This window comes from Adiantum capillus-veneris, chromosome 13 (genome assembly GCF_014529385.1).
Source record: "Adiantum capillus-veneris isolate H3 chromosome 13, ASM1452938v2, whole genome shotgun sequence".
Lineage (NCBI taxonomy): Eukaryota > Viridiplantae > Streptophyta > Polypodiopsida > Polypodiales > Pteridaceae > Adiantum > Adiantum capillus-veneris.
The window spans coordinates 57,538,549-57,610,637 of record NC_140943.1 but is presented as its reverse complement, the minus strand read 5'-3'; the positions used below and the strand labels follow the sequence as shown (position 1 = coordinate 57,610,637).

The 72,089-nt window shown below is 42.8% G+C and overlaps 1 protein-coding gene across 1 annotated transcript; it reads left to right on the top strand.

Moving 5' to 3' along the window:
* The first annotated feature begins 20,393 nt into the window (after positions 1 to 20,393).
* LOC147444060 (protein BREVIS RADIX-like) lies at positions 20,394 to 62,441 on the top strand. The gene is made up of 6 exons (XM_086526794.1): positions 20,394 to 20,516; positions 21,032 to 21,182; positions 21,581 to 22,164; positions 22,524 to 22,659; positions 60,878 to 61,236; positions 62,021 to 62,441. Exons 1-6 carry the CDS (start codon positions 20,470 to 20,472, stop codon positions 62,097 to 62,099), a joined length of 1,356 nt encoding a protein of 451 aa, XP_086382920.1. The 5' UTR covers positions 20,394 to 20,469; the 3' UTR covers positions 62,100 to 62,441.
* Positions 62,442 to 72,089: the final 9,648 nt, after the last annotated feature.

Genomic DNA, 72,089 nt, shown 5'->3' with positions numbered 1-72,089 from the left:
TTGGGTTTCTGTGACATTCATTGGTGTTTTGATTTTGATACCTAATCTGCAAACTGCCTACAACATAGCCATAGAATTTGTAAACTACCTACAAATCCATCCCATATTTTCCATATAAAATATGGACTTCTAACTTGAAATTCTATGGGTCAAAAGATATATTAGTTCATTGATTATGGCTGCTTCGATGGCATGAACTATGCCTTGGGTTTGCATATGTTGATAGATCTTAAACAAGACTTGGAGGAGCTTGCAAAATATGAGAATACTAAAGAAGGCTTAAGAGATGAGGCCAAAAAGGGCCTATTTGTGTCTCGAATACGACTGGTATATGGGGATTTCTAGACATGTAACCTCTTTCAAACATAATAAAGGACTCAAAACTTTGGTTCTCTTTATATAATGCCATCTTTGGTTCTCTTTATATAATGCCATCTTTACAAAATAATGCCATCTCTTTATATAATGCCATCTTTACAAAATGTTCTTTTTTCTCCTCCTCATCTACATTGGTCTCATCACCTACCTCCTCTGTTGCCTCCCTATTTGACTCCTAATTTGCCTCATCACCTACCTTCTCTGTTGACTGCTTATTTGCTTCTTTCATATCTACCTCTTCCTCTTCAAATTCTTCATGTCTTGGTTGCAAAATTGCTTCATACTCCATATCATCAGAAATTTCAACTTTGTAATTAGGATCCTCTTTTGTTCTTTGTCCCATAAGGAAAATTTCTACCTTTGTTTACATATGTGAAATTCAAATTTATCCAAGCATTGAAAGCAGACACCACTTCAATCAGAGAGTTTTCTTGTGGATGGAGGACAATAACCAATGCAAAGTTGATGCTTCTATACATTTACTACAATGAAAACAAAGATGTTAAGGTGAGATGTCTACAAATTAAATAATCTGATGCACTTCTCAATGCCTACTATAATATATCATTTCTTTTTACAGATATCAAGGAAGTGCTATGAGGATAGCCATGTTTGGTTTGCAAGGGCCAAGCTTATCAGGTATATGATTAAGGTGAACAAGCCTCTATAGAAGGAAGATGATGCTAAAGTAATCAAACTACTAATGAAGAGGAAGGAGGGAGATTCAAGTAAACAAGCAGGTTCAAATAAGAGGAGGAAGCACATGTGCAACAAAAACGTGAGAAGAGGAGATTACCTAGACATTTACACACTTTATACCCTCCATCATTTTTGGCATTGGTGGGTAATGCTCTAACACATAATAGAACTTGTAGCATCTCTAAAATTGAGAAGTATCCTATGAAGCCCTCGATAACGTTAATGGGTAAGCGGCCCTCCTTACAACACCAAGATCAATTACAAAATCAATGGCAGTAGGTATATCTTATCCTGTATATTTTGATGTGCAAACATTTTTTTTTTTGCTGTGATTCTCATCTAATCGTACGTTCCATAAGTCACATAACTAAATCTCCCACTAGAAAAACTACTAAAGCACTCATGAGATGGCGTGACATTGAAAGCAATGTTGCTATCAAGTAACCATTGTGGAGAAAGTATGCTATCCATAGACATATCTATAAGAGATATACGTGAGGCAAGAGTGACATCACCGTTAGTGGTATATACTGCCATTGCAACTGCCTCTCTAACATGTGTCAAAGTTGCATCTGCATCTTGCATACATCTCCTTTGTTGCCTCATGTGTTTCTAAAGCAATGTCGTCTAATTTGCCTTGTGTGATCACAATGTCAACATCTTCAGTGTTGACACAAATGAGACCTCCATCTCTCATAAGTCATCTTTGAGTGCGCAAATCCTTCAACTTGTTGCTTGATTGGTTCTCAACCATAGCTAGGAGCTTCTGGGAGACACTAAAGACTTTGTCATTCCTCTCCAAGAGGTAGACCCACACCTTTTGAGTAGAGTCATCTATGAAAGTAAAGAGATATAATGCCCCCCTAGAGACTTATGCGGCATAGGCCCACATAAATCACTATGAACCAAATCTAGAGGAAATCCAAACTTTCTATCCAATGGCAAAGTGGTAAACCTACTTTGTTTACCATATATGCAATACTCACACAAACTAAAGTCAAAATAATTTAACACAGGGATATAGCCAAAATGTTGTAACTGATTCTTTCCTTTTTGACTCATATGACCAAGCCGACTATGCTAGAACTCAATAGAAGACAGCTTGGCTACATAGATAGAGTTCTCTTACACAAAAGAGACATACAAGGAATATAATGAGCCAGACTTAAGGCCTTTGAGCATGACCAAGTTAGCTTTTCTTATTATCTAGAAACCATTGACAAACATTGTACTGTATTCAAGATCATCAAGCTGTCTTGCTGAAACCAAGCTCTTAGTTAGTTGTGGTACATGTCTAACACCTCGAGCATGAACTCGGTACCATTACGCATACACAAATTCAATGCCACATATCTCAAGATGATGAGAATCAGCCAGATTAATTGAACCATGTTAGAAAGATAACTAGAGAACCAATCCTTTTGAGGAGGAGTAACATGAAAATTGGCACCTGAGTCAATGATCGAAGTCTATGCATAACATTCCTCAAATGATAACAACGCTCTTGAATCAACTATGAAGTGAAGACTAGTACATATGATGGCTGTGGTACGTCAAGAACAACATTAACATGTGGAGACTCAACAAAATTGAGCTCCTCTATCTTCACACTACTCTTAGGAGGTACATGATTTACGTCAATGGATTTACCCTTTTCTCTTTGCAACAAATGGAAATCCTTTTTCATGTGTCCTTTCTTGTGACAATGGTAGCATTCAATTTTTCTCGTGTCATGTCCACGACTCCTTCTACGCGCATCTTGTAATCTTGAGAAAAATCGTGATTGTGACTACGATCTCTTTGCCATTGATGGTCTTTCTGGTTACTTCCACTAGCCATATATGCATCACCATGCCCACTAGTGTCAAGAGATTGACGTAGAATCTCTTCCATGAGAAAAGCACTAGTAGCATCACTAAAAACAAGATTGCCCTGAGGGATAGAGTTCCTAATGGTAGTGTTAAATGTATCCCATGATGCAAGCAAATTAAGAGCATAGCAAGAAAATGGCTTTCATTTCATTAATGCAATTCAGCCCTTTAGAAGTCAATAATTGTGTGAAACCACTATTGAACTTGTTTAAATGTGAACTCACACTACTGCCCTCTTTTACATATATATACATAGATATATATATATATATATATATATATATATATATATATATATATATATATATATATATATATATATATATTATATATTATATATAATATATATATATATATATATATATATATATATATATATATATATATATATATATATATATATATATATATATATATATATATATATATATATATATATATATATATATATATATATATATATATATATATATATATATATATATATATATATATATATATATATATGTAAAGCCGTGCTTTACAATAGACTTCCATGGCTTTCTCATCCTTCACAACTTCTTGGAGGCACAAACTTCAAAAGTTTGTCCGTACAAGCCTTGCTCGTGAGTAGCATCATACGTAGATTTGCTCCTTTTTCCAAACATGATCACAGGTGTTGGAATAGAGGTTTAAAAGCCCATGATAAGCCTTGCTATGTTTGTGAAGCTCATCTCAGACTTCTGAAAAACAAACTCAAGGCCAAGATAACTTTGAAATAGACCTATCTACCCGTGACCTTGACAACCAAGTGGGATTGTTACCCTTCCCCACATAATGCCTGATAATGCTCACTAATTATTGCAGTAAAGTGTAACCTTCAAAAATCTCTTGATGACGTTTGTGCCTGTCGTAGTTTGCCTATTACTCAAATTTTGAACCTTGATCTCAAAGGTTAGCTCATAACCATGGTTGAAAACCTTCGACCGTATGCCAAAAAAAAGTTCCATGTTGAAGTTGTGAAGCTTTGAGGGCTAAAGCTTCAAGAGCATTTGCACAAAATTGAGGAATTTTTGCATGCTACTGCATCTCTACATGTGAGTTTTCATGGTCTTTCGAAGATGATCAAAGTGGAGTCTGCCAATGAGCCACAATCAAGGTGGTCCTTCAGATTGTTGCGTACTTCATGGCTTGCACGGGATTTGGCTCTTACTAGGGGAGGGCCCCCCAAATAGGGTGCCCTTTTGGTTAACTTGCTCACAAAGTGTGAAAAACCAAAAATAGCCATGATTGGCAGCACGTAGGTGTCACAATAGAAGAAAGAGAGACTTGCATCGAGTTCTTGTAGAGACGTTTACAGACTTTGCTACAGTGTTGAGTTGTGTTCCCCATTCCCTATTTGGCCCTACCCGTGCTTTGTTTGGTGCAAATTCACCTTTGGCTCTATGTGTGCAAGGGGTGTTAGCCCAAACGACATACCCAAATATTCATATAGACAAAACGTGGTACAAAACGCTATCTTGTGAATATCTTTTGGTACGATCCATATTTGATGGTAGCCACTTTTAAGGTCTATTCCACAAAGATAAATCCTTGTAGTTTATCAAATAGATTCGCTATACTTGGTACCAAAAAATAGTTCTTCACTATTATCCTATTTAGTGCACGATAGTCCACTCATATACAGTATGAACCATCCTTCTTTTGTACTGATAGAGGAGAATAGAATGGTGAAGAGCTAGGTATTACCATGACTTTTTCCGCAAGTTCATTAACTTGGGACATGATTTCTTCTTGTTGAGCCGAACATACTCGTTAGGGAGACTTACTAGGAGGAGAGCTTCTAGGTAGAGGCTCTATCCTATGATCATCTTGTCCCTTTATAGGAGGCAATTCTCTTGGCATAACAAGTTGAAATTTTCATCAAAAAAGGAATTTAAACTTGAATCCTCTTTTGATAAATGAGCTTCATTAGAGAGAGAGAGAGAGAGAGAGAGAGAGAGAGAGAGAGAGAGAGAGAGAGAGTCAGGACAAGGGTCCTACGGGGCAAGGCCCAACCTAGGGGGTCAGGGACCTAGGTCAAGGGCTTGGACTGGACCAGTGTGGACTAGGGATCCGCTTAGGGCAAGAGCGAGGAGCTAGGCCTATATAAAGGGCGGTAGCGAGGAGGATCCTACGTCTTAGTCTCCTAGGTCTTACACTGGTATCAGAGCTAGGGGAGAAGGAGCCATGGAGGGGGGGAAGGTTGCATGTAAGCATGCTCTCTCTCTCTCTCTCTATCTATCTCTCTCTCTCTCTCTCTCTCTCTCTTTCTCTCTCTATCGAAGGCATCCCTCTCTCCCTTGTTTCAGCAGCAAAGACGTGCATGGTCTTGCCAGAGAGTGCAAGCCATGGTGTGCAAACGGCTAATCAAGAGGGCAGGGTCGAAGTTCATGGCGTGTGCAGCCATGCTTGACAATCCAAGGGAGCCAAGGTCGAAGACCCGCATGCAAGGGGGCTTGTGCCGAGGAGGCGGGCAAGCTCGAGGTGCATAAAAGCACACGGGGTTGGGCTCGTCAGGGTCGCAATGCCCCTACAGTGAAATACAACACATGGCAGGGCCCAGGTTTGCCATGGACAGGAAGCTGTGTTCGGGTTTCTGCTTGTTGCACCCTGCGCCATCGCCATGGGTTACTTTTTCCCTTATTTTCAAATTAGGGTGTGTGGTTTTTTTTGGCCTCGGATGCAGATCCAATGGAAGCTCACATGCATGTGCTAGCTTGCATGTGTTAACCTTGCCCTAACCATGCAGCACAAAACAAGTTTTGAAAGCTCGACTTCTTGAAAACGGTTCGAGCTTCAACAATCGAGCAGAGAAGTTCCGGTATCACACCATCGCACTTGTTCATTCGACAAGGTGCTTGTGCTTGCCGACATCGGGCAAGGTTCTGAGCAAGGTTGCAAGGCAAAGCCAATGATTTCGAAGAGATTGCCGCCGGTAGAGGATTTTGAAGCTCTCTTCCATGCCAAATTGTACACGTCTCTCGGATTTCAAAGAAGGTTGTCGGTACCAAGGTTGATAAAGGTCACGCTAGCATTCGCAATTAGGAAGCCAATGGCAAGGAGCAATCCCGACAAAGAGATTACGACAAGGATCACGTTATGGATTGATTCGAGACACATTGATTGAGGTAAATTAAAAGTGTTGTTATCAAAATTTTGTGTGCGCAAGGCTTATTACAGATATGCAAAACCAAGCAAGGATGCAATCGGCAAGGATACAACCTACGGCAGGTCAAGGCATGTGCTTACTAAGTTCTCATAAGCACTCGGATTTTGTTGCATACATTGATGCTAAGGGCCGATGATTGCTTGAATACACACAGTCTTGACCAGAAGCATGGCTCGTCCAAGGTTACATTTTGCTTCAAAGGCACGGCCAAGGGCTAATTTTTTAGTATCTCAAGGAGACATGCACTGCCTCTTTTTGGACTTGTTAAAGGTAACAAGTTGCTCGGCATGGCTGACTCCTTCTTACTGTTTCTTGCAGCTGACAGAGGATGCATCCCACACACAGTATTGGTCAATTTCAATTGAAATTGCTCGACACGGTCGATTCTTTTTGTTATGATATCTGCAGTCACATCCGTTGGCTCTCACGACTCTTACATTAAGTTGTTTCCCATGTGGCATATGCTATGAGCATACACAATGGGGAAGGAATAAACAAGGTGTTTGCAGGTGGATTCAATTTTGTAGGTTATGGCCTTATGTACCAGATGGATGTATAAGACATACGAGGGCATCTGTGCAGATATGGCTATGGACCGTTTTGGAATGAGTTTCCCTCCCAACTTCAACTCATCGAATCCCTACCAGTCTAAACTGTGCAAGGCACTTATGGTTTTGGTTCTCACGGTTGAGGACATCACTCTCCGCAAGGGCTTACCAGACGGGAGGCAAGGCATGCTACTTAGGTGTATTCAATTCTACTGCCTCGTGAATTACGCTTCCACTATCACACTTGCAACTCTGTCTCACGGACAGACTAAAAAGGGATTGTTTACAACAACACTAAACAGAACCTAAACTTTCGACTTATTTCACAGGTGAAGTGCCATATTAAGTCATTTTTGTCAAGTCACAACCCCATACATGGTAAGTGGGACAAGTTGTGGCTTGTTTTTTCTCTTTCCTCTCTCGATGACAACATTATACATGCCGATTGTTGCATGCTTATAGGATAAGCTGCTAGTCAGGCATAAGATGTCTAAGAGCACACATTCTGGGCACACACACACTAGAAATTTATGGAAAATTCATCAGCCCAGCATGCTCTTATTTTCGTTCTCTATCTCTCTCTCTAAGAAAAAAAAAACAAACAAACGAAAATCTTCTACGAAGCTTTTGATACATGTTTTGCTTGTGAGTCAGCTTGAGCCAAGGTGCTCTAACTCAGAGCTAGCACATGGCTAAGATGCTACTCAAATTAGTCTTCATCGGTTCGTTGATTGAACACTATTTTGCATAAGGGCTATGAGCCAAACATGCTAAGAACCGTTGTCAGGCCAAGGGTAAGACCCAACTATTGGCATTCTTTGGGTGATTGTTTTCAAGATCTACCCAAGGAAGTACACATCGACGTTAATGGACAAGCAAGAGTCTTGTCATTATGGATGTTTAGGGTGTCATTTTTGCACTACATGTTTTCAGTGCGACACTCAAGTTGAGTTTTTGATAATCTTCAACTCACATCAGCTGATCTCTACAAGAAAGTATAGATGTAGCAATCAGTTGCGACAGCATGGCTGTCCATAAGAGCTTGGTAGTTCACTTGTGTGGGTCTCTTGCTCTCTCTATAGCACTCCGGAGTGTCTATGAACATACTATTTTGGGGTAAGACCCGGCGGGTGATTGCTACATCACCCCATAGGCATTAAGGATCACAGTTTGATCTGCATTGAGGATCACAGTTGATCTCTCCTAGTTATACTTTCAAGGAAAAAACACACTTTTCACGTTGATTCCAATCATTCTATACACGGTTGACTATGTAGGTTATCGTTATCTGTTAGTTGAGCAGTTTCTACAAGGAGTCTTACCAAGGGATTCACTACATAGATTCTACCCAATGGGTTTAGATTGCGAAGGCAACACCCAGGGTTTCCAATACAATTTTTCTTGGTTTTTTCACACATGGGAGACATACTCCTGTGAATTTGAATACGGGTAACTGAACTTTCGGTTCAAAATCCCCAGGGCCATGACAAGGGTTGTCAAAATAAGTATTTTGGGCCGTAGTGTCCAATGTACATTATGTTGTTATGAATCCACTTGTAGGATTCGATTTGGCACATGTTGTCAGATGGGATACAACATGGTCTAGGAACTCAAGGTGTTCGGTTTAGCCAGTGTGGAGCAATGAATGAGGGTCCCTCTCACTCTTATTGCAGAGTGTTTAGAGTTACCTCCACACACAATTACATCGTGTACTTGAAGGATGTTCTTTTTCAGACATCCTTAGTTGAGACATATTCCACATGTGGCGAATATGAATCTCTGGGACTGACACTGGCGCCCCCTATTTCAAATATGTGTCATGACAAAGTCCCTAGGTGCTGGTCACATCTGTTTTCTAGACCATTTTCAGCACGACGTATCAGGAGCAATTTCAGTGGCAGAAAATTGTTGGGTACTTAGAATGACTTGTTCGGCTACAAGTACTGCTAAACAACATTATAGATGGTTATTTATACATATAGCAAGGCTATAAGTTGTCAATGAAAAAGTTTCATTGTTTGTACCTAGAAGTGATCAATGTTTCACCTTCTATTGTGATTCAGACGTTTCAACAAGGCTTGCAAAAGATTGCAACTAAAAGTATTTAATTTCTTTTCAGAACTATTTACATTCCTTTTTAATGCATGCTAGGTATTGGCAAGGATCATTATGGATATACAGGTTTGGGTTTGTTTTTGCTAAATCCATGCACACTAGGTGTTATGGGCCTTAGTGTTTAGCAAAGGCTGATTTGGAATGGCATGCATATTCCTTAAGTTGTTGGTTATGAAGCATTTTGCACTCCAAGTGCAATATCTCTAGGAGATTACTTTTGGGTCTACTAATCACTAACAGAGGTCATGGCTCCGTTTGGATGTTTGTGGATTTTGTCAAGTTAGCCAAGATGGTTATTTTGAACATTGTTGATTCCTCACCAATGTTATACACTACTATGATTCCCCGTTTACCAGTCATCTGGGACGACTTTCTGTAAACCGTGAGGAAAACACACCTCAGTACTGTCAGTTATCCAAGGGGATAGACAGATTACAAAGAGTAATCTTGTGCGGAAGGATAAGCAAAGTGCGTACGTTAGCACCAAGCGATCCAATTAGTAAGCATTTATTGCTCTTCTTGAGTTTACTTATTATCATTAATGCATGTTGCGACTCGGTAGTCTCTTCATGTATAAGTCAGGTTCTCAACCTCGACACTCATTAGGGTGGGGTTGTTTACTGATGAAATTTGAGAACAAGTAAAGGACTTACACTTGACTGATGATTTAGGTCAGCAAGTTACTTTCACAGAAAGTGAAAACCGGTACTCTTTTCGGTATATCTTTATCGTGATAGCTCGTTTAGCATGCTCATGTGCATTCTAAATTGAGTCTACACACTAGATGGTGTCAAATGGACAACAATGTAGAGTGGTTTCGTTGAACCTCCTACGGAACCGTGCTCCGGTCAACCAAACAGCTAGATCCATGAAGGATGCCACTTGAGAAAACATTAGTGTTCTTACGAAGAACCTTCCCACTTTTGTTTTCGAGGACTAAAACTCTTCTTAAGGGGGGAGTAATGTGAGGACAAGGGTCCTACTGGGCAAGCCAAAACCTAGGGGGTCAGGGACCTAGGCCAAGGGCCTGGACTAGACCAGTGTGGACTGGGGATCCTCTTAGGGCAAGAGCTAGGAGCTAGGCCTAAAATAAAGGGCGGTAGGGAGGAGGATCCTACGTCTTAGTCTCCTAGGTCTTACAGAGAGAGAGAGAGAGAGAGAGAGAGAGAGAGAGAGAGAGAGAGAGAGAGAGAGAGAGAGAGAGAGAACCTTTGACAACAATTATGTAAGCAAAAATAGGACTCTTTATTGATTTGTTAAAAGCATCATGAGATACAATAGGTATAGTTTGTCCTTTCTCATTTACTTCGAGACTTGTATCTTTACCTTTATGCTAAATTTGAATAGCTTTGTCTTGGAATTTGAAAGACATTGACATATGATCAAACCATGAGCTCCTAGCAAAACATCTTCATGTTGGAATGGAGAGATAAAGAAGTATTCGTTATCAAGGTATCCTTGTACATGAAGTCTTAGCTTTCCATTAAATTGAGTAACAAATACTTCTTGACCTTTGAAGACTCCATCACCAGATATGGCTTCCCCCATCTCATGAGCATGAATCCCAAACTTTATGGATAATTGAAAAGATATGAAATTGTGTGTAGAGCTAGGATCAAATAGGATTAGTGCATCATGCTCATGTACCTTTTCCTACGCATAGCCCCAGGGGTACTCCCTTTGGGTAGCCTTCTTTCTCAAATGTATGGACTTGAGATGCTTGATGAGGCGTCTTCTTGGCATGCTTTTGAGGACATGTATGATATGCATGAACTTGATCATCACATTTGAAGCACGGTTCTCTTTAGGATATTTATCCACCTCTTCAAGAGAGAGCCCATTCTCCTTGGTAGCCCTTCTTATCCTTAGGCTTATCGTTCTTAAGAGAGACATTGTTGTTTTTACTTTCTCTAAGAGCTTTTCTTTTCTTTGATTGGACCTATTTCTCTTCTTGTCCTCATCATGGAAATTAATCTTGGAAGCTACCATATTGTGATGGATAACTTGTGAGATTCTCTTTGTTCTTTGAGCATTAACACACGCTCCATGTCTTATGAAAGCCATGCATAGAATTGTTGCTTTTGCTCACAACAGTCTACTCTTTTGTAGACAATGGCTTTGCGATGAAGGTCCCAAGACATGTCTGCATACTTGTGAATAGACTCTCATGAAGTCAAATTGAGGCTTCTCCATGCAGTGGGAACATCATCCTTGGTCTCACTTGAAAGAAATTGCTTCATGATCATAATTCCACGTTTTTTCCAAGTTTGGAGCCTCTCCCTTGGGTCAAAGACTTGCCCACCATTGGCAAGTTGTTTTCTACAGAGGTACATAGAAACATGGAAAAGCTTTGAGGATTCTGCAAATTCTTCATCATCAAAAGCAGCATCAAATTGCTAGATGAAGTTGAGAACCGTACCTGTATTCTAGCATGGGAGAGAAAGATTATGGCTTTTCCTCCTTTTAGTTTCTTCAAGTGGCAAGTTCTTTTCCAAGCAGCATGAGAATAACAATTTCCTCTGTGCTTATGCTTCTTGGAATGTGTTTCCTTCTAGAAAACGATCCACCTTTGGAATCCTGTGAATTTGACGATGAGGAAGGAGATGAAAATGGAGATCTTTTCTTCTCATTCTTTTTTGAGGTTTCTTTTCCTCTCCCTCATCAATGAGGAGGAAAATTGGGACTTGGTGATCTCTTTTCTTTAGGAGGAGAAGGAGATCTTTTCTTTCGACAGCGACTTGGATGAACATCCTCATCATCCAAAGCCTCAAAATTTTCATCCTCTACCACATGAGTTTGATCTCTATTGTTTGGATATTTTCTCCGCTTTCGTGGAGATCCATTTGCATTTCGTGAAGGACTTCTTTCTCTTCTCTTAGGAGAACCTCTCTCCTTCTCAGAGAAATGTACTCTCTTTTTAGAGGTCTCTTCATTATAATCACCCAAGAGTAAATTGTTGCTTTGTAGCCGTGTCTCTACTTCCATCTGTAAAGGAAGATTGGCCATAGCTTCTTGCAATCACTGATGTACCAACCAAACTCCATTAGGAGTTGCTACATCATGACTTAAATTAAGATTATAAATATCATTCATTTTATCCTCTTCTCAAATGCTTTCAGACATGGTGTTGATGCTGTGTGGATCTATAATTCTTTGTGAATATGTGTTATGAGGGTTTTGAATATGCTTAATCTTTCTTAGATCGTTCTTTCTTGAAGAAAGAAAAACCAAATATGCTATGATACAATTTTTCGATTATTGTAATTGCAACAAAAATAAGAATCAATGGGTAACAATTGAATAAAAATTGCATTTACAGCTCATAGATCATTCACCTACACACACGACACACACACGAGAGAGAGAGAGAGAGAGAGAGAGAGAGAGAGAGAGAGAGAGAGAGAGAGAGAGAGAGAGAGAGCTAGATTTTATTATCGTCCTCGGAGGTCAAATATGACCTATGGGACCAAAGTTACATGTGATGTAGTATGTGTATGGCTGATGAGTGACTCTCGATGCTCCAAAATTGTAGTGATGAGAGTCGCAATGGAGAGCCCACACTTTGGCTGGGAGAGGAAAGTGTGTAGGTCTAAGTTATGGCTGAAAATGTGAGAGAAGCAAGTTCGGATGTGATCAAAAGCTGAGCACTCTAGTAGTGTGTGGTACTCAGACTCTCGAACTTGCAGTGAGCATAATGTGCACAATCGATTTGACTCTTCTCCATTGCCCCAACGCCCTATCTCGCATCGAAGGAAATGGGAGCTAAGACGAATTGCTGCGATAGTGCGTATCGCGGACAAGGGAATAGGCTCAAGCATGTAAGTGTGAGTACGGTTTCCTCTCTCAGCGAAGAACATGGTTTTGTAATTGGGGGAAATATAGGTGGTGTAATGTATGAAGCGTGACCCACCGGATTTCTCCCAAGCCGTAATACATTGGCGTTGTAGAAAAGCTTCATTCACTTGAGAGTCAATTGAAGCATCATGTAGCAAGTGTAATGCATCCCATCTCCCAAACCACTTCTTTATGTCTTGCATCCATCCCGTGCTCAAGATCTTGCTTTTATGCGTCTTTTGAACTTTTTTGCTTGCTTCCGATGCAATTGTAGGAAGTCGATGTGAGGGGTTTTGACGCATCTTTATCATGTACTCCACAACCCTTTCCATGCCCATAACCTCAATTGGAAGAGATCACGACTCAAGAAGTAGGAGCATATATGGTGTTTGTGTCTTAACTTGGAGAAAGTTTGTAAGAAAACGCTTTTGGACATTCTCAAACTCTTTCCAAGTAGACTTTGAGATGCTCCCGCCCCACACTTCAACTCCATAAAGAAGAACCGGTGTCACCAATGCATCAAAAAGATACTTCTTGAGAACCCAACACTTGATGTTTCCCGCATTACACATGTTCTCAAATGCATAATATGCTCTCTTTCCCGCTTCCAAACGACGCATAGCACATTCATGCCACTTGTGATTGGATGGAACCTCAAGGCCAAGGTACTTAAAGCTCTCAACAACTTCAAGTGTCTTGTTGTTGTACACAATGCATGGCTTCTCCTTATGGTTGGTTTTCACAAGCATAACCTTTGTTTTGGATTCATTTACAATCAGCCCACTATGCAAGCAAAAGTTCTCAAGGACAACCATAAGCTTTTGTGCATCTTCTAAAGTGTGTGCTAGAAGCACTACATCATCCGCATACAACAAAAGCATGATTACCGCATTGCAAATAGTGACCTCTTCAATGCCTTCTTCTTGCATAAAGTCAAGTACCATTTGTTCCAATTGATCGATGCATAGACCAAAGAGAGTTGGTGACAATGGACATCCTTGTTTAACCCCAATAGTGCTTACAAAAATTTCTGAAATTTCTCTTCCCATGCGCAATTGACAAATCACCTTCTCATAGATTCGAGAAACCGCAAGCATAAACTCACTTGGCACTTGGATTTCTTCCATCCTTCTCCACAAATTGTTACGTGGAATCATATCAAAGGCTTTCTTAAAGTCCACAAAACAACAATACAATCGCTTGCCTTTCAACCGACTTTCCTCCATGAGAACACGAAGAGTGACAAGATGATCAATGGTGCTATGGCATCGAGGAAAACCCGCTTGTCCCTTTGCACGCTTGTCATTCTCTTCAGCCCAATCACTCAATTTCATCTCCATTATGCACCCAAACAACTTTGCCATAAGAGACCCAATCATTATAGTCCGGTAGTTGCTTACATTCTTTACATCCCCTCCTTTATGCAAAGGCTTAACCCAATTAGTACTCCAATCATAAGGCATACCATGTTGAAGTGCAAGGTTGAACATATCACACATCCAGTCATGGGTAAAATCTCCTGTCCATTTGATCATCTCCGACTTGATACCTTGAAGATCTCCCGCTTTGCGAGTAGCCAACTTTTCAAGCCCACCGCATACATCCTGAATAGTAAAAAAAGACGGCATACACGGGAGTGAACCATAAAATGGCATTTTTTCAGTATTTGCTTGCTCATATAATTGCCTACAATGTGTGTACATATCCACTAGACTCAAGTTACCAAAATTCTCAACCCGCTTGCCTCTCAAGTTTCTCCAAAATCTTCCACATGCATGTGCCTTTTCTTGGACTTGAAATTCTTGTTGCTTTACTTCCCATCTTCTTCTCTTCTTTTGAATCAATGCCTTGTATATATGCAAATGACTTTGATAGTTGTCTTTGTCCATAGTTGCATCAAGCTTTATCAAGGACTTTCGAGCATCTTGACATTCTTTATCAAACCACATTTTGCGTGATCTATCTTTGTTGATACCATGGAGATGCTTTATGGCAAAGCATTCTTCCGCACAAGAACAAATAGCTTTCTTGAAAGCTTCCCATTTAGTTTCCAATGGTGCCTCACATTGAAGCTTTGTCATCCATAATTTTTGCTCAACCATTTCAATGTACATTGGTGCCCGTTTGAAATCCATACATAGTGATAACTTCTCTTTCCTTCGGCTGAGATTATCATGCTTAGTTGCTTCTCCACATAAAAGGTCAATACATAAGGTGCGATGGTCGGATTCCGGGGTCCATTGACCAAACATAAAACTCTTTATGCGATACATGATGGCTTCAGAGAGTAGCATATAGTCAATCACACTATCCCCATTATGTCTCCTACATGTAAATCCATTGGTTCCACTCCACAAAGATACACCATTGGCAATGAGAATACCTGTGCTATTACACATGTGTAAAAGTAACTTTCCATAGTGATCCGGCTCTTTCTCATCTATTGAAGTACGATCATACAAGTGAACTTCCTCCAACTCCCTTGAAATGTATGGCATATCAAATTGTTGAGTATCATGTTGCAATGTTTTTGTGCGAGCATTCATATCCCCAAATACAATAACATCACCTTCACCTTTGAAATAAGCAATGTCCTCTTCCAAATCAGAAAATGGTTGATCTCTATCCATGCAAGCATAAAAGGGAGAATCATGATGAGGAATGTAGCAACCGGCTACAAAAATGGGTGCTCTTTTTGGTGTCATAATTTTCAGCCATACATAACGTTTGTACTTGTCATCTTTCACAATTGATACAAAATCGTCTAATCCTTTCTTAACCATACATGCTAACCCTCCTTGTCCTCTTCGTTGCTTGAGATTCTTTGACCACATCAATGAATGTACATTGTAATCCTCTAAGCCGTTAATCCTTTGTGTATCATGCTCCCAAGTTTCAACAAGAAGTACAACATCGGCTTTGCTTGTTAGTTCATCAATGCCAACCCCCGCATTCCATGGGTATCCATTACAATTCCAAAAGTATATTTTCAATTGTAACTCGGTCTCATAGGTCACGCATCCCTATTTGCTTGAGAGACTTGCCTCCTCCTTGGGCACATTTTCTTCATGAGAGATCTCCTTGTTTTTATTATTCTTTTCCTCATATGCCTTGCGACGCATATTTTGTTGCTTAATAGTGCGATCTTCACATACAAAACATTTTGTATCCCTCAAGTAGATCCAACTATTATCAAGGATAATCTTTCGCTTGGTCTCATCTGGCATGGTGCATACAATTGGCCGTTCTCCCGAGCGAGGAGCTCCTTGCTTCCCCACTCTATGTGCTCCATAGACCATAACTCCGGACATGCCAAAGTGGGTTTTGAAGAAATCTTCAATAACAATGGCAAGAGAAGGAGGTGTCTCTAACTTCTCTTCGGGAATTCCACGAATAACAATGTTCTTGGAACGTCGCTCCCGTTCCTTCAACTCCTCCACATCCACATTCTCAACATTCTTTGTTTGAACCATAGCTTGCATGAGTGAGGAATTAGAAACCACATTGCTACCACATACATCAGCCCAAGACTTGTTTGTGCATACATTTTTCATGTCGCATACATCCCGGCTCATAGTGTCAAATTTCTCCTCTTTCAATACATGGTCATGCTCTACTTTGCTCATCCGCTCCTTCAAAGCATTCAAGTCCACAAGAAAGCGTTTACATTCCTTGATTCCTCTTCAAGTTGCATCAAACGTGTTGTTTGCATCTCAAGTGTCCTCTTGAGATTCTCATTCTCAACCACAAGTACCCTTAGTGTGCCATTCTCAATTGCAAGTGCTCGTAAGTCTTCGCCTTGTTTGTTTACGGTCTCTTGCAATGATACCAAGTACGCCATGATCATGGTTTCCGATGTCGTTGGTTGGGTGGTTGTGTTGCTATCTCCATACTTAGGAGATTTTGGATCATTTTCCACAATGGTTATGGACCTTGTTGAAGAAGAAGAACCCTTGCGAGTGCCGGAAGACATTGTATGTAAAATAGGAGATGAGAATCAATTTTGTTGAACCTGTTCACTTCGGAAATGCTGCTACAGAAATGCCTTCCATAACTCTGAAAATTTCTGTCTTTACATCAATGCGTAGAGGACTTCGTGCTCTTCAATTGAGGCTATAGATCACCCAAAGTTCGGATGAAGAAGTTATGATCAAAAGAGTGGACTGCTGTCTACTAGGTCAAAAAATGGCTGAGAGAGAGAGAGAGAGAGAGAGATAGAGAGAGAGAGAGAGAGAGAGAGAGAGAGAGAGAGAGAGAGAGAGAGAGAGAGAGAGAGAGAGAGAGAGAGAGAAGACTCAACACAAGGCCGGATTTCTGGAGCCGACCCCCCTCCGAAAGGATTGCATTTATATATTCTATCATAGGAGAAAACTTATAATCAACACTTTTGTTTGTTTTGTAGCCTTGCTCTTCTTGCATTAAGGATATTAATTGCTCCGTAATCCAACAAATAAAAACAAAGAAGAAGCTCTTTGGAGATGGTGGAACTCGCAATCTCAAGGTCAAACACTCATCGAGCCACAAGACCTGCGGAGAATGAGAAATCAAAAGAAAGAAGAAATCTGTAGTTGATTATACATAATCACTAACTACATACATAGTTTTGCATAATACTACATATTAGAGCTTCCATGGCTATGGAAGCTTGAGAGGAGAGGAGAGTAGAGAAGGAGAGATCTGAGAGGAGTGTGCATGCAAGAGAAATTGACCAGACATGAGTTGCATGCGTCTCGCTCTCTCTACAAGGCAACTAGGCATGCAAAATTGCCACCTTTGGAGTGGAATGGAGTTCCTTTTGAGGCGTGTGGAAGTTTCTCGAGGAGCACTCAAGTGGGAGGGCGCCCATACTAGCCCTTGTTCCTACCCTTGGCTCCCCAACTCCAACGGCACTTAGTGACTTGTAGCTCAAACCCACTCATTAGCCTCTGGTTTTACCACTGATAGCCAACCTTCAAGCTCAATTACGGACACATTTTTTTTTTCCAGAGAAAGGTAATAATTTAAAAGAGAACAAACAAAAAGAAGATACAAGACCCAATAGTAGGGGTTGCGTAGCCCCTCAAGGAGAAAGGAAGCTAGTAAGTTACCAAGGGGTTCAGAGGGGGGGGGGGGGTAATCATAATCAACCTGTGGGCTGAGTACATCTTAAATAGGGTGGCAGACCACTGTTTCCATCTACTGTCCCTGAAGATAAAAGACAATGAGCCTGGCATGGCATCTTTCATACAATCTAGAGCATTCTTATTTAATCTCCGAATTTCCCCTTCTAGAGCAAAACAAGGGTCTGCGAGTCTGTTCTGAAAATAGGCTTCATTCCTAGACATCCATATATTCCATAGGTAGGCAATCCTCCAACAGTTCCATAGGGCTATGTCAAAGTTATTTATCAATCCCAAGAGAAAATTTCTGGCATTGAGAGAAACTGTGAGCAGAGTCTGTGATATGCTCTGAATGACTTTAAGGCTTTGTTGATTGTAGGGACAATAGAAAAGAGATGCTCCAGTGTCATTTCACTTCTTTTACATCTTGGATAGCTTCCTTGCACTCTGAGGAATCTTTTTGCAGTAGAACCTACAATAAAAAACTAACTTTAATTGCTTGTGGGAACGCCCAAATACATTTGAATCTATACTGCCATTGGTTTTTGCTCCAATTGATCTTCCATCTCTGATTGAGCTTTTGTTTAAGCTTGTTTGACATTTTTGATCTGGAGTTGAACTGTTTGTAAATCAATAGAGAAGTCCCCTTGAGAGTTTGAGCATGAGGGCAAGGCTTTGTGCTGATAAAAACTGTATCCAACAGTTTATTGATTCTGGTTTGGATGTCCTTTGCAATAGCCCTGGACAAACCAAAATCAATCATTAGAAAATTAGTTGTTTGCCATCTACCATCCTTATAGACATCCTTCATGGTCTTGATTTCTTTCTTGAAGGCTATGTGAGCCTTTCTTGTAATGCTCCAATGATATTTGTGGGCCAAGTGTCCAATCCAGGTAGAGTCTTGTAAAATGAAATGAAAGTTATTTACCAAAGGCTTGGGTAGGGGTTTGACCTATTTGACCATCTCCCATGACTGCCACATCTTCTTGATCAGTTCTTAACCTTTAGGTTTGATTGAGAATGAAGTACAAATGATCTCTTGGAGGCTAAGCCCTTGCCAAGAAGGATACTGTTGTAGAGAAAAGGACTCAATGACTTTTTTTATCCATCTAATTCCATCTTGGTTCAGTCACAGTCCGGGCTTGAGGGATAGAAGATCCTTGCCACTTATCTACTGTCTTTTACTGACAATAATTTTTGCCTAGAGCTATCAAATTTTTGCCACATCAGCAATCGTAATTTTCGTGGCAATCATTGCCAATGATTGCAGGACACATGAGCAAACAGAATCTCTAATCACTCTAATGACGACACATGAACATTGGTAATTACGAGGCTGCTTGACATTCAACACATGGAACGAAATTGGCATAATATTTTGCACCCCCTCGCATGAACTGTGACGACTAGGAATGGTCTGTTAATGACCAATCCCACAAGGAATGAGGCTCCCACCGTGGCTCCCAACTCCCCGCCGGTCGCCTACGTTCCTGGGAATGGTCACTGACAGACCATTCCCTACTCCATAAATACATTTTGGAATCCATAAAGCACTTTTAAGGGTGTCATTACTCTTTTGGCGGGCCACATTTGTATTGCTTGGCGCTTTTTATTATTTTTACTATCTCTCTCTAGAATGGTCGATTCTAGTAAGAGAAAGTCATTTAAGTAGACCAAAAGATAAAATTTATGACAATTTTCACTCGCTTTGTGTGCACTACAATGACCAAGTGTTGCACATCCAATCTCCCTTCTTTGGGCCATCTGACACAGAGGGGATCCCCCCCCCCCCCCCCCCCCCCCCCCCAACCCATTTCCTCATTTGTGCAATTGAAGAGTGCTCTTGCTCCATCTCCATCTTCTTCTTCTTCATCTCCAATCGCGTGGGGGGAAGTCGTTTTTGGCTGAGTTGGCTGGAGATCGTCAAAGTTTTGTAGAAGTAGCGAGAGGTGAGTGCAACAAACTACCAACGTGCACAACTCCGTGACATGAGAAATAACATTGTCTAAGCCTTGTGTGAAATCGCTTTAATCACATACAGAGGTCGAGTCCCGATGTCGTTTTGTCCGCTATCCTCGGGCATCTATGGGGGACCGGGGTACCTTCTCCCCATGCCCAAACGTTTGGGCAGTGGGTGTGTAGCCACCCTTAGCAAAAATACTATATTGGAGAGTACGTTGGTTTCACTGTCTGCAAGCACGGCACCCTGCAGGGCATTACCTTACCGTCTAAAATTTAGCTGACGTGAAGCCGACATTTAAAACTTAGCGCCCTTTAAATGCGACAAAACCAGCAAAACCTGTCGCATGGCTCATGGGGTCTCTCTCTCTCTCTCTCTCTCTCTCTCTCTCTACACTGCATGCATAAAATCTCTTCACAACCCCATTAGAATTTCTACGCTCTCTCTCTCTCTCTCTCTCTACAATGCATGCATAAAATTTCGACTTTCTATTCCAATTTCTTTTTATGACGTCTTAGGATGAATTCCAACCGTAGATAATGTTTGACAAGAGGAATATAAAAGCTTCTGACAAGCGAAAAGAAATTGTTTTTTGTGAAGACAACAATGAAATATATATTATATATTATTAATTAATAATAAAAGAGAGAGAGAGAGAGAGAGAGAGAGAGAGTAGATGGGAACGATGAGAGGAAAGGGAAAGAGGGGAGCTAGATGAAGAGATAAAAAGCCTCTTAAACAGAGTAGGCTTAGGGACAGCATCTCCATTTGTGCCATGGGTACATACCAGCTACAGATTTTGCTTTCTCTCTCACTTTCCTTGTAAGTCAATAAGGATGTACATGCGTCCTCAAAGAAATTCTTTGCTTTTCCCATGTTTAATATACTTCTTGTTTTCAAAGGTTAATATTTTTTTTTGGTTTTTAATATTATACAACTTGTTTTTTTTTGGGTTCTCTCTCTCTCTCTCTCTCTCTCTCTCTCTGCAGTAGAACTTGCAACTCTCAGAAAATTGGGTGCTTTTGAGTATTTACCAGGCAATTATAAAACCCATTCCCTTCACAAATCATCACCACACAAGCTCTCAACTTTGCTCACAAATTAGTAGCCAATCAGAATGATACCATGAGGGCCCACAAATTTAGCCTCTCTTACTTAACAACACTGGGATTGCAGTTGCATCATTGCACAAATTCCTCATCTCTGACACTCAAAAGTGTTTAATTAGCATGCAATTAATGCTGCAAACTGTGGCTAATTAGAGCATTCAATTCCTGCTGTTACACGTTTCAATTAGTGAATTTGCTGCTCTTTTCCCCAATTGATTGCATAATTAGGATTGGGTGGCTATATTCAAGCAGTAGAATGCTAGCCTGCATTGCTTGTTCCAAGCATGTCAATGGCTCTGTTGAACCATCTTTGGATGAAGACGGAGGCACTCCAAGGTCCCCTGCCACCAAGGACACCATTAAATCTCTCACAAATCAGGTAATTCTTCTCGTCTTTCACCTTCTGCAGCTTGGTATCCTTCTATTTACATGAATGCAATCTGCTTGCTTGTATTGTGAGTCTAATTGGGCAAGTCATCCTTCTATGTACATGACTGCAATCTGCTTGCTTGTATTGTGGGTCTAACTGGGCATTGCATATGTTGGGCAAATCACTCTCTTAATGATGGTGCTTTTGAGAGAGAGAGAGAAAGAGAGTCTCGGGCACACACATTCAGCCTTCAGGTGCACCATCGCGGCAAAGGCGCAAAACTCGTTTGACATTGTATTTTGCTTGAGATGCTCGTGGATTATAAGTGCCTGCATAAATATGGCAGATTGTCTATTGAACGTATGCTATCATTAATATGAATTGTGTGTGTTTACTATGGCGAGCAGCTAAAGGGGATGGCAGTGAGGTTCTCAGCAGGGGCATATAGACATTGCAGAACAGCGGGGCTAGGGGGCAGCCATATTGACGACACATCAGGTCATGGCGCCATAGATTCCATGGATATTCTAGATGCTTCGTCGGAGCTCGGAAGCAGCAGCACTCATAACAGCATTGGGGGTTCTGCTCTAAGCAGCCAGTACTCTACCCCTGCACAAAGCTTCAAAGGAACCCCCAGCCGGTCAAGACGAGACACACCCACAAGCGCTCACATCGCATACACAAGGCACCATCATCATCAGGATAGCAACAACACAAGCAAGCGCGGGGGGTCTCATCACCAGCAGGGCAACAAGATGAGCAAAAAAGGTGCTGTCAGCAGTAAGGACAAAGGACGGCCGGGGCCAGAAAGCATTGTCGCTGCCAACAACCCCAGGATTGATCATGAATACCAAAATGAGCTGAAATCAGAATGTGAAGAGGAGCATAACGAAAATGAAAAGGAATGGGTTGCGCAGGTAGAGCCAGGTGTATTGATCACATTTGTTACACTGGTGGATGGTGGGAATGATCTCAAACGCATCAGATTCAGGTGAGTCTTAAGGTGATTTTCGATTCTACATGTATTGCAGACAATTGCTTGCTTAGTGAGTGGTGCTTCATGGTGTTAGATAATTCAAAACATGCGGGACATTTTCCGAAATTGAGACGAGAGGGCTCAGGGTTTAGGGTTTAGCGTTTGAGGTTTTATCATAATAAGCTCCTAATGCTGGAAAAATGTGAATGGCTTAATCGTATTGCCACCTGAAAGCTCTTATGGGGCTTTCTTTGCATAGACAGGTTGAGGAATGGCTTTTGTTTTTCTGATGTATAAATACCTTCGACTGTGTCGTATTTCTTTTTCGCAAACCATCACCACTGACCTTAATTGTGACTGTGATTGGCCGACAGTCGCGAGATGTTCAACAAATGGCAAGCACAACAATGGTGGGCTGAAAATTGTGATAAGGTTCATGAGCTATACAATGTTCCAAAATTCAATCGGATGCCTGGATCGCTACCAACACCCTCACGATCTGAAGATGAGGTAGGGTTCTTTCAAGAGACGCATTCTTTTCCATCTGCATATAAGTAGTTTTGATTTCAACCTTCCTACATTTTAATAGAAAGTTTTGAAGTTTTATTATGCAAATAAAGAATATGGTTACGTACACACTCCTTCAGCAGTGTCTTTTCAACATGTATTATTGATAGTGTGTAGCTTTATGCTGTTGGTATGATGGCAACACAAGGTGTGTTATGACTATAAATACGATGACCCAAGGAAACATTCAAAAAGTAATTTAATCTACAAGAAGCAAAATGCTAGCTCACAGCTCACACGCCCTGAAATTATCAAAGTTTTAGCAATGCTTGGATAGACGGAGTACCTCGAATGGGGTGGGGTGTGTCACCCGCCTATATGTAAACATAGCATGTGAGTTCAACTGAACAGGTTATTTAGCTCCAATTTTCATACACAATTAGAACACAGAAGGGTACCAATCAAACGGGATATACACTGAATGAACTAGATAGAAAAGGGTGTGTTATATTCATGAGAATCTACAGATATGGGGTTTTAAAATTAGGCCATGAATGAATGTGGTATGGAGAGTTTACATTTAATGAACCCCCCGAGCTGATGGATATGACGTTTCAGTGTTCACCCCTCTAGCAGATTCAAAGATGTCATTTAAAGTGCGCCAAGTATACCAAGCTCTTGTCCATTGATAAAAATAGAAGAGAACAGTCAAGATTCAATGTCTGCAACCAGAGAGGAAGCCCTTTAACAATTCAATCTGTAGCTCTATTCAGTCACAGCACACCTTGATACTTAATCTGAACCTTCAGCTTTTAGCACATCAAATAAAGAAGGAGAGGACCCATGCTGTTTTTGAAGGCCGTTGAGTGTGCAATCGATTATGAGCAAGGGAGATTCCAAGGAAGCTGGAACAGTGATGCACTAATGTCACTGTTAAAGCGGATGTTGGATTGTCTTTGAAACTTGATAGAAATTCTTTGTGAAGCCAATAATGTGTGCTTTTATGTCAAGTCCTTTCTGGAAGGACATTAATTTAGAGTTTTGTTTTGGAGCACATTTTCCACCGCGAAGTGATTCAGGAGGAGAACTCGCCACTTGGAAGATTGCACATTGATAAGAAGTTTTACACTGGTATATTGTTCTATTCAATGCTGCTCCCTACCATGAGTTATTTTTTTCCTTTGCTGTTTTTTCCTTCTAGCTGCTAGCCTTTTATCCGTAACAAGGAGGTTGTTTTCATTGATTCTAGTGCACTAATATGACCCATCGTATTTGATAAGGAATCACTTTGTTGTTCCTAATTGGGAGAAGAGGGGGTTGGGGAGATACTCATTGCAATTTGCAAATGAGCCCTTGTGTATGCTGGTGACCTTGTCCATTTCAATCACCTATGAGGGAATGCCTAATTGTGACCCTCAGAAAGAACAAGGTGAGGACCTTCACTTTCACATCAAAATGGATCAACTTTAGCCATCCAACCTACTTACACACACTTGCTCTTGGTCTATCTTTAGGACCTATGCCATGTCCAAAGACCTTACCGAGAGTTATGTTTGTAATTTGGAGTCATCTTAGGAGAGCTATCTTCATTATGAGAATCAGTTGAGACTAGGCTGACTTAAGAATATGCAGCAATGGAGAGGCAACAACAAAGTTCAAGGGTGGATATACTCAAGTTCAAGGGTAATACACGATGTTGATATGCTTAAAGGAGCAAGTGGATGGAGAAATTTGATCCTTTGTCTTCACATTGCATAGAGGCTCCATCTTTTGACCTTGACCCATCTTGAGTGAAATAGAGTTATGAAACCAGGCTTGTCGCAAAGATGGCTTGGTAGAGAGAGCATTAGTTTTTTGGCACAAAAAAGACCTTTACTTTTTAAAATTTGTCCAATGGCTACTTCACCCCTATCATGTGCCTGCAAACAATCCCATTATTAATGATTCAGGGTCTCAATAGGATGCCCACACCATGAAACCGCGGGGTGTCCACTGTGGGCTTGTCAAACTCCCACCGCTGCCCCTTGTGTGCAACGAACAATTGAAAAACAGTAATCCTACGAGCCTGGCAACCAACCAAGATTTTTGACTAGAAGTCAAATAGAAAATGCTCAGTAGTTCCCCGATGTTGCCAAAGCTTTTGGGCCTCAATAATGGCTTCCCGCCTGGCCATCAATATGTGCTGGCCAAGTCATGTAGAGTACTTACAGAAAGGAACCTAGTATGGTCTATCACAAGTTGGTGATGTGGCATGACCCCAAGGGGGTTAGAGACATTAAAGAACCCACAGTGGACAACATTGGCCATAACCAAAGAAACCTAAAGCGCTGACATGGCTACTTGTATGGACACCCGGATATTCCGTCGTAAAACGCGGAGACTGTATGGATGGCCCGCAGATCGCGAAGAAAGCAGCTTTTGAGACTCTGCTTTTGAAGATCCAGCTTTTCATAGCAGTTGCTTTTGGGGCAAAGGGCCTTCAATATATAAGCCTTGGGGGCTCCCTCTGGCATTATCGCGTGTGCAGTAGAGCTCCTCGACAATTGTACCTTTGTGAAGCAATACCAAAAGAAATTCTGAAAGGGGCACCAAGGTTTTTGGCCAGTGCTCTGGGAGTGGAACTCGGCCACTCAGTGTCTATCGTGTGGATCTTGTGTGTGTGTGTGTGTTGAGAGTGCTGGTGTGTGCATGTGCAAGCGTACTGTAGCCTCTGCACGCGAACAACTTGCTCTATGCCCTGCTGGTCTCTGCGTGCTATCCTGTCTACGCCCTACAGCCCTACAGTCCCTGCGCGCTGCCCTACCCTGCTCCCTGCAGTCCATGTGTGCTGCTCAGTTCTACGGCAGTTAACAGCCAGCCCCCTCTACCTGTTTTGAGCTGCTGCTTAGCTTTGTGTGTGTGCACGCGTGTGTGTGAGAGGCCTCTGTGAAGTTCGATTCTAGGCCTTTGTTCAGCGTGCGTTTTGTCTAGGGATGTGTGTGTGTGTGCGCGTGGGGAATTTGGGGGTGTGGTAAATCCTTCTGCCACTCGTTTGTCGCGCAACTCTGTCCTGCACAACATCTACCCTGTGTAGGCCCTTCACAGCGCGCCGGTGGTTGAAGTTTGATTTCGCCGGCATGCGGTCCTTCTGTCGTTTTGTGTGTGTGAGAGAGAGATGTGAGTGTATGTAGGTGTGTTTGTGTGTGTATATTTGCAGGTCCTGTAAAATTGTTAGGTTTTCAGTTTGATTAAAGTTTTCAAGCAGCATGTTTCTATACAGCCAGCCTGTGTGTGTCTGTCTGTGTCAATAGCCAATAAATATCAAAACCCCCAAAAAAGAGTGTGTGTGTGTGTGTGCAGGTTCTGTAAAATTGTTAGGTTTTCAGTTTGATTAAAGTTTTCAAGCAGCATGTTTCTATACAGCCAGCCTGTGTGTGTCTGTCTGTGTCAATAGCTAATAAATATCAAAACCCCCAAAAAAGAGTGTGTGTGTGTGTGAGAGAGATTCACTTCGACTGATCAGTTTATATACAAGCACCAGAAAGCCATGGAATCTTTGGATATGGATGCTTTAAGCCGAATCGGAATTGTATGCTAGCTTGCTTGATTTGGGTCAATGGAGAGCTCCTAGTTGGGATGGTCTCTCTGCGGAATTTTTCTCGTCTTTCTGGGATTATTTGAAGTTGCCTCTGTTGTTCATGATGAATACAACTTGGGAACAACAGGAATTGCCCTCCTCTTGGAAAGAAGGTTTGCTCAAGTCGGTTAGCATGCATTGTGTGAAGAATTCTCTCATTGGCGGCCTATTACACTCATGCCTGTGGTATAAATTAATGGCAAAAATGCTTGCTAACTGACTCAAGTGCTTTCTACATGAAGGCTTGCATCAATCTCAATACGGCTTCATTCCTCGATGTCAAATGACTGATAACCTCGCAAATGTCATCGTTGAAATGGAATATGCAAAATATACTCGACGGGATGTCTTGGTCATGCAGGTCGACATTGAAAAGGCATTTGATACTGTTCTTTGGGATTATATTGTGGATACCATGCAACACTTGGGCTTTGGGTTTAAGCTATCCCGTGTCGTGCTTTCTTGTATGCACACAACACTTCTGCAAGCTTGGTGGATGGATCTCTCACAGAATCTTGGCCTTTGGGACGGTCGGTAAGGCAGGGATGCCCTCTGAGTGCTTGCTTTATGCGATCGCTACTCACCCCTTGTTATTCCTTGACTTCCACTGGTAGGCTACATGGCCCGACTTTACCTTCTGGACGGTAGTTTTGCTGGTCAGGCTTATGCGGATGACTCTTTGTTCATGCCTCGCAATAACTATGATGATGTACAACAAATTATGCATACTCTTCATTTGTTTGGATTGGCAGCAGGTCTCAAAGTTAACTTTTGCAAATCCAAGCTATTGCCTTTGAAAGAGTGTGACTTGCATAAGATATTGTGGCCTGGGAAGATTGTTCCTCCACATGTTCTAGTTCGCCATTTGGATTATCCGCTGGGTTGGAATGTATCGGCTGTGCATAAATTGGATTGAGTGCTCCAACGTCTGCATTCCAAGTTGAATTATTGGAAACTGTCCACGTGGCCACTTCATGTGCGTCTCAGGATTGTCCAATGCATCCTTGTGGCTTTTGTGCAGTTTTACTTGCCTTTGTTATCCTAGCCTGGGTTGTGCTTGTAGTCCCTCATGTCCAATATTTTGAGCATTTTTTGGCGGACCTCGTCTAGCAAGAAGGGTCTTCGTCTTCTATCTATGGACAAGCTGTGTTCTCCCAAGCGGCTTGGTGGGTTAAATATTTTGGACTTGAGACGTCATCTTCTGGCTCGGAAAGCTATGCTGTTGCCAATTTTGGTGGAGCAGCAGCAACCCTGGGCTCTCATGGTCACACATTTGTGTACGCACATTGTCACCCCATCTTTTGGTCATTGGAAACGGACTTATTGGGATGTTTTTTTTGGGAAGCTTTAAGGACACATTGTTGGATGTCCCTTTACTTCTTCTCTAATTGTTGATTGGAAGGTTGTCACTTTGCATTTGGCTTGGAATGATCGACAATCCTTTGTGGGTAACTCTCTTCGCTTGGAGAGTCTGCATTGCAGCAAGGCCTTTGCTTTGAATTTGGTTCAATAGTCTCCTCGCCAAGTGTATTTCTTTCCCAAAAAGGAATTTGTCAGGTGCATCAGGTGGTTGATAACTCCGGTTATGTTCTTTCGTTCGTTGATGCAGTGTCTTGCTTTCGGTTGGGTCTTCACTATTCTCCTCTCTGGCGGGAGATTCAAAGGATGCTTGCTGCTCACTCACCCATTCCTCCTTTGGATGTGGACTCTCGCTTCTTTGATTGGAATCTGGCGGCTACTAGATTGGACTGTATCTCAGCTGGTAGTGTCTATGCCATCCTTCAGTCTGATGTATGGATTGTGCATCAGGGTAATCAGCTGTGGTCCCTTTCTGAGTCATCTTGGCAACACACATTGTCTTGCATTTGGCAGAGTCATCTGCCTTTGAAGGAACGTGTTTTCTTGTGGCACTGCTTGGTGGGAGCTCTACTTGTTGGCGGTGTTCTTTACCTGAGTCAGATTTTGGACTCTGTGGCCATCTGGCACCATAAGAACTCCTTAATGTTCCAAGGCACTTCTGTTGATCCCTTTCCCTATTTCAAAGTATCTCTTGGTCAAGCGCTACATTTTGCCTATGACGCTGGAGACATCACTCTTGATACCTATAGGATTTACTTTGACTGTTTCTAGCCTTCGGAGCCTCATAGTGCTCCGCCTTTTGTATCCCTTTCTTTTCATGGGTTTTTGTCACAAACTGGTGATGTGGCTGGCCCTTCCGGTGGCATACACACAACCTCCCCGGCTTGCTGCATTGCCACGTGGCAGCAGTGTACGGACCCGTGATTTGCGGCGGGAAAAGTGGGCTGCTGACGTGGCTGAGCGTACGGATCTCCGTAAAAAGCGGTAGCAGTATGGATTCTCAGCTTTTGCGCAAGAAATCCTACGCAAGTGAAAATAGCAGCTTTTTGGGAATTGCTTTATTTTTAAGGCCGTTTTTAAAAAACTGAAAGCTTTTGGGGCTCTGATTTTGGGCATCCATTGTAAACATTTAAATAGGTGGGCAGGGCCTCACAACTTAGACGCAGAGTTTGAGAGTGAGAACCCTCCCACTCCCTTGTACTTTGAACTCAGATTAATACAAAAAGAAATACTGAAAGGGGCGCCAGTCTTTGGGGCCAATATCTCTAGGCACGGAACTCCGCCGGGCCGTGTCGAATCAATTGTGAACCGTGAACTGTATTGAAGTGAATCTCTGCTTTGTCGCGGTAGAATCTTGACTTGGAGTGTCCAAGTTTGTTACAGTGGTATCAGAGCGCGGCCGATTTCTCTGCTACCGGGAAATCCGATCCTTTTTCTTGTGACGCTTATGGATTTAAACAGAGATCAGTAGACTTCCTCTGCACCTGGGGATGCGGGAAGAGATCATGAAGAAGATTCTCACGAATACAGCCCGCCTCGGCCTACTCAAGCAGAGATTGAAGAGATGGAGCGTCGACAATTGGTTGACGATGCAACAAAGATGATGATCAATCTTGCGAAGGATCCCAAATTTGAATTTTTTTGGACTCAGATATCCTTCGACGAAGTACATTCTCAGTGGCGGAAGGCCATAGAACCACCCCTCAAACCGGCACTCAAGAAACCTCCTACTCCGAGGATGTTTACAGAGCAAGAATTGGAAGAGGTGGTTGATACACGGAGTACCCAACTTTTTGATGCAACCAACAAAGCCAAAAAGCACGACAAAAAGCAGAAGAAAGGAACTGACTTCCCGGGTTATTTGGGTCGTCAATCTACTTTTGCCTCGGCACGAATACAGAAGAAACATGTGCGATTTGAAGGAGTCTCCAGTTCTTCTTTTGAAAGTTCTTCTAGCTCTTCTGACTAGAGCGAAGAAGACAGGAAAGGGAAAAAGCGAAGCAAAAAGCAAAGCTTCGGAAAGGGCAAGAAAAAGGCAAAGAAGCCTAAGTTTCGCCCAGTTTTTGACAGTTCTACAGAGGGACTTGTCTTTAGATAGTTTGGACTCCGATGATCACAGATTTTATGCAAAGAATAAGAATTTCTATAAAGCCAAGCAGTATGACTTTCTGGAGGATAAAAGCAAGAAAGTTCGAGAATTTAAAGAAGGTGGACAGTCAATTAAATTTGACACTTTTTCTGGATTCTGAGATGCTTCGAGGGCTTTGGCCTTCATACAGCAGTTTGATATAGCTTTCTTTGGAGGGCATTACTCAGAGCACTCCAAGATTCGGAGGGCTACCTCTTACTTCAAGGAAAATACTCGAACACGGTGGTCCACTCTTCTATTGAACAAGAAAGCGCCAGTTAAATGACTGAAATTTAAAAGGCTTTTTATTTCATCTTGGTTGACTCGGGAGTATGAACGCGACATACGAAATGCTTGGAATCATCTTCGGATGACCACAAAAGATACCTTGGACGCATATTGCGAGAGATTTTGGAGCTCTTTTCTACCCGCTTCTTCATTTAAGAAGATCTCGTTTAAAGAACAGATTGAGGGGTTTAGTTGCGGACTTCCTACGGAGATCTGAGATCACAGCTTAGAACAAAAGTCAGATTCTATTCAAGAACTGAGGAGTCATGCGAAACGGGGCTTTGCCATACACTTAGGCAGTTTGACTTACCCCACAGATGAGATCATGACGCAGAAAACTGAACAGACTTCTAAAAATGAAAGTAGAAAGAAGAAGAGCCCCCAAGATCAAAAAGATAAGGATGCACGACCCTAGCTCACTCTTCGGGAGAGAGCCAACTACATCAAAGAGGGGAAGTGTTTTACATGCGGGGAACCTGGGTACATCAAAGAGGGGAAGTGTTTTACATGCGGGGAACCTGGGTACATCTCCGCGAAGTGCCCTAAAAAGGCACAGAAAGAACAAGATGAAGAAAGGTCAGAGAGTTCGAAAGCAGTTGAGGAACGTGGATGAAAAGGCAAGATGAAAGCAGGATTGGTTCCAAATTGCATGGGTACTGACCCAAGCACGATTGATGACAGTACAGAACTTTGCCGAGCTTGGAGCAAAGTGAAAGATCAAGAAGCGCTGATTTTCTTTGACGGAGGAGCCAAGGCCAACTTCATTTCACTTGAATTGGCGGCGCGGCTCAAGATTACACCCGATTGGATGGGACCACAAGCAGAGGCAGTTCTAGCGGCACCCGGCAGGGACGTGGCCATTACACCTTTCATTGGCAAACTTCGGTTTCATTGTCAGGGGTATTTGGGGCACGAGGACTTCTACATAATGCCCTTGGAAGGTTGTGATGTTATCCTGGGAGTCCCTTGGTACCATAAGAACAATGCCGTGGTTGATTATCGGGTGAAGAAAGAGACACTAACTACTGAAAAGGGCCGAACCATTGTACTTCATGTGAAACTTAAGGTCGTGTCTGTCCCTATTGTATCGGCTTCGGCCGTTTCAAAATTAATGAAATCCAGTCTGTTTGTTTACTCAATATTTTTGAAAGAGTTGAATGATGATCATAGGACAAATATGTCTGATCTAGAAAAAGAATGCCAAGATTTTCTCCATACTCATGCCGATTGCTTTTCTGAGGGCCTGCCAGGTGAGTTGCCACCAGCTCGTCGTGAGGATCATACCATTGATCTAATACCTGGATCTAGATGCGATTGCTAAATACGTTGCCGATTAATCATGATCTGAGATTGGAATGATTGTTGAATGTGATTTTTCATGTGATGTCCCGTGATGTGACTGTCGATTGATACATGTGCTAGAAATGTATTCCTAGTGCGTCGGTACTAACAGTCAGTGTTTGCGAAGACAGTTTATGGCTTCTGTCTGTTTTGCAGGCGTAATCGAGGGCGATTACAATGCTTTCAAGAGGGGGGTATGTCACAAACTGGCGATATGGCTGGCTCTTCCGGTGGCATACACACACAACCTCCCCGGCTGGCAGCATTGCCACGTGGCAGTAGTGTACGGATCCATGATTTGCGGCGGAAAAAGCGGGCTGCTAACGTGGCTGAGCGTATGGATCTCCGTAAAAAGCGGCAGCTGTACGGATTCTCAGCTTTTGCAAAAGAAATCCTACGCAAGTGGAAAATAGCAGCTTTTTGGGCATTGCTTTATTTTTAAGCCTATTTTTCAAAAACTGAAAGCTTTTGGGGCTCTGCTTTTAGGCATCCCTTGTAAACATTTAGATAGGTGGGCAGGGCCTCACAACTCAAAGCATCTGGACGCAGAGTCTGAGAGTGAGAACCCTCCCACTCCCTTGTACTTTGAACTCAGATTAATACAAAAAAAATACAAAAAGGGGCGCCAGTCTTTGGGGCCAATATCTTTAGGCACGGAACTCAGTCGGGCCATGTCGAATCAACTATGAATTGTGAACTGTATTGAAGTAAATCTCTGCTGTGTTGCAGTAGAATCTTGACTTGGAGTGTCCAAGTTTGTTACAGTTTTCCTCGCTTTGAGGTTTCCCACTTGTAAATTAATCAAAGCAGATTTACAAAAAGAGTGTGTGTGTTTAGTTGTTTGGAAGTGCTAAAATTCCATTCCAGTCTGCTCTTTTCAATTTGCATGTGGTGCCTTATCATTATGGTGGTATCCAAAGCGTCAGTTGTTGCTGTTGCTGTTTTGACAAGCAAATTGGTCATACATGAATCTACAATGACAAGCTTTGGAGTTGGATGAAGAAGAAATGACAAACAGAAGAAGGAGATGAACAAAGCTCTTGAAAAGAAGATGAAACGATTAAGGAAAGGCTTAAAGCACTCTCTCAAGAAGAGGAAATCAACAGATTTCCCTAGTTATTGGGGCTGGAAGTCGACTTTTGAGGTGGTAAGCAGATCCAATAAGCATGTTCGTTTCGAGGATGACCCAGATTTTTCTTCGTCTTCAGAGAGTTTCGATAGTTCATTGTCGTCTAGTTCGAGAGAGAATAAGAAAAGGCGGAAGAAGCGAGAAAAAGGCAGAAAAGTAAGAAAAGCAAAAGTCTAGAAGGCATCGGAGGCCATCTAGCAATTCAGAGGAGGAGAGCTTGTCCTCTTCTGATAGTGAACAAATGGACAAGAAGACCAAGGATTTCAATGATGGTAGTCAAGCAGTCCGGTTTGACATGTTTTCGGGCTATCAGGACACCCATCGAGCCCTTGAGTTCATACAACAATTTGACGTCGCCTTCTCGGGAGGTTGGTTTTCGAAACGCTCCAAGGTGCGAACAATGGCATCTTACTTGAAAGAAAATGCATAGAAATGGTGGTTTACTCTGTTGTTACACAGACAAGTACCTAAAAAGTGGGTAGAATTTAAGAGAATTTTCATTTCTACCTGGATAAGAGAAGAATATGAAGAAGATGTCATTATGGCTTGGAATCATGTGAGAATGACTAAGAAAGACACGTTGGATGACTACTACCATAGGTTTTGAAATACCTATTTGCTAGTGTCCTCGTTTCGGTGAGTCACTTTGAGGGACCAGATCGCGCGGTTTTGCCGTGGTTTGCCAAAAGAGATTTGACGATATTGTCTGCAACAGAAGTCTGACTCTATTCAAAGACTTATGCGACATGCCAATCAAGGTTTTGATATGCATGCAGGCTCATTGACTTATCCTATAGACAAGCCAGTGTCCACCTCAATAGGGCAAGAGTCTTCTAGTGAAGAGAAAGAACGAAGGGAACTAGATGCAAGTTCATTAGAGGATTCAGGAGAAGAAAGGGAATCAAATGATGGTGCATCCGAGGGTTCAAACGAAGCAACCGAATAAGCTGATGGTTCATCAAAGAATTTTGACGATTTGGATTGAGGTACGAGTGGACAGGGAATGCCAGCGGGGTTTACCAATAGGTCGTAGGGCACAAGAAAAGAACAGAAAGGTAAGCTAGGTTGACCAGATAATTTGGTCAAGGGTACTTTTTGGCCCTCGATGCATAGTGGATGGAGGAGGAGAAGACTCCTTAGAGGGAGCTGTACCTTGAAGCCTTTGGAATATTAGCAATGTCTACGCCAAAAGTTATTGATCTGTAGGTTTAATCTCGTGGGGTGCAAACTGCACAAGAGGGGAGCCACTACACTCTCTTGTCACAGATTGCCTAGATTGAATAAAGTAACTAATTTTTCTTTGAGATTTCAAGGATACTGACAGGCTAACAATATTTTATGGAATGACTGTTACCATATATGTGGTAGTGATGTGTATGAATACACTTAGGACCGTTGAGGCACTTTTTTTCCACTAGGAGATTTTTTTCCCTGTGCATGGTATATACGCCCATCATTTCTAGGGCTAACTTATCTTTCTATTGTGAACTAAGCAATACACTCTCTGTTGTGTGTCTCGAGCTTCTTCATCTTCTCCAAGCTGTGTGTGTATCCCTTGCAATCCTAATTCCAACAATTGGTATCAAAGTAGGTTGTGTTTTCCCGAGCATCTGTTCCCTAAAACTAATCTTCTTAAAGGATGAAACAGGTAGAAAAATTTCCCACAATCTTTCGCAATAAGAATCCAAAGATTCTGTCTTGACCATCCGAACATGGTTCTTGTCAGTAATCACATCTCGTTTGTATTCTTGTGTGAGCCATGAAGAAATAAAGAGTTTCTTAATTATCAACCTCTTCGTCGGGGCTTGTTTCCTTAGCAACAGAGTGGACCACCATGTCTGTGCATTGCCTTTCAGAAAGGATGCCGCCCGTACTATATGTAGATGATTGCTGATTATTGGTCTTAATGAGACACACATTGCTGAATTCAAGGTTGATTTGCATGCTACTTTCAAGATGAAAGACTTGGGGTTTTTGCATCATTACTTGGGCATACAGTTTAAGAAGTATGATGGAGGTATTGCCTTGTGTCAAGCTAGCTACATATAGACATTACTATTAAGTTTGGTCTTGAGGAATGCAAACCTATATTTATTCAACAGGTTTGAAGTTAGGTGTTCATGATGCTTGAGATCTTGCCAATGCCACTCTTTATCAGACAGACTGTTGTTGGATGCCTTATTATGTATGCAATACGAGGCCAGATATTCAGCTTGCAATCTCACAGGTTAGCAGATTTATGCATAGCCTAGGGTCTAAGCATTGGTAGGTGGTCAAGAGGATCTTTCACTACTTGAGTGGAACTTTACGTCTTGGGTTGTTTTATTCCAAGGGGAGATCATTGCTGTCAAATTTGCATGCTTTTACGGACTCAGATTGGGCTGGTGGTTATGATACACGAGTGTCCACAGATTGGGCTAGATAAGAAGCAACCTACTGTGGCCACTTCCAGTTGTGAAGCTAAGTACAGGGAAATCTTCATAGCTACGGCTAAGTGTGTATGGCTCAGACGCCTTATGGCTGATTTGGATGTTGGACAGGACACTACCAATATCATCTACAGTGACAGTCAGAGCGCATTGGCAGTTGCAAGGAACCCAGTTTTTCATGCTCGCACAAAGCACATTAGAGGTGCATTATCACTATGTCAGAGAGAGACTCTCAACATGAGAGATCAGCTTGACTTATGTGCCGACAGAGGACAACCTTGCAGATTTGTTCACAGAGGCAGTGCCTTGTGAGAATTCCAAAGCTTTCCACAAAGCTTTGGGCTTGCTTCCCTTTGTGGATTGATCACGTTCTCAGGGCATGGCACTTCCCTATACACTATGTGCCAGCCCTCGTTCACCGCATCACTTCCAGGGGGGATTTGTTACCATATATGTGGTAGTGATGTGTGCGAACACACTTAGGACCGCTGGGGCATTTTTTCCCTCGCTAGGAGGTTTTTTCCCCCCGTGCATGTATATACGCCCCTAGACATAAATGTGCTTGATCAATGACTGATGTCTTTGTGGAAGTGCGGGATTGATGGAGTCTTGTGCATGGGTATATAGAATCAATGTCTATTGAAGAAAGTTTCCATCCTTCGACTGTTTTTACAGGTGTGCCCAATTGGAGGGAAAATGGCCGAGAGGACAAGAAGAAACTAAAACTTGAAGAACTGAAGAAGTTGTGGCCAAGGGGCCTAAAAAGGGATTAGGATTTAAAAAATCCTAACCCATCAACTTAAAGAGCTTATGGAGCACCAGCCGAGGGACCTAAACGCAATTAATCAAAAGCTTGATCTCTAGGCTGAAGTCTCGTAACTCATGCTTGTTACCACACGTGGTACTGTTGTATGGATTCTTGCGTTTTGTGCTGGCTGGTTTGCTGGCAGTTTTTGCGTGAGATTCTAGATCAGATGCTTTTGGGTGCAGTGCTTTTGGATTGGATGCTTTTGGGGCTTTGCTTTTAGGCATCCCTTGTATTGTTTATAAGGACCCTTGGGGCCACTTCTCAGAGAGCATCTGGAGGCAGAGTCTTGGAGAGAGTTGGACCCTCGGGAGTTGTACGTTGCGAAGTGAAATAATAAAGAAAACTCTCTCTCTCTCTCTCTCTCTCTCTCTCTCTCTCTCTTTATTTAAGTTCAATGATTTTGCAGTTTTCTTCTCGTGTTGCAATTGATCTTGTTTGGAGTGCCCAAGCCTATAACAGTACAAGCTTGGGTACTCCAAGCAAGAAATCAATTGCAACACGAACAAAAATTGCAAAATCATTGAACTTAAATAGAGAGACAGGGAGAGTCAACACGGCGCGACAATGTTTCGAGCTGCGTTACAGACTTGGGCACTTCAAGAAAGAAATCAATAGCAACACATGAACAGAAATTTCAAAATGCCGAACTGAGAGAGAGAGAGAGAGAGAGAGAGAGAGAGAGAGAGAGAGAGAGAGAGCATGGTGGAGTTCCGAGCCAAGACGCACTGGCCCTAAAGACTAGCACCCCTTTTTGTGTTTGTTTATTATTTCACTTCGCAAAGTAAAACTCTCGAGGGACCAACTCTCTCCGAGATTGTGCTTATAGATGCCCTCTGAGAAGTGGCCTTAAGGGTCCCTATAAACTGTACAAGGGATACCTAAAAGCAAAGCCCCAAAAGGATTTGATCGCACCTAAAAGCATATGATCTAGAAGCCCACGCAAAAACTGCCAGCAAACTAGCAAGATCAAAATGCGAAAATCCGTACAACAGTTCCACGTGGCACCCAATGCGATTTACGGAACTTCAGCCTAGAGATCAAGCTTTTGATTAATTGGGTTTAGGCTCCTCGGCTAGGGCTCCATAAGTTCTTTAAGTTGATGGGTTAGGATGTCACAAGACGAGCACCACGTGCCAAAGGAAAAGAACAGATTGAACAGACTTTTAGTACTTCAATAACAACTGAACTGAAAGAGAGAGACGACACGCGACACGGAGTGGCGGAATTCCACCCCAGAGAGTATTGGCCCCAAACCTTGGCGCCCCTTTCGGTATTTCTTTATATTGCATCAACACAGTATAAGCCGGTACTCAAGACTTTGAACCTTCTCTAGGAAGCATGCTAGAGAATGAGCCCTAACCTCATATTTAAAGGCCCTTGGCCTGAAAAGCAGTTATAGTGAAAAGCTTCAAACTCAAAAGCAACTGGTCCAAAAAGTACAAGCGCCAAAATCTGCCAGCGCGTTTTGTGAAAATCTGTACAACTGCCACGTCAGCACTATCAACGAAATTTCAGGGCTGTCCGTACAGCTTCCACGTCATCAGTCCACGCGCGTGTGTGTGTGGGTCCTGCTTTATTTTAATGTCTTTATGTCACTTGGGCCCCATCGGACGAGGTCCCTGTAAGTTGGTAGGACTTCTTCTTCTGCTGTTGCTTGTTCTTCTTAGGGTTTAGGTCCCTCGGCCGTGATCTGAAGGTTGGCTCTGTTCTTCAGTGACTGAACACGTGAGTAGTTTGTGACATCCCCCCTTCTTGAAAGAAAGTAATCGTTTGCGATTACAACATATCTGCAAAACAACTCAAGTTAGCTCAAAAATTTTCGAAGGACATTCCGAGGGACAATCAATTTGCTCTTTTAGTTAAGGAGTTGGCTTCTACTTTCGGCTCTTTTGATCAAGGAGTTGGCTTCTCCTTTCGTCCAGATCGGAACTCTTGATATTCCGGGTAGTAAAATTAGCCACCGAGACAAACAGTCTGCGGTATGAAGCTACTCAACGACTACCTCATCACCCCCCCCGCAACTAACCTAAAAAGGTCCGGGCCATGACCTCAGAGGAATGTACAACCAAACGCTCCCTAGACCGCAGTCTGCGTTGCTTGCGAGGTTTTAAAGCTGAAACGAACTCAGGGAGTGGATCTCCCGGCTACACAGACCGCCTACAGACATGCGTCGAACAAACCACCCGACATCCGGCAGCTCCCCCGTGCTGTGGCCAGCGTCCGAGGACGTAAGTGTGCACCTATAAGACCGAGCGTCCCATACCACCCGGCCTCACCTCCTCGAGGTGACCTCGCGCACTCCTAGCCTCGCCGGCTAACCACTAGCTCTCTGCCAATGGGGGTTGATAACTGCAAATGAGGCCTTGGCCTCCCTATTATAATAATGGCCGGCCACATTGGCCGGGTTCACACAAAGTCCGCCCGGACATTGGACGCCCATCCCGACGGCGTCTGGGCTAGATCCCCTCCCGCATGAGCGGGACATAACATACTTCCCCCCTCAAGAACCATTGATGTCCTCATCAATGAAGTGGGGATATTGAGCTTTCAAAGCTCTGACTGGTTCCCAAGTAGCAAACCTTTTAGATTGACCCTTCCATTTAATCAAGTACTTGTCATAAGCCTTTTGGTGCGAATGAAGGGTATGATGATCTAAAACTGCCTCTGGTTCTCGAGGAATATACTCGGTCTGCATATCTTGCCATACATTTTCTTCGATAGGCACAACAACGTCGGCTTCGCCTAATTTTACTTTAAGGCGGCTGACGTGAAACATTGGATGTACACTAACATCCGAAGGAAGAGCCATTTTATCGGCAACTTGGCCAATTTCTTTGTGATCAAGAACGGACCACAATATCTAGCTAAAAGCTTATAATGCTTTCTTGTTCGCATAGTCTTGGAATCCTTGGGTATCTTCAGATAGACCCATTGTCCCACATCTAGAGTCCTTGGAGATCTCTTTCGATTAGCATAAGTAGTGACTCGATCACGAGCCGTTCTTATACTATCCTTAGCCAATTTGAGCATTTCTTGCATGTCATACAGGAAATCACGAGCTTTGCGCTCCTTGACTTTCTCTAAGCCAATAGCAATTGGGGATTTAGGCTCAAAGCCATACATTAGCATGAACGGGCTAAATCCAGTAGCAGAATGCTTGCTGCTATTTTAGGCAAACTCTAATTGTGGAAGATACCTTTCCCAATCAGACTGCCTATGAGAGACATAGGCTCTCAACATGTCCTCTAACGTCTGATTCATCCTCTCAGTTTGTCCGTCGGACTCAAGGTGGTCAAAAGATGACATACTGAGCTTCGTCTGAAGATGAGCAAACACATCTCGCCAAAATCGGCCAGTGAACGTAGTATCTCGATCACTGACGATATCCTCTGGTAGACCATACAACTTATTAAGCTGATCGAAAAATAAAACCGCCAACTCATGGCTTTTTACTGTCGACTTCGTTGGTATAAACTTCGCCATTTTTGTGAGTCTATTGAACACAACCCAAATAGCGTCATTGCCTCGACTAATATTTGGCAAACCAACGGTGAAGCCCATGGAAATACTCTGCCACTTGGCATCTGGGATTTCCAATGGATGTAGCAAGCAAACTTTCCTAAGGCGCTCTGCCTTGTTGACCTGACACTGAGCGCATCTCTTCACATAGCTCTATGTAAGAGCGCATCTTGGCCAATAGAAATATCGCTTGACCAAAGCCAAAGTTCTTTGCATGCATGGGTGCCCAACGCTAGGAACCTTGTGGCATTCGCACAAAATCCTTTGTCGAACCTCATCGATTTCCGGCACGCAGTCTTTACTATTTTTGAACAATAATCCACCTCTAATGGAATATTGTTGCTGTCTCATCTCTCTAGCACGACTCACTTGGGTCTCCGAATCACCCAAGCCTGTACGCGAGTCATGCCCCGCTTCGACTTCGTTCCATATCTTGCCAAAATGGCCATCAGAACGACATAGCCCTCTGAGAGAGAGATAGAAACCCGTTGAGATTTCAGCCATAGACAAGGCATTAACCTCAGGAATCCTGGTAAGTGCATCGGCAACTCGATTGCGGGATCCTTTTCTATAACGGATCTCAAAGTCAAACTCTTGCATAAGCTCAACCCATCTAGCCTTCCGGCCTCTGAGATCACCCTGATTACAGATATAGCGCAAGGAGTGATGATCTGTCCATGCAACAAACATAGAGCCATACAGGTAGTGTCGTCATTTCCTCAGGGCGTGAACTACGGCGTAAAGCTCCTTCTCATACGTCGGATAATGCATCTCAGTGTCAAAAAGTTTCTTACTTTCAAACGCAAAAGGACGTCCATCCTTGTATAATGCCGCACCAATGGCATAATCACTAGCATCCGTCTCAACCACAAACGGTTTGCTAGGATCCATGATGTGTAGTATTGGCGCAGTAGTCACCAAGTGCTTTAGTGTCCGAAAGCTCTGGTCGAGACGCTCATTCCAGACAACAGGGGGATTACCTTTATGGTGAGGACCCGAAGTCTTCGGCCCTTTCACCCCTCCTTTTAATAGTTGCGTAAGCAGAGCAACAACTTTAGAGTAATCCTTGATAAATTTGCGAAAGAATCCTGTAAAGCCTTAAAAGGAGTTTACTTGGCGCACATTCTTCAGAATGGGCCAATTTCGCACTTTATCCAACTTTTCAGGGTCAACGCGAATTCCATCGCGAGTAATGATGTGACCCAAGTACAGAAGCTCTTTCCTAAAGAATTCACACTTGGAAGCCTTAGCGTAAAGCTTCTCAGTTCTCAGTACTTCGAGAACAACGCGTATATGCGCTAAGTGCTCAGACAAACTTCGGCTGTAGATCAAGATATCAACGAGAAATACAACAACGAAGTTGCCTAAAAATGGTCTCAGCAGATCATTCATCATTTGCTGAAACATAGCTGGAGCATTGGCCAAACCAAAAGGCAAGACCAAAAACTAATAGTGACCATAACGCGTATGGAAACCTGTCTTAGGAATATCTTCCAGTTTGATCCGTATGTGATGATAGCCTGATCGCAGGTCTATCTTTGTAAAATACAATGCTCCATGGAGTCGGTCTATTAGATCGTCCATGCGTGGGAGCGGATACTTATTCTTGACAATGAGCTTATTCAACCCCTTGTAATCCACGCAGAAGCGCATAGTGTTATCCTTCTTTCGAGAAAGTAACACTGGCGCTCCCCACGGGGATTTACTTGGCCGAACAAAACCCCTGTCAAGATAATCTTTCAGTTGTTGCTGAATCTCGTCCTTCTCGGTTTTACTAAACCGATAGGGTTGCTTTGAGAAGGGCTGACTACCAGCCACCAACTCAATGCCATGATCTACTCCTCTCGAAGGCGGCAAGCCAGGAGGTAGATCATCAGGAAAAACATCCTTGAAATCAGTCATGATTTCTCGGATAAGGTTGGATTCGTCGGAATCCCCAAGTATTGATGAATCAAACCAAGCAGATGGGACACATTGATAAAAGTAAACATCAGAAGACTTTGTTTCTTTATACATTTCCAAAGCAGTAACAACTGGTATTGCAAAACCATTATTTACAGACTTCTGATTACAAAGCGACACAGATACATGAGGCATGTCCTGCTTCAAAAAAACAAGAGAGTGATGTACATAGTCTATATACAATGAGTCTTGTTTATCATAAAACCATGGAATTCCTAAAATAACATCTACTCTGTCCAAGCGCATGATGTGGAAATCCATGTTCTCTTTGTAATTAACCAGCTCGAGCGACAAGTCTGGAACTATCCGATTCCATACATCCGTATCCTCGCCACGAGCCATCTTCACGCGATACTCAAGGTCACTGTCTCGCGTCCGCAGGCTCAATTTCTGCACCAATTTTGCATCCACAAAATTATGTGAGCTTCCATTATCAAGGAGTACGGTCACGTCGTGACCATTGATCTTCCTGAGGAAGCGGAGAAGATCGTGCTTACCAAACACTTTGGTGCTAAAAGTACAGTTAGTGCATGAACTGTGCGCTGAATGATGGATTTCAACTTGAACAACATCAGAGTTACCTGAGATCTTGTGAATCTGAACCGAAGGACGACCTTGCGGTTTCTGTGTCTTCTTCTTCTTGGGGCAATCCTTGATTTAGTGACCCGTTTGGCCACATCCGAAGTAAGCCCCCTTCTTCACTGCATCAACAACTGAAGCATTTATGGCTTTTTTCTTCTCCTGATAAGATCTTGGCGGTGATTTAGACTTATGCTGGAATCGGGGTCGCTTCCTCCAAGCGTCCTCAGCGGATTCATGGTCTGCAGTTCTTTTCTTCTCATAATTCGCTCCATTTATCAAATGGAACGTCCTGGCCTTTGCCACTGCATTCTCGACGTCAGTCGAGGCTTTGTCCTTGATTAAGGCCCAACAATAATCTTCATGTAATCCGAGCAAGTACATGTGCACAGTGTGCGTGGAATCCACCTTGCAGAAGGTGAGCGCTTCTTTGAAAGCTGTTGTGTACTTATCAAAAGAAAGAGCTTTCATCGAAAGACTCTGCAATTTGGCGTAAGCTTTTAAAGGATCCATTTTGGCGAAATCCCTCTTGAATTTCACACATAAATCAGCCCACGTCGTAGGCTTCTCTGTCATGTTCCGCCACCAAGTAAGTGCCTTACTGCACAGATAGAGGAATCGTCTGAATCTTCCGTTCATCATGCTCCCCATGGAGATCAAAATACGTGGTCCATTGATGCATCCAATTATTTATAGCTAATTCCGTACATTCTTTCTCCTCCCTTGAGAAATTTCTAGTTTTAAACGGAATCGTGGCAGTTGGACCACTCTGTGAACTCCCAAAAGCAGCAATCTGCGTTCGCAATTTCTGGAGATGGGTGTCGTCCTCGGAAATACGCGCAGTCGTCGATTGAGCCATATTTTCCAGAGCGGTAAGTCGGAAACTAAGCCCTTGCACGTCCCTTTGAGAGAGGCCAAGCGAATGTTCGTCTGAACGTTCGCGTTTACCAGAGCGGTAACACGCTGGTCGAAACTCTGGAAAGTACTTATAATCCATATGTAGAGAGCATGCATGAATGGAATTTGAACATTACCTGGTGCGTCGTTACGCTGCACATCCGAGCTGGAGGAATCCATGGCAAAGTGCGTGAAAAACTGAAGGTTTCACGTGAGACTGGACCTTTTTTGTACTTTTCGGTCTCGAAAAGTCGAACTCCGAAGAGCGCTATGTGGCGACGTACACGTCCAGAGGCAAGTAGGTGATGGCGGGAGCACGGGAGTGCGAACAGGTGAGAGAGAGGAGCCGTGGGAGAGAGACAGCCCTCAGTTTTTGTTGCAAAAACTCACTCTCTGTAAGTTGTTTTTTTATAACCTATACCATGCTTTTAAAAAGACCCAAAATGTCCTGGCCTTTATTAAGATAAAGGTCACTTAAACATATGAGTAAAAAAAATGCAAAAGAGGACAGCGTTAAAAAAAAATCGAACGCTGGCTGCTCGTACAACTTGCCGTGTGGAGTCAGGGAGAGAGCGCACGCCCATGACTTGGGAAAGCTTGTGCTCGCGTGTGTCAAGCACACGATGCGCTGCCAGTGGAGCACCACGCTAGAGAAAAACAACCCACCCTGGAAGCTAGCGCTGGCAGCAATTACTTTGCGCAAGGATCTTCTCTCTCTCTCTTCCATCCAAACTCTCTCTCTCTCTCTCTCTCTCTCTCTCTATACTTAGCACACAGAGCATTACAGAGAGATTTTAAAGCTTTCATTTGCTGAATTTAGTGTAAAATCAATAAATTAACGAATAAGTCACTGATTTTCATCAAAAATCAGCAAAAGCAATAAAAATCCACTGATTTTTAGCACTTCCACCTGCTAAATTGCTGAATTTTATCAAAAATCAGCGAGCAGTTCATTAAATTTCACCTGCAAACATGCTCACGAGAAGAAAACAATCAATTAAACAGTTAATTCATCAATAATTGCATGAAATGGTAATTATCTGACTCTAACCAGCCCGTAGGTGTGCACATGGTCCATTCCGTAGCCAAGCCGGCTCTGATACCATGAAACGAACTCAAGGAGTGGATCTCCCGACTACACAGACCGCCTACAGACACGCGTCGGACAAACCACCCGACCATAGCCACCATCCGGCAGCTTCCCGGGCTGGGGCTAGCGTCCGAGGACGTAGGTGTGTACCTGTAAGAATGAGCGTCCCATACCATCCCGCCTCACCTCCTCGAGGTGACCTCGCGGATTCCTAGCTTCGCGGGCTAACCACTAGCTCTCTGCTAGTGGGAGTCGATAACTGCAAATGAGGCCTTGGCCTCCCTTTTATAATAATGGCCGGCCACACTGGCGGGGTTCACACTACGTCCGCCCGGACATTGAACGCCGGACGGGGTCCCCATAAGTTGGTAGGACTTCTTCTTCTGCTGTTGCTTGTTCTTCTTAGGGTTTAGGCCCCTTGGCCGTGATCTGAAGGTTGGTTCTGTTCTTCAGTGACTGGACACATTATCAGTTTGTGACATGGGATTATAAACATCCTAACCTCTTTTAAGGCTCCTTGGCCACAACTTCTTTAGCTCTTCAAGTTTCAGTTTCTTCTTGTCCTCTTGGCCATTTTCCCTCCAGTTGGGCATGCCACGTCATCACTTTGTGACATCTGGCCAGTCTCTAATAGTTTCAACCTTGGCCGGCGGGTCCATCTTTACACCCTTAGAAGAGTCAATGTGTCCCAAAAAGTATATCTCTGACAAGAAAGACTTGCTTTGGTTCCCATTACCACCAATCTGTGTTGTCGTAAAGCCTAGAAAACATGTAGTAGATGGGGTACGTTAGTGTACCGGCATGCATTTTAAATCCTTGCTTGGTGTGACCCATAAGTCGCTGAATGGAGTCCATCTTCTTTTGCAAACAGTTATCGTCGGATCTCCTTGGGCAAACCACAACAAAACCGCTCAAGTTGCTGCTTAAAGGTAATTTTCTGAAGGAAGAAGCGGGTAGAAAAGTATCCCAAAATGTCTGGCAATAATCATCAAGAGTATCTTCTTTGGTCATCCGAAGATGGTTCCTTGTTGTGATAACATCCTCTTCGTACTCTTCGGTGAGCCATGCGGAGGTAAAAACTCATTTGAACTTTATAGCCATGTGATGGGTGCTTCCTTTGGCAAAAGAAGGGTCGACCACCAAGTTTGGGCATTGCCTTTCAAGTAGGAAGACGCTCGTTGTTCTTTAGAGTGTTTAGAGAAACGCCCTCTGTCACAAATTGCTGACATGTCAAGCCACTAACAACCTAGAAGGTTAGGACTCCCTAGCCCTAACCCTAGCCCTAGCCAACCTGCAAATCCCGGCTGAGGGGTTTAAACCCTTACACATCCTCGCCGAGTGGCCTATGGGTTAGGATTAAAATCCTAACCCCCAACAACTTATGGGACCTGGTCCGATGGGGCCTAAATTAAAGCAGACACACACTCACATATACCTCGCGTAAAAGATGATGACTTAGTAGGTTGTATGGACGCCCGCGTTATGTTCTGACATGTTGACGTGGCAGTTGTATGGATTTCTGTGATTTGCGCTGAATGCCTTGGGCATTAGCTTTTGGGAACAAATGCTTTTAGACTTGGAGCTTTTCATGTAAACTGCTTTTGGATGGCCAATGTCCTTTAAATAGGTACAGGAGCTCACTCTTTGGAATTCTACTTGCCGGAGATGTAGAGCAGAGCCGCAAGTGTCGTACCTAGTTGAAGAAATATAAAGAAATACTGAAAGCTGCGCCATAGTTTGGGGCCAGTTCTCTCTGCGGGTGGAACTACGCCACTTCGTGTCTCATGTGAAGTCTCTCTCTCTTTTGGTTTAATTGTTTTAAGTGCTTAAAAGTCTGCTCAATCTATTATTTTTTGTTAGCACGTGGTGCCCGTCTCATTATAGTGGTATCAGAGCTCCAGTCGTGTGCTTTTTTGAAAGCATACCGGTCCTTCAAGGGGAGACAGAGTAAGATGGCGCTTCGAGATTTTAGAGATTTAAAAAAAAAACTTTTCTCAAGAGAAAATCGGACCCACATGAGCCTACAGATGGAAGCTATGGGGTTGGATGAAGAAGAAACGACTAGAGAAGGAGGAGTTTGTTTTTGCTGTAAAAAGCTCTAAAAACATGCCTTTTGACGCTTTTGTGTGTTTCACAGGCCTCTAAAAATCTCTTCAACGGTTTAGAATTTGGATATACAATAGACGTCAAAGTTGATCCATCAAAGTTGATCCTCTCAATGAGTCCTACATATTTACAAAAGTGAATTTTGATTACGACAATTTTTGAAAAGTTAGAGTTTTCAACAACAAATTAGGGTTTTTGCAGCATGGTTCAAAATTATGTTTTGGATGCTACAATAAGTAATACTGGAAGCATTTGGGAGTAGGGAACTAGAGATCCACTGTGTTGCGAAAGGAGGAGAACCATTTGCTTGAAATTTTACTTGAGAAATTGTTTGAAAATACTGTTTGGAATTTGTTTGAAATGGATTTTATCTGTTTTGAACTTGTTTTGGTGCCGATTTAAGATTGCTTGATTTTAGTTTTGATATTGTTTTCAATGTTTTTGGGAAAACTTTTGGATACTTATGACTCGGGCTTTCTCGGGAGGAATACTGAAGAGAATAACTCATGCTTGATAATGTTTGAATATACTCATGGCACGGACCTTGTTGGTTCTTTGCGGGAGGAGTATTTAATGATTGCAAAGTGATGCTTAATCATGGCACGGACCTTCTTGGTTATTTGTGGGAGGAGTATTGAAAAGAAAGTCTAAGAAGTATTTACGCTTGGAACCTCCAATCGACGCAAGCTACGATCTTGGGAGCGTTTGGTTGTAAAAGGCCTCTATATCTAATGGCTTGGACCTTTTTAGGTTATTTGTGGGAGGAGTGATGAGGGAGTCGTTGAATAACTCATGGCCCGGACTTGGATGGTTATTTGCTGGGGGAATGTTTATTGGCAACAATATGTTTCTGTGTCTTGTAACATGCATATGTAAGCATCTGTGTTGTATTGTGATGTGCCATAGTTCTAATTGGGTGAGATTGTCTGGGTATGTAACTTTGGTGCATCGAGACACCCGTTATAGATCAACGTGGTTTGGGTGTGATGGTTAATTTTGCTACGCCAGAATATCAAGAACTTTGATATCAAATGAGAAAACGGATTGAGCCTCAGATATTATTTTTCTTACTTGAGTTGTTTTGTAGACATAATTATGGACGATTACTCTTCTTTCAAGAAGGGTGGATGTCACAAACTGCTGACTTGTCAAGCCACTACAGACCCAAAGGGTTAGAACTCCCTAGCCCTAACCATAGCCAACCTGCAGATCTTGGCTGAGGGGCCTAAACCCTAGCAAAAGCAAAAGAAGAAGAAGCCCTCACCAACTTACAGATGCTCGTCGAGTGGCCTATGGGTTAGGATTAAAATCCTAACCCCCAACAACTTATGGGATTAAAGCAGACACACACATATCACAATACCTTGTGTAAGGGATGATGACGTGACAGGCTGTACGGACGCCCGTGTTTTGTGCTGACATGCTGAAGTGGTAGTTGTGCGGATTTTCATGATTTGCACTGGCTGCCTTGGGTGCTAGTTTCTGGGACGAGATGCTTTTAGACTTGAATCTTTTCATGTAAACTGCTTTTGGATGGCCAAGGGCCTTTAAATATGTACATGAGCTCACTCTTTAGCATTCTACCCACAGGAGATGCAAAGCAGAGCCACAAGTGTTTCACCTTGTTGAAGCAATATAAAGAAATACCGAAAGGGACGCCACAGTTTGGGACGAATGCACTCTGGGGTGGAACTACACCATCCATGTCTTGTGTGAAGTATCTCTCTTTCAGTTCAATTGTTTGGAGTGCTTAAAAGTCTATTCAGTGTGTTCTTTTCCGTTGGCACGTGGTGCCCGTCTCGTTACACCCTCTTGAGAAAAGAATGTCAAAAGGTTGGGTGAAGGCAAGAGCTTTGTGGTTGCTTTGTAGCTTGAAAAAGTGTCAAATTTAAGTGCTTGCCCACCCGCTTTAAAATCTTTGGTCTTCCCACCCTTCTGCTCAAGACGGTCAAATTGGCTCAATTTGTAACCTCGTCTCCGCCTTGCTCCAAACATTGATTCATCCAATCAAAACTGTCCGAGGACGAGGTATGCTTGTAAGAATTTGTAAGAATTCTTTTTGTGCTTTCGAGATCATTTCCGGGATCTGTTCTTCTTGGATTGTTTGTGCCTACCGTTCTTCTTGCTCTTTCAAGTTCTTCTGCGCTTCTGGTGCTTCCCGCCCTCCCCACTGAAGTTGGAGAAAGAGGAACTCTCAGAGTTGTTTGAAGATGAAGATGAAGTGGGATCATCCTTAAAGCATACACGCTTCCTGGATTTGCTAAATGCTTCGAATGTGGATTTTCGGCCTAAATAGACAGGGTAATCCTCTCCGAGACTTTTCTTTCGAGAACTGTTCGAAGACTTCCTGACTTGGTTGACTTGCTGCTCCACTCCTCTATCAAACTTATCCTACGAGTACATTCTTTGCTTGTTTTCACTGGCTTAAGATTTCTGCTCATGGCTGACTTGAGAGGTGAGTGAATGGCCGCTTGCCAACCCGAGAATGAATCTTGTCAAGTGGATAATTCTTTAGAGTTTTGGCATACTGCGGGTCCTTTGCGGTATTTGAGCATGTGGTTGGCACAAATGTCAACGTGAAGCTGTCGTTGCGCTTCCTTCCTTTCGATGTCGTTTGGCGGAAGAGAGCCATGCTCTTCTTCCTAGTTCTTGGAAGAAGTCTGACTCCCTCTAGATCTTCCGTGAATCTATCACAAACCGAAAACTCTACATAAACCAGGGCCAATTAACTCCCCATAATGCATGAAAAAAGCTGGATCAAGGCCATCCTCTCCAGGGAACTTTATCCTGGCGACAAGGCCTGAGTGCATCCAACAACTCAATCTCTGGAAAGAGCCACTCCAGCTCAGCTTGCATGCCCTCGGTGACTGGCTGCCTAGCATGAACCCATACATTAGTCCAGCAATTATCCTTGCATTCCAAAGGATCCTCTGCTAAGAGGTCATTGTTAAAAGCTATAGTAATCTCTTTGATCTCCATCTGCCTTGTACCAGTGACACATCCTACCTATGCCAGTAGCTAATTCCACAGCAAGAATGCTGAGGACCTATGATTGCAAAAATCTCACCAGTTTTCTAATCCCAACCTGAGTCCACTTAAGAAGGCTATCTATCAAGAACAATATATCGTTGTTGCTCCTCAAGCTTGATAAGTCCTGTTTGGCATGACTCAACTGAGCCTCTTTCCACGAGCTCCCCCGGCTGCCTCTCCCGCATCCGCTGGAGTGAGGTTAGGCCCTTTTGAAGGTCCCTCTCCTGCTCTCGGGCCTCCAACAATAGATGGGCATGTGCAATCTCATGAAGGACCCTACTCAGCTCTGCTATCCTTGCAGTTGCATGGTGCGTTGCATCAATCTCCAAGCTCATTGCAGTCTCCTAAATCTCCTCCACTGTCCCAATCTAAATCTCATCAAGTAGCACCCTCTCAGTGTGACGGGTTTAGGGTTAGGGTTTCTACGTTGAGGTCATAGACGCAACTGATCATTGCGTCCATTTGGCCGGTCACAAAGTCTCTCTCTCTAGAAAGGTGGTCCATGCCAATCTCTCAGTCAGAGCCGGAATCTTGTTATGCCACACATTGACTTTATCTCTGTAGATTCTATCTCCTACCCCCAAAGAGTGCCGATTTTCTCTCTAAAGATGAATTTCAGATTTTCTCTCCTGGCATATTTTCTCTCTCTAAAACTGAATTTTAAAATCAAGTTTCTCTCTCTAAACTCTTTCAATAAAAAAAGCTCTCTCTCTCTCTCTCTCTCTCTCTCTCTCTCTCTCTCTCTCTCTCTCTCTCTCTCTTTCACACCTCACCCACCGATGCATCATGTCTTACACCCTGATTACGGGACTGGATGGAGCTAAAGATATGATAGCACTTTCTCTCATGATTGTATATACCCCAGCATATAGGATTGCATTTTTTCCCTGGTTTAGAGCTCCACCCCCCCCTACCCTTGTACCACCTCCCTTCTCTCCCAGTCATTACATAGGATAGCTATTTTTTGCTTTGTACCTTTTCTCCTTCATAGGATATCCAGAGGACACTTACCCCCATGTACTTTGATTTGTCTCATAGGCCGATTTCGGCCTCTTATGGACGTAAAAAAATCTTTCTTTCTTTCTCTGTGTGTGTGTGTGTGTGTGTGTGTGTGTGTGTGCAGCCCCACCCCCCCCCCCCCCCCCCCCCGTGCTCACTCCTCTACTGCCCCGCCCCCCCTCTCTCTCTCTCTCTCTTGCTCCCCCCCTCTAGAGCCCTGCCTCCCTCGCGCTCCCTCTGCACCCGTGCCTCCTCCCCCCCCCCCCCCCCCCCCCCCCCCCCCCCCCTTCTTCCTTCCTGCTGGCCCGTGTGTAGAGAGATAAATTGGAGAAAAATTAAACGGAGAGAGAGAGAGAGAGAGAGAGAGAGAGAGAGAGAGAGAGAGAGAGAGAGAGAGAGACCATCATTGGAAGTATATGTGCATAATGTGGAAACATATGTGTGCATAGTGTGGCTCTCGTTGGCGGCGATTAAGCATGAGGAAGCAGAATGATAAAGTCGACCCCTTTGAGGATACCATTCAAAAGTGCAAAGAAGAAATGACGGAAACCATTAGCAAGATGAACTCCAACCTATTGGGCACAATAAAAATGTTCGAAGGACACGTGTTGATCCAAGAAAGCAAGATAAATTCACTGGAAGATCGTGTGATGGCTCATGATGAAGAGATTGCGTCACTCAAGAAGGATCTCGCTGAAGCACGATTAAGAAACACACTTGAAGAGGGAGAAACACAACCCTCAGTAATAGAAGAATTAAACACGATTAAGGAGCAAGTACGGGCCATCAAAGAGGGAGAAGAGCAGCACAAAGAGACTTCTTGGGTGGATGTTATTACAAAGACTCAACAGAAGGCGGATGAAGCTTTTCCTTTCTTGGCAACATCGATCCATTTCTCGAGCAAGGAAATAACGTCCACGTCCACATCCACTATTGTGGACGAAGAGGTAAAAGAACTCATGGCTTTGATGGTTGAACCGATGCACACAAGAGCTTGGAGAGTGGGCAACAAGAAAAATGGAAGCAATGGGGAAACCTCGAAAGAAAGGGTACTCATCCCTCGTTTTCCCTCCATGAAAGTGAAGGACTTTTTGAAGAAAAGGCAAACTCTTAGGAAGACGGGCATCTTTCTTGGGGATGATCTTACCCTCTCGCAGATCGCTCATATATATGAGGTAATGCCGGAGATTAGAATGGCAAGGGAAAAAGGCAAGATTGCCTTTTAGCGGGATGGAAGAGTGGTAATACTGGAGTGACGCGCCACATGATGGTGAGAGACCTATGGGACCACACTCAAAGTTGCTGCCTGGAATTGTAGTGAATCTATGCGCCTTGATGTGGGTGCTTTTGAGGATAGTTTTACTGGAAGAGACATCATCTTCTACTTTGAGACACATCAGGCCCCTGGGCAATCTATGCCTCACATCACTGGATACAGATGGGAGACAACCGGCAGACAGGTTACGCGATCAGAGCACAGAGGGCGGGGCTCCGGGGGAGTGGCAACGTTATTCAGAGAGGAGTTGCAGCCTTTGATACATATATCCCGTAGGGATGAGCATGCTAGGTACATGTGGATGAGATTGAGAGCAGAGACAGAAAATATCTTTACATTGCTATTTGCTACTTTCCTCCGAGTACGTCAGTCTATGCATCACCCAGAGGACAATCCCTCTTTTCTATTTTGGAACTAATGCGAGACTAGAGCTAGACTACTTTCCTCCGCGAGACTAGAGCTAGACTTCAAAGAGAGGTGCTTCTGGGGGACATCACTCACAGACAGTCACAAATTGACTTCCGACGCCTAGTGTGGTGGAAGAAGAGCATTTTAGGCTCGACTAGAGCAGGATCTATACGAGCTACTCTTGAGTCAGGACTCATGTGAGGCATGGCGGCTCTTTCATGAGCACTCTCCCCCCCTGCCATTACCTCTACAGAGGCCTGGGGCCAGTACGCTTCATCTTTGTACACAGTTCTTGGACAGACGCCCTTTCCCGACCCTCCTGATCCATGCCCACATGCATGTGCTTTTTCACCTCTGAGATGGTGAAGAAAGCCATTGAGAGGATGAGGACTGGGAGAGCATATGATCATGACGGCTTAATGACTGAGCATTTCATGCATGCGAGAGATCTACTAGCAGAGCTTCTAACAGTTATGTTTAACTGTGCCATGTGTGAAGGCTTGCCTAATACTTGGAGCCTATCTACTATTGTACCTATCTTCAAGTCAGGAGACCCTATGGAGCCTGGGAAATATCCCACTAGCATCCATTCTTGAGCAGCAGTTCAGTAAATGGGCAGAGAGGGAGAGGATACGCGCAGCCAGGGGCAGGCAGGGTTCAAGAGAGGCTTTTCTACTCTTGACCATATCTTGACACTTAGAGCCATCATTCAGGAGGGCAAATCACATGGGAGACGGATCTATTGTAGCTTTGTGGACTTCTCCAAAGCATTTGACACAAAATCCAGAGCTAGATTGATGCGCAGACTACAGGAGATGGGAGTACCTATAGAGCTCATTAGGGGGATCATGGCATTATCCACGTCAGTAGTAGGGCATGTACACACCTCAGAGGGACATGGATAGCGATGGTGATAGAGGTGCATAGCTGGCAGGGACATGGATTCCACTATTGTTATATGTTGATGATATTGTGTTGATCTCCGACCTTTCGGAAGGGATGCAACGTCACTTGGATGCTTTGCATAGGTTTGCCCATGAAAGTGGTTTGTCTGTCAACCTTGGTAAAACCAAGGCTATGGTGTTTAATACCACCCCACAGTGGATCAGGAGGTCAACACCTACATTCACATACGGCCAGGAGACTGTGGAGTATACGGATGCTTACACTTACCTTGGAGTGGTTTTTAGCAGACCAGCATTTTCATTGAGGAGAGCAGTAGAGACCAGATTGACTAGAGCCCATGCAGCATTGGGTAGATTGAAGAGGATGTGTTTGCAGGTTCAGTTTCAGGAGCCTCGGATGAAGCTCTGGCTCTTTGACACTTTGGTGGCCTCTGCATTGCTCTATGGAGCTGAGATATGGGGACCTTCATTGGATCATCACGGGAGGTCGGGTACACGGATGGATGGGGGGACATGGAGAAACCTCTGGTCTCTATGATCTCACGGCTCATTAGAGCCAAGGCTTCAATACCATGTGCCATTATCCGAGCAGAGCTAGCGCCCCCCCCACTAGTGGTTGAGGCGCTCACCAGATTAGTCTCCTTCATACACCGCATGTGGAAACTTCCCAGATATGCCCGCCTTGCACTTGAGTCCTCTCGATAGTTAGCCATGCAGGGAGATACAGCATGTTGGTATGGGGAGATGACATCATGGTTTCAGGCGCATGGGTTCAGCATAGACAGGTTTGCCCCCTTCCAGTACTCATTGGATGCACCATCTCTCACTCTTACACAGCTCGAGATCACGAGGCTCATCTGCAAGGACTTGACTCAGCTAGACACCAGGAGGACATGAATACAGCCAGCATAGGAGCTGGGCACAAATATGGCTTTCTACAGAGAGCATCTTCTCCAGCTTACGGAGGACGGTTTTGTGACGAGACCCAGATACATGGACGCCCACCTGTCTCATGGGATACGATGTGCTATTGGCCAGATACGCACATCTTCACACCAGCTGCGGATTGAGAATGGGAGATACAGCAGAGTACCAACAGAGGCCAAGACATGCCCCTTGTGTGACATGGAGCCTGAGACAGAGTTGCACTACACATGCCGCTGCCCCGTCTACTACGAGATACGAGGCCGCTTCCATTGCTTGTTTAGAGAGAGTTTTGGACCACTCTCCAGAGTCATGGGGTACGAGGATCAGAGATGCCTAGGTTTGTTCTTGCTCGACTGCGTAGACACAAAGATAGCGTGATGAGAGGAGATGCTAGCCAGTCTCAGAGACAGATCACAGATTTCTTTAGAGCAGACACTGGGCAACCGGAGGAGCTACTCCCACAGTAGAGCTCACATTCGTCTTGCACCAGAGGCACACTGATCAACTGAGCGATTGAGCTGGGGGAGATCCAGATGCCCACGACTGCGGAGGACTACATGGTATCAGCGGAGGCTACATCAAAAGATTCGGATCACTCTGGCTAGACATGTACGACGCCCGATTAGACTACTGACCATGGAGGAGATTGATGAGATCCGCCATCGATTGATGCTGGATCTCCTGTGATTTAGCTATTTAGCTATCCCAGGTAGCTGCATACTTTGCTTAGTTCACATCGAGCAGCTTAGGATGCCATAGTATTTTTGTTTTGTTATGTTGTTAGTTAGTTTATCACTCTGACTTTGTATCAGATCCACCACATTATAACTTTCTGGTCTCATAGGTCACTTTGGCCTTTTGAAGACGTTAATATAACATTTCATTCATTTCTCTCTCTCTCTCTCTCTCTCTCTCTCACTCTCTCTCTCTCTCTCTCTAGAGGCGGACGTTGACGATGCTCTTCAGCGAGACTGGTGCAATACACCCTCGGACAATGCCCGATGCCGAGCATCCTGGACACTAATGTTCATTTTAGCTTTTATCTTTTTACCTTTTATTTTACTTCATGATAGACATTGTATTAGATCCACTAAGATTGTATCAATTTGGTCTCATAGGTCATTTTGGCCTTCTGAAGACGTTTAATATAACATTTTATTTCATTTCATTCTTCTCTCTCATACTACGCTTCCCCTCGTTGGAAGAGAAGAAGGAATTCTTGAGGAAGAGGCCTACTCTCAAAAAGACAGGTATTTTCCTCGGTGATGACGTGACTCTCTCACAGCTCGCACATATGAGAGAGGTAATGCCAGAGATTACAGCGGCAAGGGAGAAGGGAAAGATAGCCTTCTACAGAGATGGACGGGTGGTGATTTTAGAGCGGCGCACTGCATGACGGTGCGAGACCTATGGGACCACACTGAAGATGGCTACCTGGAATTGTAATGGGTCTATGAGGTTGGACGTGGGTGCATTTGAGGACAGTTTCAAAGACAAGGATATTGTATTCTTCTCAGAGACTCATCAGGCCCCTGGATAGGTGATGCCACATGTGGTGGGATACAGATGGGAGACAGCTCACAGGACAAATGCGAGATCTGAGCATGGGAGTAGAGGTTCAGGAGGAGTAGCAGTGCTATTCAGAGAGGAATTACAACCATTACTGCATATTGTACGAAGAGATGATCATGCTAGATATATGTGGGTGAGACTCAGAGCTGACACAGGTCGATTCCTATATATTGCCATTTGTTACTTTCCTCCCAACACATCAGTCTATGCTGCATCCAGAGGGCAGTCGCCTTTCTCTATACTAGATGATGACATATGGGAGTTTTCTAGGGACGGGGATATCATTCTCCTAGGGGACTTCAATGCCCGAACGGGCAACTCGTAGATAGTCTTCTACGACACTTCAGATGAGATGCTTAGAGAGCTGGATGTGGGTGAGTTGGGACTTGACAGATGCTTAGATGCCAGAGAGCAGACGGAGTATAGGAGATACCTCATGGAAATGACGACTATACATGGATTAGCCATACTTAATGGTTCATAGCGATTTCCTGGAGCAGCCGGTTTCACATGCTTTCCACACAGACATGGGGCCAGTACAGTGGATTATGTTATGACACAGCCAAGCTTTGTCCCCTGCATTCAGGATTTCACAGTGGGAGCCAGGCCAATGGGCATAGCAATAGATCACGCTCTCTTGACATTGTCCGTTAAATTTCAGTATAGTACAATCCAGACATCAGGAGGCAGGTCATACACCCGCTATACATTTACACCAGAGACTGATTTCGTTTATACCGAGGAGATCTGGGACCGTCTATTGGAAGGCACAGCTGTCACAAATGGTACAGGCCTCTCAGTGGAGGAGTGCACCACTCTACTGACTGAGACACTGCATGGGGCTGCATCAGTGTCATACCCACACACTCAGCCGGGCAAGAGACTACATTCTGGCAGCATGCCCCAGAATAGTTGGTATGATGAGGAGTGCAGAGAGATGAGAGCCCAGCTTCAGAGGGATCTTCTTTTAGGAGTCATCACTTATAGACAGTCTCGGATTGCTTTCCGACGCCTTGTGCGAGGGAAGAAGCGAGCTTACCTAGCTCAGATGGAGCGAGACTTATATCAGACGTTCTTGAGTAAGGACTCAGGAGAGGCATGGCGGCTCTTCCATGAGTACTCCCCTCCCCCAGTGATTACTTCACCTGATGTGTGGGGCCAATATGCCACATCATTATACACGGTTCTTGGACAGGAACCCCTTCTAGACCCTACCAAGCCTTGCCCAACTACGAGCACTTTCTTTACATCTGAGATGGTACAAAGGGCCATCGACAGGATGAGGACTGGGAAGGCATATGATCATGACGGTCTAGAGTGGAGCACTTATACATGCTAGGGATATGTTGATGGAGGTTCTCGCAGTGTTGTTCAATCGTGCCATGTGTGAGGGGCTACCTAAGACTTGGAGGTTGTCTAATATTGTGCCCATCCTCAAGGCAGGTGACCCTACAGAGCGTGGGAACTACCGCACTATTATGGTTGGACACACATTGGCACGGTTGTATGCATCTATTCTGGAGCAACACTTGAGTAATTGGGCATAGAGCGAGGGTGTACGAGCAAAGGGTCAGGCCGGCTTCAGGAGGGGTTTCTCCACTCTTATCATATTCTGACACTCAGGGCCATCATTGAGGAGGGCAGAGCACATGGGAGACGGACTATTGTAGCTTTGTGGATTTTCGCAAAGCATTTGACATGGTACCAAGAGCTCAATTGATGCGCAGACTACAGGAGATGGGGGTGCCCATAGAGGTGATTTGGGGGATTATGGCTTTGTACAGATCAGTGATGGGACATGTACGCACTCCGGAAGGGGATTTAGTTCACTCTACTATTGGAGTGAAACAGTGCTGCCCATTGTCTCCTACTCTATTTGGTATGTATGTTGATGAGGTGTCTGATTACATTGACAAAGAGGGTGACAGGGGTGCCCAGCTGGCAGGGACATGGATCCCATTGTTGCTATATGCTGATGATATTGTGCTGATATCTGACTCACTAGAAGGTATGCAACGACATTTGGATGCACTACGCAGTTTTGCAGAGGATAGTGGATTGTGTGTAAACCTAGGTAAAACCAAGGTTATGGTGTTTAACACCACACTGCAATGGGTCAGGAGATCGGTACCTACTTTCAAATATGGTCAGGAGATTGTGGAGTATACAGATGCATACACTTACCTGGGGGTAGTCTTTACTGGGCCGAGATTTTCTTTGAGAAGAGCAACAGACTAGACTAACTAGAGCTGGTGCGGCTCTGGGAGGAATGGAAAGGATGTGTTCACACGTTCAGTTCCAGGAACCTAGTACAAAGTTATGGCTCTTTGATACTTTGGTTGCCTCTACTATGTTATATGGGGTGCAGGTTTGGGGACCTTCTGTAGGCCAGGATGGTTGGAGGCGTATGGAGAAGCCCCTGGTATCTATGATCTCTCGGCTGATTAGAGACAAGGCTTCCGTACCGCATGATATCATTCGAGCGGAATTATCTTCCCCCCATATGGAGATTGAGGCGCTTACCAGACCAGTCTCCTTTGTACACAGTCTGTGGGATACTACGAGAGACAGATATGCCAGGGTGGCTCTAGAGTCCTCCAGACAATTAGCTCTTAATGGGGATACATCATGCTGGTATGCACAGATGGCATCATGGTTTCAGACACATGGTTTCACCATGGACATGCTGCCTCCTTTTCAATACTCTCTACAGGCACCCTTGAGGTCTTTGACGCGGGTAGAGATTAATAGACTCATTTGTCAGGATCTGATCCAGTTGGACACGAGGAGGACATGGATAGACCCGATACTGGAGTTGGGCACAAAGATGGCTTTCTATAGAGAGCATCTTCTCCACCTCACGGGGGATGGGTTTGTGATTTGACCTAGCTATATGGACACGCATCTTTCTCATGGTTTGCGTTGTGCCATTGGCTAGATACGCGCGTCCTCACATCAGCTCGACATTGAGACTGGCAGATTCAAAGGGACACCAGCAGATAGCAGGATATGCTGCTTATGCAATCTAGAGCCAGAGACAGAGGTACATTACATATGTCATTGCATAGTGTACTATGAGATACGAGGCCGTTTTCCTTGTCTATTCAGAGAAGGTTTTGGGCCTCTATCTAGGGTCATGAGTTATGAGGATCAGAGATGTCTTGGGCTATATCTACTTGAGCTACACAGGCATAGAGAAACTTTACTGAGGAGAGTTGAAGAGAGACAACCCCAGAGACAGATCACAGATTTCTTTACACTAGATATTGTACACCCAGAAGAACAGACAGAGAAGCAGCCAACAACGGAGAGGTCTGCCCGCACTACTGGCATTCTCATAGACCGAGCATTGGAGCTAGGGAGATCTAGACGACCTCAATGGAGAAGAGGAGCTACACAGTTTCGAAGGAGGCTACAGCAAAGGATTGGAGCCATACTTTTTCGTCGTTCAGAGTGCAGATGAAGATGGATCTCTATGAAGACGGATCTCTACTTCCCTCCCATATTGTCTACAGATTGTACTGCTTAGTTCACACATTTCACTCCTTTCACCTTTCACACCTATCAGCTTAGTTTAGGATTCCGCAGTATTTATATTTTGTTATCCTAGTTTAATTTAATTTGTTTTGTTAATCTGACTTTGCATCAGATACACCGCATTGTAACTTTCTGGTCTCATAGGTCACTTTGGCCTTTTGAAGACGTTAATATAACATTTCATTTCTCTCTCTCTCTCTCTCTCTCTCTATATGTACATATATATATGTACATATATATATGTACATATATATATGTACATATATATATGTACATATATATATGTACATATATATATATATATATATATATATATATATATATATATATACACGTGTATATATATATGTACATATATATATATATATATGTACATATATATGTATATACGTATATATATATATATATATATATATATATAGATATATCGACATCGGCAGCGCTGGAAAAAGACAGGAGAGGAAGGAGTCTGTTTTAGACACTAGGTGCTTTTTGTTAGGAGACTTCGGGCCTATTAAAGTATCCATTGGGCACCTCTTCCACACACACACACAGGTTCTGGGAGTGGTGGTTGTGTGATTGCTTGAGCATATACTCTTGGATTTCAACCCTCCAACTTTTGTATGAGAAGATATCAATTAATAAAGAAATACCTGACCGGGGCACTGATAGTGGCAGGTCAGGGCCATCAACTATGTATAGCGGCATCCCACTCCGACGTCTTCTCTCTATTTCCTTTCACTTTGAGTTTCAGTTCAGTTATTTCAACTTGTTTTTGGTGTCAAAGTGTTCCAAAGGTTTACAGATCGTTGTCGTTTGTGTGTTTCTATCATATCATTGTCGGAAGTGATTACACTCGGGAATCTCAAGATCCCAAGTGGCTGCGAGCCCTCCTCGATAACTAATACAAGAGGCGCATGATGCGAGCAGTAAGAGCCTGCTAAAATGGCCGTCAAGGAGGTTATTCATATAAGAACGATCAAATATGCGATAAGGTGGCACCCCCAAGGTGCTGCTTAGAGTGGGAGAACCATAGACTCCCATGTTGATGCAAAATCTAGATGTTGATTCAACTCTTCTAGATTTGGTAGTTGGATGGAAAGATAGTGAACTACCAAATCTAGAAGAGTTGAATCAACCTATTTACTTACAAAACATGTGAACAAACCAAATTCAAGATCAAATTCATTGCAACAAGCTCTGTATTCAGCCCATAGACGTCGTAGATGGGGCTGGCCTGTGAGAAAGAATCCTAGAACATGCCTTTCTGGTGTGTACATAATTGGAAGAGAATGTCTCTTTTGCAGAGTTCTTTTCCAAGAAGACACTTTTCGAGTTTCAAGCGGCCTTGATAGGTGAATTTTTTCATGTTTAGATTGTTTGGTCTATGATAGTTTTGGCTGTAGGTGTTCTCCCTTGCAAAAAGGAACAAGAGTAAGGGTAAGCGAGAGCCTCTGCTCAAGAACAATGCTAAGGGCGAGATCAACCCTAAGGGTTCCATACCTTGAGAAGCCAGGAAATTTGATAAGTAGTCTTCTCCACTAAATTTGCCATCGGCCTGTCCATTTCAAGGTATGGAAAAGCTAGCAAAGACGTCCATAAATACAATAGGGGTTGCTAAGCCTATTGATGACAATTTTTATAATAGAAATTTCTAACCTCTTTATGTTGTCATCAACATCCTAAATTGGCTTTGATATAGACATGACTAGCCTAACAATTAGAGCCATATGCAAGTCCATTTTAAGTAAAGGTAAGTCTAGCATGAAGCAAGTTGTCTGATTATGAAGTGGACATGCACCTATTTCTACCAAAGTAGAAGTGTTAATTAATCAACCAGCTCTTTAAGCAAGGCAAAAGATCAGCAATTGAGAATGTGTGCTCATAAAGGTGAATATTTTAAGAATAATTATACAAGCTCATGGTCATGTTGTAGGAGGACACCTTTTACTTCAAAACCAGTGCCGAATTGACTATGTTTGTGAGAATCAATTTACTTGGGGCAAGGTTTCTCTTAACTGTAGAATTGATTTAAGCCTTCTATATTATGGGCTTACATTGTGGCTTACAACGGGGTTGGAGATAAAAGCAAACAAATACTCACTTGGGATTTCCTTTTTGAAAAGAAAAACCTCCTATCAGGTGTACTCGGCTATCTACACAAATTGGAAACACAATATCTAAGTTTGGTGCCATCTTCTTGGAGACTTATCCTTATGCCAACTTCAGTGTTATTTCCCACTTGTTTGGTTTTGCTCAATTGCAGCATTGTTTATTGTTTCATGTGTAAAGCTTAATTCATGAAAATGGTTGCAGAGCTATAAGTCGCAGAGTAGCGGCGAATTTAAGAAACAGAACAGCTACCCGCAAAGCAGGAAGCAAGGAGAGTTGCATGAGGGAAGAAGAGACAAAAGGAAGGGACCAGGACATGCAAGGGGAGCATCCATGGTGGGTGAAGTTATGGGTGGAACAGATATATCATCGGCATGTGCATCAGAGTGGGAGGCGGCTAGCGAGGAGGAGGCTACACATCATCAGCCCCACCTCAGCCAATGTTGTAGCAGTGTCGACCAAGGGAGCGGCGAAGAGGAGTGGATTCAAGAGGATGACCCTGGTGTCTACATTACTCTTGTTTCCTGCAATGGCTCCACCGAGCTCAAGCGAATTCGGTTCAGGTAGTGGCAATCACATCCATCATGTGTGTGTGTGTGTGTGTGTGTGTGTGTGTGTGTGTCGTGTGAGAGAGAGGAAGAAGAAGAGAGAGAGAACCCAAAATAAGGAAAACCCATGACTCATGAGGGAGATAACATCACCGGCGAAGGTTTGAAACTTAGAAGCAAACAATTGACGTATAGAGAACTGTTGAAAAATCCAAAACAGTCGACAACCTCTTGATGAAACATGCAGAGATCGTAAGATCTTCAAATTGTCCCAAAGGAGAGAGAGAGAGAGAGAGAGAGAGAGAGAGAGAGAGAGAGATACCTCCAACAAGAATGGCATATACTATGCTGAAGACGAGAGATTTCACCAAACGACTAGAGAGGGTTATACACATGCACAGACACAGATACTACACATACACATATGTATAGTATGTGTGTGTGTGTGTATGTCTATATGTGTGTGTGGATGTGTAGTATGTGTGTGTGTGTGTACACACACACACACACTTTTTTTTTTTGGTAATTTTTATTTGTTGTACATACACACACACACACACACACACACACACGGCAAAACAAGTGTGAAGTCGTACAGAAATCCAATTGACCAACTCTCAAGTATGTCTGCAATTCCAGAGTAAGAGGGGAACAGTTGGAGGTGTAATCGAACACCGGACACAACAAGAACTTGCAATTCTTTGCGAAAATATGAGACATCTTTATTAAAAGTATGTGTGAGAGCGAGGTCTTTTATTTTTCTCTATATTGACATCTTTGCTCACTTTGTGCATGGCAGCCGAGAAATGTTTACAGAAATGCAAGCACGCTTATGGTGGGAGGAAAATCGGATAAGAGTGTATGATCACTATTTGTAATATAGGCCTCTCCTGTAAATTGAGGATCCTGATAGAATGATGCTATATTGTAGTGTTGTATGTAGGGCATGATATATTGTAGAAAGCGCTAGTTAGTACCATGAAGGCTCACATGTGGAGGTCCCTAATACTCACATGTTATTCTTGGGCTTATTAGCTTGCATTTGTCAAAGTGTAGCATGTGCTGTTAGTGTCATACACTAATCCCTCCCACTTAAGATCTCTCTCTCTCTCCATTGGTTATCTCATTTCTTTCTTATCCATGTCTTTTTCCCCCTATGTTGCCTTTAGGAGTGGCCTCAACAACCTTTGGAAAATCTCTAAACGATTGACAGTTTCTAACCTCCTTTTTTTATGGCAAGATAATCTAATAACATACATATCCATGACTTTAGATTTTTTGTCGATGCACAAGTTCTTTAAATGAGAGGAATTGTGTTGAAAATGACCTTTGGGTAGGAAGCTTTTACCTTTGAGCTTTGGATAAAATGTGCTGCCCCCTTATGTAGCTTTCCCCCTAGTATAGGAATGCTTCTCTAGAAATGTGTTGGACTACCTTTCAAGCAAAAAAGAGCCTTTTGTAGAATTGTGAGAATGTTTTCTTAACACTAGAATGGTAACCTAACAGGACATAAAAGTGTCCTTTCAGGGTTTTGGGAAAAAATTCCAAAACCATAGTAGATCCACTCATTTTGAAAAATCCTTTCATGAGCTTATAGTTCAATAACTACTACATATGGAAAAATTTAGAAACTTGTAATTTTTCTCATCCCTTGGTCACTACAAGCCTCCAAAGTTGATGGACCAGTGCATTTTGCCCAAAACAACAATTTCTTACGGTTGATTGCATATAAATAAGACTGGGGATTTTTGTAAGACATGAGATAAAATGTCCCGTTAACTTCAATGGGTTGGTGACCAAAACATATGGTTGCTTTTACCTCACTAATTTTTTTTTGGTAAAAAAAAAAAGGTACAAAAAAGTTGCATTTTTGCCATTCTGCGAACCTATCATCAAAGTTTTTATAGTCACGCTCAATACAGATACTATATACATGTTTTCTTAGTTTCCTTTGGGACTTTGGATTCAAAAGGAGCCATGGAGCATGTGAAAAAGATAATGGATCTCTTACAATTGGAACCTTGGGGGCAATGATAAAGTGCTAAATACAGCAAACATGAAAAAACTGGGTTTAGCATTATGACCTCTAGAAACCCATAAAAACTACTCAATATCTAGCCAAGTTTGTAGTCTATGATTAGATATGGTTACTACCTACAAAGTACACACAATTGGCCTAAGAAACTAGCAATATTGAGGAAGTTATACTTGCTACTCTAAAATGTATCGTATTCTTCAGCAATCAAAAAACTCAACCATCATCATATACTATGCTATATAGCATATTAGGTCCCCCAAAACTCAAGGAAGATTAGCTTTTTGTTATACATTACACTTACACAATCAAAATTGAATTTGGATATCAAGAAAGCCACTAAAAAAATCATAAAAGTGCTAATTTTGGCCAAAAAACAGGATTATGCAATTCTTATAAATTGGTCATAACTTTCAATTTTAACACTTAGCTCTCCCTACAAGCATCAAAACATGTTGAGAACTATGAAGGCCTAACCTCTAGCCATCTAAACCTCACAAACATGAAGTTTAGAGTGGTATAGTTGCAAAAAATTGAAAAAAGACCAAAAACAGGATCCGTTTTTTCACACAGTTTAGGTTCAAAAATGTTGTGCAAGAGTAAAGTTAATGGTGAGATCGATACTCAAAAAAAAATGCTAAGTTTTTTTAAGCTCATAAGACAACTTTGTGGATATATAACACCTAGAAATTCATTTTCATACTCTTCAAATAATTCAAGCAAAATGGTCACTTAACAGGACACAAAAGGTTTCCAAGGACATAAAAGTGTCCTGTTACCATTCTAGTGTTAAAGAATATGACAATTTTGAAAAGGTGACCCTCCCCTAGAGGATGATAGAGCTTTGAGTTATACACTAGCATGTGGCAACTAGTGCTTGTGCAATCGACCGACTTATATATTTTTTAGAGGAGATGTGGCATCTAGATAGTAGCCAAAAGGTGGGTACTTATGGGAAAGCTTGCTAGTGGACTTGCCAGTCCAATGAGCTATATTAAAGATGCGGTTTAAAGTCCACCAACATTTCCCATGAACATAGGAGCATGTATTTGGGTTTCCCAAATTTAGACACAAGGCTCTAATCACTTGGCCCTCGTCAACTCCTTGCTGAGAGAAGCCAAAAAAGAAGTTATTCTTTGTTGTAAGAGAGTTATACACACAAAGCATCATAAACTTGAAGCTCTTGATTGGACAATCAAATGAAATACAATTGAAGGGCTTGGGAACATGATTAAAAGCTCTTACTAGGCAAAATACACTGGGCAAAACAAAAAAGTTTCAAAGCAGTCGGGTTTTTTGACACAAAATAATTAAAGATGCAAAAACCTTTGAAACTGACTCAATGAGATTATTAGGAGAGACTATTTACAAGATATATGGGATTCCTAGTAACGTAATAAATGATCGCAATCCAAAGTTTGGGTCACTATTAGAGAATTGTTTGTAAGAGATCGAGCATGCAACTCACTCTAAGTCCATCCAATCATTGAGAGACAAATGGTTAGACATCAAGAGCTTGAGGATATGCTACAAACATACACAATCAAGAAAAAATTAGAATGGAAATATGATTTACCAATTTTTGGGATTTCTTATAAAAGTGCCTAGAATGTGACTGTAAATTCCATTCATGCTAATGTATGGCTTTTAGCCTAGGTCACTACTTACGATGGGGTTGGTGATTGAAAAAACTTCAACATGCCAACGACTATATCCAAGAACATATGGATATGTTGAAGTCATCTCACCAAAAGGTTTGGAAATCACAACATAGATACAAGAAGTTGTAATGCTGATGGAAAGCATCATCAAGTTTCTTTTTCAGAAGTTAAAAACCCCAAGTTATTTGGATCTTCCATTCCATTCGTGTGTGTTGGAATTAGGGTTGCAGAGAAACGCACACATCTTGGAGAAGACGAAGGAAGCTCAAGGCACACAATAGAGAGTGCGTTACTTAGTGTGCAATGGAAAGATAGATAGCCCTAGAGTGATGGGCGTATATACAATGCACGGGGGGAAAAAACCTCCTAAAGAGGGAAAAAATACCCGGACGGTCCTAGTGTGTTCACACACATCACTACCACATGTATATGGTAACAAATCCCCCTTGGAGTGATGCGGTGAACGAGAGCTGGCACATGAGTAAAGGGACGTGCCATGCCCTGAGGACATGATCGGTCCACAAAGGGGAGCAAGCCCAAAGCTTTGCGGAAAGCTTCGAGCTTCTCACAAGACAATGCCTATGTGAAAAGTTCTGCAAGGTTGTCCTGTGCTGGCACATAAGCCAAGCCGATCTCTCCTGCTGAGAACCTCTCCCTTACATAGTGGTAATGCACCTCTGTGCTTTGTGCGAGCATGAAACACTGGGTTCCTCGCAACTGCCAATGCGCTCTGACTGTGAGTGTAGATAGTGTTGGCAGTGTCCTATTCAACACCCAAATCAATCATAAGACGTCTGCGCCATACACACTCACCCGTAGCTGTGAAGACTGCCCTGTACTTAGCCTCACAACTAGAAGTGGCCACAATAGGTTGCTTCTTGCTCAACCATGATATACATGAGCTGCCAAGCATGAAACAAAAACCACTAGTGGACACTCTTGTGTCAAAACAACCAGCCCAATATGAGTCCGAAAAAGCATGTAAGTCTGGCGGCAATGGTCCCCCCTTGGGATAAAACAAGCCAAGATGTAAAGTGCTACTAAGAGGTAGCTGCCAATGCTTAGACCCTGGGCTGTGCATAAATTTGCTGACATGTGAGACTGCAAAATGAATATCCGGCCTCGTGTTGCATACATAAATGAGGCAGCCAACATCAACTTGGTAAAGAGTGACATCAGCAGGATCACCAGCATCATGTAGACTCAACTTCAAACCTATTTCCATGGGAGTGGCAATAGGTTTGCAATCCTAAAGTCCAAAATTAAATAACAATGTCTCATGTAACTTTTCTGACACAAGGGAATACCACAATCACAGTGCTTAAACTGTATACCCAAGTAATGATGCAACTGCCCCAAATCTTTCATCTTGAAAGTAGCATTCAAATCAGCCTTAAATTCAACAAAATGTCTCTCATTTGGTCTAGTGATCAACAAATCATCGACATAAAGAACCACGACGAGAAGTACATCACCCTCACGCTTTACATACAATGTGCTTTTTGTTGGACTGTTACGAAAGCCTTGTTTGACCAAATGAGTGTCAAATTTCTCATACCAAGCACGAGGAGATTGCTTCAATCCATACAAAACCTTCTTACATCTCCACTCTTTGTCCTCTTGTCCTTTCTTGACAAAACCGCGAGGCTGCGTTACATATACTTCCTCAAATATGTCACCATTCAAGAAAGGAGTAACAATGTCTGATTGATGTACATCCCACCAAAATGATCTGCCAATGCATATAGAAAACACACAGTAGTCATACGACAAGTGGGAGCAAAAAATCTCTTCATAATCTATGCCTTTTTGCTGTGCATAACCCTTTTCAATAAGTCGAGCCTTATGGCGATCGATCTCACCATCCGGCTCAACTTGTAAACCCACTTCATACCAATGGCCTTTTTGCCAGGAGGCAAATCACATAAAGTCCATGTTTCATTTTCTATCAGTGCATCATATTTTGATTGCATGGCAGCCATCCAATTTTTTGAATTTTGTGCTTCATCAAAAGGCAGAGGTTCCTCAACATCATGTAAGCTAGACACAACCAAAGTATAACAATCTGATGCATAATATGCATGGTGAGAGCCTGAACGAGTACAACTAGACAAAGGTGCATCCAATTTACAATCACGCAATGTATGCAACAACCATTTTGGCATACCTCTAGCCTGCTCATTTTCAGCCCTTTCCTCATCAAGTACATCATGTACATCTGCATCAATAATAGGCTGATCTATAATATTTTTTGAACCCCCCGTAGGCTGTACATTTGCCTCATTGGAATTTACATTCAAACTTCCACCACTAAAAAGAGGCAACAAAGTGTCATAAATGTCCTATGAGCTTACATTACTGTCTCTAGTACATGACAGCAAGGGTTGAACAGAATCTTCCACAAACACTACATCCCGTGAAACCAGAATACACTTTGTTTGCGGATGATACAACCTGTAACCTTTGCTTCAGCACTATAATCAACAAAAATACATTTGACATCCTTATCATCCAATTTTCTGCGTTGTTTGTGGCACCAAAGCATATGCCAAACAGCCAAAAACACGCATGTGCTCAATAGAAGGCTTTCTATCATGCCATGCTTCATATGGAGTAATAGACTGCAAAGCTTTCATAGGATGCCTGTTTAGTACATAAGTGGCAGACATGATTGCCTCAAGCCAAAAAGAATGCGGCAAAGATTGACTTTTGACCATACATCGTACCATTTCCATAAGTGACATGTTTTTCCTGTCAGCAACACCATTTTGCTGAGGTGTATAAGGCATTGTACATTGGTGTTTTATCCCACGACTAGCCAGAAATGCATTAAATTCATGAGACATATACTCCCCCCCTCGATCGGAACGGAGGGTACCCATAGTACATTTCTAGATATTTTCAGCCATAGACAGGAATTGTTTGAAGCACATAAAAACTTCGGACTTCGCTTTAAGTGGAAATACCCATGCATGCCTGGAGTAATCATCAATGAAAGTCACGAAGTACAAGTAATTGCCCAAGGACGGAGTTTGCATGGGCCCACAAACATCACTATGCACAAGCTGCAACTTGCATGTGGCCCTAATTGAACCATCCTTTGGAAACTTAGAACGCTGCATTTTACCCAAAATACAGCCTTCACAAACATGTTTGACAGGTGCTTCAAGAGGTGGCAAAGAAGCAACCATATCAGATTTCTGCAAACGCAGCAAACTGACAAAATTCAGATGACCAAAACATGCATGCCAAAGTTTTGCATTTGAAATAGCCCTTGAATCTGCAACTGCATTTGCAAAATTTTGTCCACACTTGTCATACAAAGTGAGCTTATACAGCCCACGACAAAAAAGCCCAGATGCAACAATTTCATCACCAAAACTGAGATCATGAACTGTACATCTCTCATCCACAAATTTGACTCCAAGTCCAAGTCTAGCAAGTGTAGATACAGACAAAATATTCTTCTTGATCCTAGGTACATAAAGTGCATCAACAAGTGTGAAAGAACTGCCATTTGTAGTAGTAAGGACAATCTTTCCAACTCCCTGAACCGAATAAGAGGCATTGTTGGCACAAGTGACTAAATTCCCATGAGGGATAGACTCGAGAGAGGTGAACAATTCACGATGTGAGGTAATGTGCTTTGTAGCACCACTGTCGAAATACCACACATGTGAATCTGCAGCAACAACTGACAAACATGCATCATGGACAACAGGATTGTAAGTGCACTCTGCACTAAAAGCCCATTCTGCATCAACATCAGCATCACAATATCCTTTCACAGAAGACTCAAGAATGGCTGTATTTGTAGTGGAACGAGCATTTGTAGTGGAACCACCCTCTTTCTTCTTAGCCTCTTTGGCCTTCAACTTAGGACACTGCTTGATCGAGTGATCATTAGCTTTACAATAATGGCAACACATCTTCTTTTTGCCCTTATCACCAGAATTTTCAAACGAATTGCTGCCAGCAGAAGCATTAGGAACAGAAGTTTTTCCACTCGCAGCAGAACCATAAGAAGTGGCTGCATTGCTGTTACCACCCTTTCTTTGAGAAGCAATAAAAGCCCGTTCAACTGCACGCTGCCTAGCCCTGTTTTTTCTGGAAAGTGACTCTTGCAACAACAATGTGCATAATGCATCAAACTTGACAACTTCATGATTTCGTTGGGTCATCAGTCTCCAAGTACTAGCAAAAGTCTGGTATGAATCTAGTAAGGCATCAAGAACAGTCTGCACAAGGGAACTGTCTGAAATGACTTCACTTGCAGAAATAAGCTGCTCATTGATATCCTTGATACCAGCTAGGAAAGTGTCCATATCATCTTCGTCATGCATAATCTTTGACTCCAACTCTTTACGCAGCAAAGCAATTTTCCGACTTGCATAAAGACCAGCCAAAATATCCCAAGCCTGTTTTGCAGATTTTGCTGAACGAATGTGAGGAACAATGGTGCGCTTCACAGATAACGCAATCAATGCATGAGCCTACGCATCCTTTACATCCGAACGAGATTGTTCTGCCGTAGGCAAAACAACTCTAATAGCAGCAATCCTTGCAGCAAGACCTGCAACATCCTCAACATCGCCTGCATCCTAAGAACTAGGACGTACATCAATGCCCTGCACAATATTCCAGACGCCCTTTGACACAAGAACATGTTGCATCATGTAAGCCCACAAAGGGTAATTGTCCCCATCCAACCTGTCCTCAGCAACAAACATCTTGAACACATCTGTGTTGTTGTCAGTCATGGTAAATGCTGCACCTGATGTGAAATCTGCCCGAAAAGAGGAGAAAGGAAGCGGGAACAACACGTCTTATATAGCACAAACTGTAGAAGATTGTAAAGTATCTGTTATGCAAAAAACATCACTGACAGAAACTCTTCACAAAATGACAAAATAGCCTGTGCAGCACTGCTTGTAGTGGAAACGGAGGCCGAAATGAGCCCGAATCAAAAATCTAAGTAGACTAAGCTCATTGAAATTGGAGAAAGTGAGTAGGCGTGTGCTGGAGCAGCTGGCGACTAAGCCAGGGAGGACTCAACCTGCTCTGATACCAATTGTTGGAATTAGTATTGCAGAGAAACACACACAGCTTGGAGAAGAGGAAGGAATCTCAAGGCACACAATAGAGAGTGTGTTACTTAGTGTGCAATGGAAAGATAGATAGCCCTAGAGTGATGGGCGTATATACAATGCACGGGGAAAAAACCTCCTAAAGAGGGAAGAAATACCCCGGTGGTTCTAGTGTGTTCACACACATCACTACCACATGTATATGGTAACAGTGTGTACATCCAATACTCAGGGGGTGCATTATTCAATACCCCCTATATAATGTGCATTAGCAAGGTAATTAAAAAACTCCTTTTTAAACATGTTTTTGAATGAATAAAATGACACCTTACATTAGGATGTTTGTCCAAAATTGAATATAAAGACCCCTTATTTTAATGTATCTCTGTTAAATTGCCTAAGATTTTTGAATTTTAAACCCCTCCTATTGAACTCACGTGGTACATTAACATGATCACATAGTGCACCCCCCAAGATCCAATACTTCATGTAAGCTGTTTAAGGCTCTCGACACTTGCATCAAGATGAAAATGTGGCAGAACAAGGAATTATAAGCCTAAAAGGACAATGGACTTTCATGAATTGTGGACTTTCATCAATAAAAAAGCCACTTGGAAAACAATAGTGTTTGTATATAGATGTACTCCACTTTTGTTGTTTGGTAAGAAAACTCTTCTTTAATGGGGAAGTAATGTGAGAACAATGGATCCTAGGGGTAGAATGTAGAGATGAAGAACCTAGGGCTAGGAGCCATAGGATGACATACCAAGGGGCATATACTTAGTATGGACGTATATGATTGGTTGGATGGAGTGGTGGACATCCACCTCTTATTTTGGAACTAGAGGCTAGAGATGTAGCCCATGGTTCTGCTTCTCTCTTACTCTCTATCTCACAATTAGACAATGCCTTGTAAAGTAGAGCATCCTAAAAATATAAATTAGTTCATCACTCCAAAGAGTGGAATTGCATGCATGGTATCTCAAAACACTAATTTTGTAGCGAGAAGGATCCTTCATTCATCTCGACACTATACACCTAAGAATAGGGCTCAACATGGCTTGAAGGAGATGCTATTTGACTCGTCATACTTGAAGAGTTTCCTATATATTCATGAAAATTTTATTGCATCATATTATTTGGTACTACACTAGGGTCATACCATATATAGTAAACGAATCAATTACCCTTGTAGCTTACTGATCCTTCCAACTTATCCAAGTATTGCCAAAGTATTTCCAAGGCTTGATTTTTCTCAATACTTTCAAGTGTACTACCAAGCTCGGTTTACTTCAAAAACAAAGTTGGCCCTTGCCATATGTAGAAATTTCCTATGTATTTTAATGCCCGTTTAGGTAGTAGGTCCTCAATCCATCTAAAGGTTGGTTTGATACTCTTTCCATGAATCGACATTGCCCATTTAACAAACCATACATTTTGGTAAAACGCAGTGAAAAGACAGTGTTTTGCATACGTATGTACTTCAAATCTATAAAATTTGGACCTTTTTACCACAATTTTGGCATCCAATTCCACCAAAATAACTAGATACCAATAACTCAATTTTTAAGTTTCATTTGCTAACCAATCAATTTTAGGTTTCTATATCTCTAAAAATGCAAAAAAAAAAGAGAGGATTTGGAGTGAACTTCCAAGCCATAATTATCATCAATTTATGATAAATTGTAGAATGTGCACTACGTCGCGCGTATCCATTCTATAGGGAAAGCGAGTCATAGTACACTTCCTAGATGTATTGGTTATAACTCTATCCATGCATGAGGATTTGTTACCTACACTAGTTTAGTGCAAGATTATTGTGCAAAATGTGAAACAATCTTGTGTGAAAAAGAGCATTAAGTTTAGCAAGTAGTCCCCAAAACGTTGTTTTTCAATAGTTTTTATAAGAATCACAAAAGATGCTTGTTTAAAAGTTTGGATGAAAGATAATTTAGGAAGAGAGGGGGGGTTCTCATGGGCATGGCACATCGATGAGATGGAGAGAGGCAAAAGCGACGAACTTTTTTCCCAGGCAAGAATGTGTCTCGGCTTGATATCATGTCGTTTTTAGTTTCAAAAATGGCG

Coding starts and splice junctions, on each gene's coding strand:
- LOC147444060 (XM_086526794.1), top strand. CDS start 20,470: ATGGGTACATACCAGCTACAGATTTTGCTTTCTCTCTCACTTTCCTT. Junction 20,517..21,031: donor CTTTCTCTCTCACTTTCCTT/GTAAGTCAATAA, acceptor TTGCATAATTAG/GATTGGGTGGCTATATTCAA. Junction 22,165..22,523: donor CTCAAACGCATCAGATTCAG/GTGAGTCTTAAG, acceptor ATTGGCCGACAG/TCGCGAGATGTTCAACAAAT.